At 40.7% G+C, this 72,089-nt stretch overlaps 2 pseudogenes; one reads left to right on the top strand and one right to left on the bottom strand.

Moving 5' to 3' along the window:
* Positions 1 to 20,856: 20,856 nt before the first annotated feature.
* LOC103243960 (leucine-rich repeat-containing protein 59 pseudogene) lies at positions 20,857 to 21,944 on the bottom strand (annotated as a pseudogene).
* LOC119620161 (DENN domain-containing protein 1C-like) lies at positions 21,838 to 69,852 on the top strand (annotated as a pseudogene).
* The last annotated feature ends 2,237 nt before the right edge of the window (positions 69,853 to 72,089 follow it).

Below are 72,089 nucleotides of genomic sequence, written 5' to 3'. Positions count from 1 at the left end.
CTTAGAACATGACTTGCACATTATTTGTTGAAGGAATGAATGAGTTTATTAATATTTTGTTCAAAATGGATATTAGCCTGTAATAGAAAAAGCAAACAACTGGGAATCAGAAAAATACTCCACGCAATTGCTGCATGCAACAGTTACATGCAATAGGTCGTCTAATTCACACAACTTTCCTGTGAGGGAGGGATTGTTATTACCATTTTATAGATGAGGAAACTGGGCACAGGCCTGCCCAATGACACATGATAAAGAACACAGCCAAGATTCATAGTCTCACATTTTTTCTTTAAACTTTTTTTTTTTTTTAAATTAGGGAAAGTTTCAACAATGGACTAAAGTAGACAGAATAGAAAAATGAAACACAAATATCCATCATCCAGCTTCAGTAATGATCAGTTCATTGTCAATTTGTTTTCATCTATGCTCCCTTCCCCAGCTAGATTATTTTGAAGGAAATTCAAATTACCATTTACCTGTAAAGGATAAGATAAGGGCACACTCTTATTGGAAATTTGGTGCTGCCCATTTTTGGTTTAGTGTTTGTTGGTCTTTTACTAATAGTTCTGAGACAAAATTTTTTCATCTGCAAAATTGATGTATCAGGTTTTTTCAAGTATTAAATTAGACGATATATTCAAAACGCTTTGTTATACTACAAAGCACTATTAAAGTTCAGGTTTTCAACACATACGTCATTACCCAAATTGTGCCATTGACACAATTAAAGACTCTACATCAAAGCCTAGTTTGGTTGAGTACCTACAAGCATGACCTGCTTTTTCCCAGCAACACGGTTTCCCAAATAGTATCATGCCTCATAAATATGCCAGAGTTCTCACAGAGAGTCAGCGGCCACACATAATGTACAAGGCCTTGCAAGACCATAAAGTATTAAAAGCAAACAAATAAAGTATTACTTTTATATTGTAGTAAAGAGGAACTTGAACATCATATGTATTTATAAGAATCTATAGGAATTTGCTTCTCAAATACAAATATTTTAGCATTCCTAGATATATGCAGCAATGAACAAGGGTGACAGATGAGACAAAATGAAGCGGCAAGGTTTCTGTGGCAAACCTTACTGGAGCCTCAGTTGTATTCTGCCATAAATATAAAACATTCTTTTAAATAATAATAATAAATTAAGATAATAATATCAGCATATACTTACATAGCTCTTTATACGTGTCAGGTACTATCCTAGATGCTTCACATGTATTCACTCATTTAATCCTCACAACAACTCCATGAGGTAGGCACAATTATTATATCCCTCTGAAAGATGGGAAAACAGATACAGAGAGGTTAAGATATTTGCCAGCGTCATAGAGGTAGGCCTTGGGACACTCTGGAAACACTCGTTGGTTGTTAGAGACATGTGAGTGAAAAGTTTGAAATAAACTTCCTATGTAATAAGGCTTAGAGAACAAAAACCAAAATCTAGGAATATATTTGTTTTGTGCAGTGGTGCGATCTCAGCTCACTGCAACCTCCGTCTCCCAGTTTCAAGTGATTCTCCTGCCTCAGCCTCCTGTGTAGCTGGGACTATTGGCATCCATCACCATGCCCAACTTATTATTATTATTTTTTTTGTATTTTTAGTAGAGATGGGGTTTCACCATGTTGCCCAGACTGGTCTTGAACTCCTGACCTCAAGTGGTCCACCCTCCTCGGCCTCCCAAAGTGCTGAGATTACAGGTATGAGCCATCACACCCGGCCATATGTTTGTAAACAGTGAGTATTAGTCATGGATTTTCCTAGTAGTTCTTATTATTTCCTGACACTAGGTATATGCCCTGAATCAGATACAGTCCTTGTTCTCAAGTATTTCACAGCCCACTGGGCAGGACAGGCTTGTAATATGCTAAAGCAGTGTCATATATGGGTTGAAAGAAGTTTTTATACGGTGATAAGTTTATAGAGTAAGAGAGTTTAGGCTCTGCCTCGGAGAATCAGAGAAGGCTTATTTATGACTGTTGGAAAAGACCTGGAAGAGAAAGAACTCCGAAGCTTGCAGAAGAAAGGAAGGAAAAATTCTAGTAGTACCAGATTCTTTTCTACCCTAGAAAATAATTATTAGCTGATTGCATACAGGAGGAAAAAAATGAAGCTCAGGGGACTATACTAGTATGTGCATAATCTATGTTCATACTTAGATAATAAGAATTAGAGTTGGAGTCAGAACTGTGTTTATACTAGAATTCAAAAAGGTCTGGGCATGTCTTTTAGAGCAGTAGCATGGGGTCAGCAAACTTCTAGTTTCTTGACATTGATGCAGTATATGATGTTTAGGAAGCAACACATTTGGAATACAAATTAATAGAAAGTAGAGAAGTTATACTTCAGGGCTGTGGGGTCTGAAGATCAGATTGATTTGGGATCTGTCCTTTGCCAACTGTCCAATATAAAGTAGTTAATGTAGTTTCTTGATGCCTTTGTTTTTTCATCTGTAAAATTGCAGCATATCTCTTCTGGGGGTGGTCATCAGAATTAAATTAGATCATGTATATGTAGAACACATTCTGGAAACAAGAAACTTCACAGGAAATAAGTTGTCATGTGGGAAGGAAAAGTTCACAATATTCATGTGCAAGGGCTTGGTTTGAGATCAGGAGTTCGAGACCAGCAGGGCCAATATAAACCCCCATCTCTACTAATAATACAAAAATTAGCCCTGTATGGTGGTGCATGCTTGTAATCCCAGTTACTCGGGAGGCTTGAACCCGGGAAGCGGAAGTTGCAGTGAAATGAGATTGCGCCACTCTACTCCAGTCCGGGCGACAGAGTGAGACTCCATCTTGGGGAAACAAACAAACAAACAAAACAAACAACAACAACAAAACAGCAGCAGAGACATTTGCGATACAAGATGGCATGGCAGTGGCCCCAGTAGCTACAGAAGATAGAAGCCCTCCTGAGGGACGCTTGGTCCCCTCATGCCAGACATTCAGTGTGGACTTTGACGCCATGGTTCTGTACACAGTTTGATCTGTGGGAGACTTCCTCAGTAGATGTTGTTTGTTGGCTGCTGCTTTGGGCATCAAGGGCAACAGGAGTCATGACCTTAGTGAACGAGAACAGAAGAGAACAGCCAAAAGAATATTCAGAAGAACACACTCCTAATTTTTGGGAGGTTCAGTTTTCCACTGGGCATGCTGGGACAGAACAGGAAAAATCTGCAAGCCTGATTGTCATTCTGATTATTATTTTTTTCCCCCTTGGGCTGGTTTGTTCTGGGAAACACAGTTTTCACTTAAGTAATAGTAGGAGGAAAGGAACTAAGAAAATTCCTCCTAATAATAGAAATGAACAAGGAAGTGGCAAATAATATTCAGCACGGGCAAATGCAGTGGTCAGCATCCAGTTATGAATGATAGAAAGTATGATTTCAAGGTAAAGGAGTAAAGGATATCAATTTAAATTCAAAGATAAAAATTTTATTTTCATTTTTCAATGTATTAATTTAGTACAAGACAAGTGAAATATTGGCTACTGTTAGGAAAGTTATTAGACTCATGAAAGAAGGCACAGTTTTCTTTCACTCAGAAAACTATGGTGTGTTTTTGGGCATTACACTCAAGGAAGACAATAAAGCTAAAAGTAAGTGAATGAAGGTCAGAAGTAGAAGGGTAATAAAAGTTAGGGAATGGGGCCGGGCATGGTGGCTCATGCCTGTAATCCCAGGACTTTGGGAGGCTGAGGCAGGTAAATCACGAGGTCAGGAGTTCGAGACCAGGTTGGCTAGCATGGTGAAACTCAGTCTCTACTAAAAATACAAAAAAAAAAAAAAAATAAATTAAAAAAAGAAAAAAAAAATTAGCCTGGCATGGTAGTGCTCACCTGTAATCCTAGCTACTTGGAAGGCTGAGGCAGGTGAAACACTTGAACCTGGGAGGCAGAGGTTGCCGTGAGTCGATATTGTGCCACTGCACTCCAGCATGGGCGGCAGAGCAAGACTCTGTCTCACAAAAAAAAAAAAAAAAAAAAAAGGAATGGAAATCTTCCATTTAAGGTAGATTTGAAAGACTAGGATTTTGATGTGGAAAAGGCCCAGAAGGAGATATGATCAAAGTTTGTTGCACAATGAAGGGCGTGGACATGGAACACGTGAAGTTGGTCATCAAATTCCTAAACGTTAGCATTATTAGGTGATCAGAAAAGCTTATTTTTTAAATTTATTTTTATTTTTTTGAGATGGAGTTTTGCTCCTGTCACCCAGACTGGAGTGTAATGGCACAATCTGCCTCCCAGGTTCAAGCAATTCTCCTTCCTCAGCCTCCTGAGTAGCTGGGATTACAGGAACCCACAACCACACCTGGCTAATTTTTGTATTTTTAGTAGAGACAGGGTTTCACCATGGTGGCCAGGCTGTTCTCGAACTCCTGACCTCCAGTGATCTGCCCGCTGAGGCCTCCAGTAAAGTCTCAAAAAGATTATTACTGAATGAGTGACAGGAAGGTCTACTTCAAAACATGGGCAATATACATACAGACTTCATCCTGAAAGAATGAAAAGATTTTGGGGGGGAGGGGGCGGTGTGGTGGCTCACACCTTTAATTCTAGCACTTTGGGAGGCTGAGGTGGGAGGATTGCTTGAGGGCAGGAGTCCAAGACCAACCTAGTCAACATAGTGAGATCCTATAATGAATAGATTGAAAATTTAAATAGAAAATTTAAAATTCAAAAAAGTACAATAATTAATTTATAATATACTTCAGTAAACATGTAAGCATGTGACGTATTTTCCAAAGCTTTTCCTGTTAATGCATGGAAAACAATTAATATGGTCTCTCCTAGTTCATAGACAGAATTAGGGTATTCAGTTAAATGGCATAAAAAAAATCTTTTGAGAGAACCAAAATGGTTTGACACTTTGCTGTCTTATAAGTTACTGTCTGAGTTGAGAATAAGCCCTGATTTCTGACTTCCATTTTAGGCCAGCTTCAAGGAACAATGCCTATAATTAATGGAAACATTGTTGATGTTTTGAATGATAATTGTTAATAATACAACAATAGACTTGGTCTTCCAGGTAAAATCTTATGTAAAGGAAAACACTCTAAAGCAAGTCATAAGCATCTTAGTCTGAGAGCAACTTGCTAAATAATTCTCACCGTGGTATTTTCATCTGTGAATAAACAGAGGGTTTCACATAGCATTATTACAAGCTTTACATAATGGTAACAAAAAACTGAGCCTAATTAGTCTCTTCCAGTAAAAGTATTTGAGAAATTTTCCATTGCCCAATACCTTCCCATGATGGAAAATACACTGCATGGAAGGTATGTGTAAATATTTGATTCGTGTTTTACTGATTTCAGTGTCACAACCTATCAATCATTAACACTTCAAAAAACATATACTTGGTTAGTTGTTTCCAAAGTACATTCTCTCTCTGAAGGCTTTTTAGACTCCTAGAATGAGAGGGTCCCTAGCGAGAACCCAGTCTAATCTTTTAATGTCATAGGCAATGAAACCAAGACCACGAATGTTTGCATAACTTTCACATAGTCCTCCAACCTTAGCTGGGTCCTAGGACTGAGATCTTAAGGCTTTCAGCTCAGTTCTTTTTTTAACATACAGTGGAGAATTACTGTTTACCCTTTGTTCTGAAGGAAGGTATATATAAACACACTAACAATGTCATAGTTTTAGAAACTGAAGTGAAAAAAATCTAGAAAATTATAGGCACAGTGTTTGTTTCCAATGCTAATATATATGGTCACTTTATAAAATGAAAGGATAGCTGGGTGTGGTGGCTTACACCTGCAATTCCAGTACTTTGGGAGGCCGAGGTGGGTAGATCACCTGAGGTCGGGAATTCGAGACCAGCCTGACCAACATGGAGAAACCCCGTCTCTACTAAAAATACAAAATTAACTGGGCGTGGGGGCACATGCCTGTAATCCCAGCTACTCGGGAGGCTGAGGCAGGAGAATCACTTGAACCCCAGAGGCGGAGGTTGCAGTGAGCTGAGATTGTGCTATTGCACTCTAGCGTGGGCGACAAGAGGGAAACTCTGTCTCAAAAAAATTAAATAAATAAAAATTAAAAAAAAGAAATGATAATCAATGGGGAAAGAATTGTGAAAATAATAGCTTGACCTTGTGCTACTATGACATTAAATAAAGGTTTCCAACCTAGTGCCTTGTAGATGGTAAATATGTGAAAGTATTAGTTAAATCTGATTTGAATTTATTTCAATTAATTAATTAATTAGTTTGAAATGGTGTCTCGCTTTGTCGCCCAGGCTGGAGTGCAGTGGTGCAATCTTGGCTCACTGCAACCTCTGCCTTCTGGCTTCAAGCGATTCTCCTGCCTCAGACTCCTGAGTAACTGGGATTACAGGCACCCACTACCATGCCTGGCTAATTATTTGTATTTTTAGGAGAGATGGAGTTTCACCACGTTGGCCAGGCTGATCTTGAACTCCTGACCTCAAGTCATCCGCCTGCCTCGGCCTCCCAAAGTTCTGGGATTATAGGCGTGAGGCACCATGCCTGGCCTGATTTGAATTTAAAAACCTAAATTCCAGATAGAAAAATACCCTGGATTATTGGATTGCCAAACTATATTTTAATTTAATTTATTATTTTTTGAGACAGGGTCTGGTTCTGTTGCCCAGGCTAGAGTGCAGTGGTGCAATCTCGGCTCACTGTAGCCTCCACCTCCTGGGTTCAAGTGATTCTTGTGCCTCAGCCTCCTGAGTAGCTGGGACTACAGGCATGTGCCACCACGACTGGCTACGTTTTGTATTTTTATTAGAAATGGGGTTTCACCATGTTGGCCAGGCTGGTCTCGAACTCCTGACCTCAAGTGATCCGCCCTCTTCGGACTCCCAAAGTGGTGGGATTACGAGTGTGAGCCACCACGCCCAGCCCAGACTGTATTTTTAGAAAGTAGAAATACATCTACAAGATGGCAAAATAGTATGAAAGAAAATCAGTCAAACCAATATTTGGATTAAGCAACCACTTGCTAGGCATTTAAAATATCAATGGTCTCTAACTGATGAGGGTGAGAATGAGGGGAATGCTCCAGGTAAGCAGCATTCCTTAATGAGGTCAGGCATTTTGACTTTAGAATAAGGTCGTTTTCTCCATGTTAAGGTGGAGAAGCAGTATGTTGAAATGGGTAGAGGTTCAGGAACTCTGAACTGTTTTGTTGGAAACTTTTGCTCAGGGTAAAGCCTACAGAATTCCCCAAAGCTTCTCATTCAGATCTTCTCATTCAGCAACAATGTGGTTGGAACCTGATCCAGGGGCCAAGAATTTCTTCCCTCTCTGCTTTGATGAAAGGATTCTATAAAATAGCTCCTAAACCCCTTGTTCTTTGGCCAGTGCCAGAATTTTCAGTCTGTTAGGAACAGAGGCAATGTCTGGTGACAGACCCATAGCCTAAGCTCTAAGGAGCTGCTGCAGAATGAGGAGGCTCTATTGAGTATGAGGGGCAGTGTGGTATATTCCAGGGAGCACAACTTACAGGTTTACTCTCTTCTGTGACATGAGCTAATAACCGTCAACCTGAAGAAAAAAACTGAGGCAAAATTAGTACAAGAAGGTCGTTTGTGTGGTGGCTCATGTCTGTAATCCCAGTACTTTGGGAGGCCGAGGGGTGCTTGAGCCTAGAAGTTTGAGACCAGTCTGGGCAACAGAGAGAGACAGTCATCTCTACCAAAAAAAAAAATATATATATATATATATATATATATATTTATTTCTGCCAAGTTTGAGGTCTGCAACCTGGGAGTACAGACTCAAGTTGTCCTGAAGATATGCTCCAATTAGCAGAAGTTACGAGTGAGTTTTAATTTTTTAACTTTTACTTTTTTTTTTTAGATAGAGTCTCACACTGTTGCCAGGGCTGGAGTACAGTGGTGTGATCTTGGCTCACTGAAACCTCTGCCTCCTGGGTTCAAGGGATTCTCCTGCCTCAGCCTCCCGAGTAGCTGGGATTATAGGCACCCACCACCACACCTGGCTAATTTTTTTTGTATTTTTAGTAGAGACGAGGTTTCACTATGTTGGACAGGTTGGTCCTAAACTCCTGATCTTGTGATCTGCCCGCCTTGGCCTCCCAAAGTGCTGGGATTACAGGCGTGAGCCACCGCACCTGGCCCTTGTTTTTAATAATCTAAAGATTTTTTTTTTTCTTGAGACAGGGTCTTGCTGTGTTGCCCAGTCTGGTCTTGAACTCCTGGGCTCAAGTGATCCTCCTGCCTCAGCCTCCCAAAGTGCTGGGATTATAATCCTGAGCCACTATGCCTCTGGGCCACAGTGAGTTTTTATTTATTTTTATTTTTATTTTGAGACAGAGTTTCACTCTTGTTGCCCAGGCTGGAGTGCAATGACGCCATCTCAGCTCACTGCATACTCTGCCTCCCAGGTTCAAGTGATTCTCCTCACTCAGCCTCCGAAGTAGCTGGGATTACAGGCACATGCCACTACACCCAACTAATTTTGTCTTTATGGTAGAGATGGGGTTTCTCCATGTTGGTCAGGCTGGTCTTGAACTCCCGACCCCAGGTGATCCCCCTGCCTTGGCCTCTCAGAGTGCTGGGTTTACAGGTGTGAGCCATGGAGCCCGACCCACAAATGAGTTTTTAAATGAAAAAAGAAGAGGTGATTTATAAATTGTTTTATAAGAATTTGCATTAAAATAGCTTAAGCTATTGATTGGCTATACATTGTTCTTTGTATGAGGCAGTTTGGTCAGAAACAAAATCCCTTTAAAAAATTGCCCTTGGGCATGGGTGCTGGTGTGGGAGGATAGGGAGGGTGAAGTCCCATATTCCTGTCTTTCTGAACCGGATAAATTTTGCATGTCTCACGTAGCTCAGAATGCTCTGAGCTATTTTTTTTTTTTTTTCCCTTGTAACTGAGATCCAGTCAGTGCTATTGGTGGAATGTTGTGGCTAACTTCCTTATAGAAAATGTAAAAACTTGGCCGGGCATGGTGGCTCACACCTGTAATCCCAGGACTTTGGGAGGCTGAGGCAGGCGGATCACTTGAGGTCAGGAGTTCCAGACCAGACTGGCCAATGTGGTGAAACCCTGTCTCTACCAAAAATAGAAAAATTATCCGGGCATGGTGCTGGTGGGTACTTGTAATCCCAGGTACTTGGGAGGCTGAGGCAGGAGAATGGCTTGAACACAGGACATGGAGTTTGCAGCAAGCAGAGATCGTGCCATTACACTCCAGCCTGGGTTACAGAGCAAGACTCCATCACCACCCCCCCAAAAAAAAGAAAAAGGAAAATGTAAGAATGGCCGCAGTGGCTCACGCCTGTAATCTCAGCACTTTGGGAGACTGAGGCAGGTGGATTATGAGGTCAGGAGTTCAAGACCAGCTTGGCCAAGATGGTGAAACCCCATCTCTACTGAAAATACAAAAATTAGCTGGGTGTGGTAGCACCTGTAATCCTAGCTACTCGGGAAGCTGAGGCAGAGAATTGCTTGAATCCAGGAGGCGGAGATTGCAGTGAGCTGAGATCATGCCACTGCACTCCAGCCTGGACTACCGAGTGAGACTGTTTCAAAAAAAAAAAAAAAGAAAGAAAGAAAAGAAAATGTAAAAACTTCTAGTATAGGGCTGGCCTCAAGCCTTTTACCTGTCAATAACTAAATTACTAGTTTACTTAAGCTACTGGGAAATTAGTCTACTGGGAATCACAAAAGAACTGGGGTTTAATATTGGTGTCCATAGAAATGTAGTAAGAGTTTATTTTTTTTCCAGTACCTATCCAAGGAAATCAAAAATGTTTCAATCTGTATTTAAACTTCCCTCATGCAAAATGCTAATAACCTTACTGTGGTCCCATAATGGTGATAGGAAAAAGCACACATTATTTTGAGTATTTAATTTACATTAGATGGTAAATGAAGAAAAAAGACACTAAAAATATTAAAATGTGAACATATTTGAGAAGTAGCATCAGGAGAACACTAAAAGCTTTGGAAACAAGCTGAGTGGAGAGGCAGCAAGGGGCAGTATTGAATGCTCTGTATCACTTTTCTTTCATGTAAATTGGGAATAATAACAGTACCTAGTTTATTGAGTTGTTTTGAGGATTAATTATAATGACATATGTTTGTTCAGAGTAAAAGAACAGAAAACAATATACCATGCAAACAAACAAAAAAAGCAGGGTGGTTCTATTAAAATCAGAGTTGACATTATGATAAAAGGTATTACCAGGGATAACGAAGAACATTACATTACAATAAAGGGGTCAATTGAAGAAGACCTAGCAATCCTAAATACATATCCACCTAAATACAGAGCTTCTAAATACCTGAAGCAAAACACTTATAGAACTGAAAGGAGAAATATATGAATCTACAAATGTAGTTATATATATCAACTCTGTTTGTGTTTTTTTTTTAGTAACGAATAGAAAACATAGAGGGAAAATTAGAAAGGATATAGAAGACAACCAACATGATCTATTTATTTATAGAAAACTCCATGTAACAGCAGCAGAATACATCTTCTTTTCAAGTGCAAATATAACATTCACCAAGATAGACCATATTCTAGGCCATACAAATCTCATCAAACTTAACTGAATTGAGATAAAATAATACAATGTATGTTCTCTGGCCAAAAGAAAATAGAAATAGAAATTAATTATAGAAAGATATTAAAAATCTCCAAATATTAAAAAACTAAACACTATGCTTTTAATAAAATATGAACCAAACAAGATACCATAGTTAAAATTATAAAATATTTTGAATGAAACCAAATGAAAACAAAACCTATTAGGATTTGTGAGTGTGGCCCAAACAGCACTTAGCTGGAAAATTATAACGTTAAATGCATATATTCGAAAAGAAGAAAGATCTCGCATTAATGATCCCAGCTTCAATCTTAACATACTAGAAAAAAAAAAGGGCAAATTAAGGCTAAAGTAGGCATAAAGAAGAAAGTAATAAAAATAAGAGATAAAATCAATAAGATAGAAAGCAGAAAAAAAAAATGGAATGCAGCCCTACTTCTTTGCAAAGATCAATACAACTGATAAACCTGTAGCCAGACTGATGGAAAAGAGAGAGACAGAGAGAGAGAGAGAGAAAGATAACATATCAATATTAGGAATAAAATTAGGGACATCATTACATTTCCTACAAATACTTTAAAAAAATATTATAAATTTTTTTTCAATACATCTGAAAACAGATGAGCTTTGCAAATTCCTTTGAAGTCACAAACTACCAGAGTTTACTCAAGAAGGGATAGAAAATCTGAATAGCCTAATAAAATCCATAAAAGTCACAATGAAAAATTTTTCTGCAAAGAAACCCCAGGTTGCTGGGTGTGGTGGCTCATGCCTGTAATCCCAGCAACTCCGGAGGCTGAGGCAGGAGTATTGCTTCAGCCCAGGAGCTTGAGGTTGCAGTGAGCTATGATTATGCCTCTGTACTCCCATCTAGGTGACAGAGGATGATCCTGTCTCTAAAATAAAGAATAATAAACAAACAAACAAAAAACCAACAAAGAAAACTCCAGGTCCAGACAGTTTGGTGACACCCACCAAACATTTGATTTAAAGAAAAAATACTAATTCTTTTTTATTTACTTATTTTTTTTTTTGAGACGGAGTCTTGCACTTTCACCCAGACTGGAGTGCAGTGGCGCGATCTCGGCTCACTGCAAGCTCCGCCTCCCGGGTTCACGCCATTCTCCTGCCTCAGCCTCCCGAGTAGCTGGGATTACAGGCGCCCGCCACCACGCCCAGCTAATTTTTTGTATTTTTAGTAGAGACGGACTTCACTGTGTTAGCCAGGATGGTCTCGATCTCCTGACCTCATAATCCATCCACCTCGGCCTCCCAAAGTGCTAGGATTACAGGCGTGAGCCACCGCGCCTGGCAAAAAAATACTAATTCTACACAAACTCCTCCAGAAAATAAAAAAGGAGAGATCATGCCCCAACTCACTTTATGGGACCAGCATTACTCCAATGAAGACCTTAAAAAAAGAAAAAGACAAGAAAATAAAATTCTAATCTCTCTCATAAACAAAGATGCAAAAATTCTTAACAGTAATTTTTCCTTCTAATCAATGGAATCCGAGGTATTACAGAATTAAATTCAGCAATATGTAAAAAGTAATAGATCATGTCCAAGTGAGTTTATTCTAGGAATTTAAATTTAGTTAAAAAATTTAAAATGCATCAAAATAATACACCACATTGACAGATGAAAAATCGTATGACCATCTCAATTGATGCATAAGATATATGTATGCATTTTTTTCATGTTACTTTTTTCTTTTTTTTTTTTAAATTAACTTTTATTTTACATTCAGGGGTATATGTGCAGGTTTGTTACATAGGTAAACTTGTGTCATGGGGGTTTGTTGTATAGATTATTTCATCACCCAGTTATTAAGCCTTGTACCCATTAGTTATTTTTTGTGATCCTCTCCCTCCTCCCACCCTCCACCGTCTAATAGGCCCCAATTTGTGTTGTTCCCCTCTATGTTTCCATGTGTTCTCATCATTTAGCTCCCACTTACAAGTGAGAACATGTGGTATTTGGTTTCCTGTTCCTGCATTAGTCTGCTTAGGATAATGACCTCTAGCTCCACCCATGTCCCTACAAGGTACATGATCTCATCCTTTTATATGGCTGCATAGTGTTCCACGGTGATATGTACTACATTTTCTTTTCTTTTTTTCTCCTTCAGGAGCATGTTTATTGTGTTTGAGATGATACATCAGGTGCTCTCTGAGCTACAAAGGGTAAAAGGAAATCCTCATTTTGTCATTACAAACTGACGAAGGTAAATGTACCACATTTTCTCTATTCAGTCTATCTTTGATGGGCGTTTAGGTTGATTTAATGTCTTCTTTGCTATTGTGAATAGTGCTGCAATGAATATACACATGTATGTGTCTTTATAGTAGAATGATTTATATTCCTTTGAGTGTATATCCTGTAATGGGATTGCTGAGTCCAATGGTATTTCTATTTTTAGGTCTTTGAGGAATCACCACACTGTCTTCCACAATGGTTGAACTAATTTACATTCTCACAAACAGTGTATCCTTTTTTTCATTTAGCTGTTTTTTTATCAATGAAAACATTTAAAATAGTATTACTAGACATAAAAAGGCAGTGCCCTGTCCCTTTTTATTTTTGCTTTCTTGAAAACCATTACAGCCGGGCGCGGTGGCTCACACCTGTAATCCTAGCACTTTGGGTGGCCGAGGCCAGGGGGATTGCCTGAGCTCAGGAGTTCGAGACAAGCCTGGCACATGGCAAAACCTTATCTCTACTAAAAATACAAAAAATTAGCCAGGTGTGGTGGCGTGCACCTGCAGTCACAGATACTCAGGAGGCTGAGGCATGAGAATCACTTGAACCCGGGAGGTGGAGGTTGGAGTGACCCAAGACTGCCCCACTGTCCTCCAGCCTGGACCACAGAGTGAGACTCAGTCTCAAAACAAAACAAAAAACCATTACAATTGTTTTCAATTTTTAGCTGTTTTGTTTTTGTTTTTAGTTTTTTTATTTACCTTTATGTTTGTAGATAACATGTTTACTAACGTTTTATTAAAAATTATTTTTCTTTTCTTTTTTTTTTTTGAGGTAGAATTTAGTTTTGCTCTTGTTGCTCAGGCTTAAGTGCAGTGGTGCAATCTTGGCTCACTGCAACCTCTGCCTCCGGATTCAAGGGATTCTCCTGACTCAGCTTCCTGAGTAGCTGGGATTAGAGGGCCTGCCACCACACCCAGCTTATTTTTTAATTTAATTAATTAATTTATTATTTATTTTTGAGATGGAGTCTCACTCTGTCACCCAGGCTGGAATGCAGTGGTGCGATCTCTGCTCACTGCAACCTTTGCCTCCCAGGTTCAAGCAATTTTCCTGCCTCAGCCTCCTGAGTAGCTGGGATTATAGGTGCTCACCACCATGCCTGGCTAATTGTTTTTTTTTTTTTGCATTCTTTTTTGTAGAGATGGGGTTTCACCATGTTGGCCAGGTTGGTCTAGAACTCCTGACCTCATGTGATCCGCCCTCCTCAGCCTGCCAAAGTGCTGGGGTTATAGGCGTGAGCCACCATGCCCGGCCATATTTCAACTTTAGACATTATTAATTGGTTTTCTACTAAGGAAGATGAGGACTTTGTTCTTTTTCTCAAACTCTCTCTCTCACACACACATTCAGATACACGCTTCTCTATGTCTCACACGTTCCCTAAAAAGAGTATGTTTTCGGCCGGGCGCGGTGGCTCACGCCTGTAATCCCAGCACTTTGGGAGGCAGAGGCGAGCGGATCACTTGATGTCAGGAGATCGAGACCAGCCTGGACAACATGGTGAAACCCCGTCTCTACTAAAAATACAAAAATTAGCTGGGCATAGTGGTGGGCACCTGTAGTCCCAGCTACTTAGGAGGCTGAGGCAGGAGAATTGCTTGAACCCAGGAAGCGGAGCTTGCAGTGAGCTGAGATTGAGCCACTGCACTCCAGCCTGGGTGACAGAGCAAGACTCCGTCTCAAAAAAAAAAAAAAAAAAAAAAAAGGGTATGTTTTCATTCGATAAATAATTGCGTTTATGTTATTATGTCACAGCTCATTATTTTCAGCTAAGTCACATAGTGACTTACATTACTTGTTCAACTAGTTGTATATTCTAGTTAGTATTGTTCAGTGTTAGTGTTTTGTTTCTGTTGTTTCTTAGGATCCAACCACGAATTTATCCTCAAACTGTACCTACTACTGAAAAGTCTTTTCTGAATAGCCTCGCACATCAGATACTCATTTTTATTTTCTTTGGGGGGATACCCTTTCTTTTATCTTCTTGATCCAGTTTGGACTGGTTGTTTTCTAGGAATTTTGAACAATTGTCATTTTGAATTTCTATGAACGATTATCCCAGATTATTTCTTTCTTTTCTCTCTCTCTCTCTCTTTTTTTTTTTTTTTTTTTTTTTTTTGAGATGGAGTCTCGCTGTGTTGCCAGGCTGGAGTGCAGTGGCGTGATCTCGGCTCACTGCAACCTCCGCCTCCCAGGTTCAAGAGATTCTCCTGCCTCAGCCTCCAGAGTAGCTGGGACTACAGGCACCTGCCACCACGTCTGGCTAATTTTTGTAGTTTTAGTAGAGACAGGGTTTCACCATGTTGGCTAGGATGGTCTTGATCTCTTGACCTTGTGATCCGCTTGCCTCGGCCTCCCCAAGTGTGGGATTACAGGTGTGAGCCATTACGCCCAGCCTCTCTTTTTCTTTTCTTTTATGCTTTTCCTCCTTTGCTTTTATGTTGGCTCTTTTTCTCTGCTGTCCTGGTGAGTTTATTTATTTAAAATTTCATAACTGTCATTTTATAGGTACAGTTGTCTCTCTGTGTCTGCAGGGCATTGGTTCCAGGACTTCCCCACAATCCTGCCTCTGGCAGATACCAAAATCCCCAGAACTCAAGTTCCTTATATAAAATGACATAGTATTTGCATATAACCCACTTACATCCTTCCAATATACTTTAACTCATCTCTAGATTACTTACAATATCAAATACAGTGTAAATTGCTATACAAATAGTTGTTATACTGTACTTAAAAATTTGTATTTTTTATTGTTATATTGTTATTTTTTCTTTTCTATTTTAGCTTGTTAAACACACTTTTAACCTCGAAGTTATTTATTTTTTTCTGAGTATTTTTGGTCCATGGTTGGTTGAATCTGCAAATGTGAAATCCATGGACACAGAAGGTGGACTGTATTTGGGGTAGAAGTCAAGATAAAAATGTGAATTTTAACAAAAATGAAAAAAAGAAGAAAAAAACAAAACAAAAGGAATAAGAAAAAAAAACAAAAACAACAAAAAAATAAAAAAATGTGGATTTAATATGTATGTAACTGGACCAAATTTGTTAACTTTTCTTTTTTTTTAATGATCGAGGGTATATAATACTTAGGCGTTGGGCCTGCCTGCCTTCTTTCCCTCCCTCCCTTTCCAGAGAGAGGGAGGGGCAGAGTAGGACCCCGAGACACCCTCCCTGATAGCTTATTAATTTTTCATAGATTTTGTTTGAAATACCCTAGACAGTTGTCCCTATGAGTCATGCTTAAAATACTTTATCTTTCATATGACATTCAGTAAATAAGGATGAACTCATGGGAGATTTAGGTATAAGCTAAATTTTAGCTTTTCAGACCAATCTGAATAGCTGATTCTCTGATATAAAAGTATGAGATGTCCAGTCATCCTCTCTGTACATGGTGAGCCTTTTTTGTTTTATATTTTCCTTGTATCACAAAAATTTATTTAGGACATTTTAAAATAACGTAGTGAGATAGTAATGTTCTATATTAGCATGGTGTCTTTTATCCAGAAGGTTTGCCAAGTACGTTGTAACTTGAAGGAGAGATTGTTTTGTTCTTAATTTAAAAGCACCTCATTCTGAGATGAAATATTATTATTTTATGAGGCACAGCTGTACAAAATAGTATTTTAATGAAAGAAGCAGTCTTTTATGGAACTCTGAGAATCAGATGAGTATGCCGACACATAATTCACTAGGCTCTTTGAGTTTCTTGTAGGATGGCATCTAAATTTTGTTGGACAACTGATTGGATTTCCTACTTTGAGTTATGGAGAAGTGCCATCATTTAATTATTAATAACATGTTTCATAGCATTCCATACCTGAAATTAGCATCTACAAACTAACCCAAATGGGGAGTCTCATGAAGACTGCCCAAAAGTTAGAGGCACAAATAAATGAAACATTTTGACATAAAAGTTATTGTAATATTTATTATATTTTTAGTTTCCAAAGTAATAGAAATGCCAAGATTGTGTCAAGAATATTCTGAAAAATGAATAGAATGCTAACAGTTATTTTGACTCCTTATGGTCATTAGTACAGATTAACAGGGAAATAGATTTAAGAACACTATAAAGATTGTGTTTACCTGGACAGTAAATCTTGTTAGACATAAATTTTCATCTTTAGTAAGAGATTGAAAATATTTATTTCATATACATATTACTAACTTTTAAAAATCCGAAGTTAATCCCAGTAACATAGAGCCAAGTAAGGTAGCAATACCCGATATTCTATTTTGTAGACTACTATTTCATTTCTAAATATAGCAACACTGCTTATTTGGCAGTAAGAGTTCTGGCAACCCAACCTAAACATGCAGCTGAGACTCTAAACATAAATTAAAAAGGGCCCTGAGTGGTCACAATAGATGTCAAAAAAGAACTTTATTGAGGTAGAGACATGCCAGCCCTCACATTTAGCAGATATTCCATTCCACAACTGTTTATAAAAACAGAAAGGCTGCTATCATGAAGCACATTGACAGCAGAGTCTGCATTAGTTTAGCAAGATTTCCAAACATGAACAAACAAACTTGTTTTGCTGTTAACTACTATCCAATGCAAAAGTCATTCTTGTTGAACTTAACTTTTTTTATTTTTTATATTTTTGAGATGGTGTTTCACTCTTGTTGCCCAGGCTGGAGTGCAATCGCACGGTCTCGGCTCACTGTAACCTCCGCCTCCTGGGTTCAAGTGATTCTCCTGCCTCAGCCTCCCGAGTAGCTGGGATTACAGACTCCCGCTACCACCCCTGGCTAATTGTGTATTTTTAGTAGAGATGGGATTTCTCCATGTTTGGCAGGCTGGTCTCGAACTCCCAACCTCAGGCGATCTGCCCGCCTCAGCCTCCCAAAGTGCTGGGATTACAGGCATGAGCCACTGCTCCCGGCCGTACTTAACTTTTTCAACCGTACTGAATTTTTCTTGGGTCAAATAAGACCGACAACTCACATCAACTTAACAGCCAGCATGAATTGAAAAGCTCAAGGTCATGTCAGAAATCTTTCAAAACTCATAGGTTAGGAAATAGAATGATAATGCCTTACATAAGTGATGGCAAATATATTCACTCAACAAACATTGTATTAGGTGCATACTACGTGCTCGGTGCTGTTCTACTGAAGAGGATACATTAGTAAAGAAAATCCTTGACCTCATGAAACTTATATTCTAGCAGAAGGAGGTGGAAAATAAGCATAATAAATTAATAAATGATATAGGGTGTGCAGTTCTTAAGTATTATGGCAGGGTAGAGGGAGATAGATTAAGCTGTGAGGGTAGGAATGTGCCTGGTATGTTTGAGAAACTGTGAGAAGGCCCATTTCCTGGGCAGTACAATGGGGAGGCAATCCAGTCAGTGAGGTGAGAGGGCATACCATCGTGTACACCTTTTTTCTTTTTTTTTTTTTTTGAGACAGAGTCTCACTTTGTCACCCAGGCTGGAGTGCAGTGGCCGATCTCTGCTCACAGCAACCTCCACCTTCCAGGTTCAAGCTATTCTTGTGCCTCAATGTGCTACCATGGTCCAGCTAATTTTTGTATTTTTAGTAGAGGTGAGGTTTCACTGTATTGGCTGGGCTGGTCTCGAACACCTGACCTTGAGTAATCTGCCTGCCTTGGCCTTCCAAAGTGCTGGAATTACAGGCGTGAGCCGTAATGTACCAGCCAATCATGTACACTTTGTAGGCCATTGTCAAGATGCTTTTACTTGGAGTGTGATGATGGAGAGGTCATGGGGTGGTGGGAGTGGGTATTGAGATGTCTGAGATACTTCTTCAGAAGGATCACTATGGCTGTGGTGTGAATGGAGAATAGATGATAAGGAATCTAGGATGAAAAGAAGAACACAGTTAGCAGGCAACTGTAGTAATTCAGATGAGAGTTTATAAAGCTTCCAAACATATTAAGTATTTTATTATAAACTTAAGAGTCTAAATCTATGCTGATATTGAAGGTAATGACCACACATTCTTAATTCTTATACAAGGCATGAGATTCTTTTTTTTTTTTTTTTTTTTTTTTTGAGATAGGGTCTTGTTCTGTCACCCAAGCTGGAGTGCAGTGGCAGCATCTCTGCTCACTGCAACCTCCGCCTTCCAGGTTCAAGCGATTCTTGTGCCTCAGCCTTCCAAATAGCTGGGACTACAAGCACCTGCCACAATGCTGGCTAGTTTTTGTATTTTTAGTAGATGGGTTTCGCCATGTTGGCCATGCTGGTTGCAAGCTCCTGACCTCAAGTGATGCACCTGCCTCAGCCTCCCAAAGTGCTGAGATTACAGGCGTGAGCCACCGTGCCTGACTGGCATGAGATTCTTTTTTTTTAATTTTTGAGACGGAGTTTCCATCTGTCACCCTGGCTGGAATGCAGTGATGCGATCTCTGCTCACTGCCACCTCTGCCTCCCAGGTTCAAGGGATTCTCTTGCCTCAGCCTCCTGAGTAGCTGGGATTACAGGCACCTGCTACCACACCCAGCTAATTTTTGTATTTTTAGTAGAGATGGGGTTTCACCACGTTGGTCAGGCTAGTCTCTAACTCCTGACCTCAGGTGATCCACCAACCTCGGCCTCCCAAAGTGCTGAGACTCAGGTAAGAGCCACCACGGCTGGCTATGAGATTCTTCTGCAAGAGTGTCTGCCCCGCACATGGCACTTTCCCATGGAAGCTACCCACGCCCAAACCTTGCATCAGCTCAACTGTTTTGGACAAAGTGACCTCGTCCTTTCCCTCCTTCCAGCCTTGCATTGATTGACTAGAGAGGGAATTGGACTCAAGCACAGTCAGCCATGGCATGCTAGTCCTTCAGGAGTAGGCCTGGGAAAAAAGGCTCCATCTAAATATTTTTGTGCTGATTCAACCAGATTCTTCTCAGGGATTTAACTGAGAAGAATGAAAAGAAAATTAATTGATAACAGTAAGAGAAGGGGTCAGACAGGAGCAGATATGTTAACAGTGGAATGTTAGAGTAAGAAAAATTCTTGAAGTCCTGCTTCTCAGGTCCCTAGGGAAGTTTAAAAATCTGAATGGCCTTCTAGTTTCTGGCTCTGTGAGGCAGATTCTAAGTGATTCCTGCTTTCCCTGAGTTCCATGTATGCGTTAACTTGTATTGCTATCCCTCCTCATGTTACACTACTTGGGGCAAACTGAATACATCTCTATTCCTTACATGTAAAGAGCCTAACAGAAATTATAACCACTTGTGTTAACAGTCTTTTTGCATTTGTAATCATCTATCAATGATTTTAGGCTATCACATATTGGGAAAGATTTTCACTGTCTACATCACTAATGTGTAGTGGAGAAGAACATGGAATTTGAAGCTAGCCTACCTGAGTTCAAATACTAGTTGTGTGATCTTGGGCAAGGAATTTAACTTGTCTTTCTGTTTCCATATCTGTTTTTCTTTTCTTTTCTTTTTTTTTTTTTTTAAAAAAAGAGATAACATACTACTTAGAGTTGTTGAGAAGATTAAATGAGTGAATACTAAAATCTCTCAGACAGTGCCTGGTGCATAATAAAGACTCGGGAGGCATCATCATCCAATGATGAAACAAGCCATTATTTCTAGATGATAAAAAATTCTCTGGGTAACTACTATCATGAGTTGGTTAACTGCTATTGGTTAGGGCAGTGGTATTTTTTTTTTTTTAATTACTTAGATTCCTTCAAAATAGTTAGGTAATTCCCATACTCTATTGGCATATTTCATAAAGGTCTCATTACACTTGGTGTTTTTTTTTGGTGACAGCTGACCATTTAGTAGAAACGAGTGTTTACACAGTTGTGTAACAACTAGAAATGGCTATGTTTTCTTTCTCCCGACCCCCAAGCCTATTCTTTTAGGCATGCAGGCAACTGTCCCCCACCACCTCCCATTTCTCCTCATTCCACCCGGAAACCGGAAACCCTGACTAAGGAAGGAAGAAGTCCTACAAAGAGGAGGTCTCAAGTACCGATCTGCAGCCATTTGATTATGGCAGATAGGTCTGATGCTAAAAACAGTGTATGTCTAGCAGAGCCCAATTCCACAGGAATCCAAGCTCCAAGGCTGGGAGGCAGCAGGTGCTGGGGACAAGCTCACTGCTGAGAGTTGGTCTGGAGGACCCACTGGAGGATCTCATGGCGGTGCAGACCCTGGACCGCATTGTCGTAGATGGTGTTCACGCTGGTGCAGAGGGGCTGCTGCTGCGGCTATGTCACCGGACAAGCAACCAGCCCTCCCGCCGCACAAAGCAGCAGCAGCAGCCTCAGCACAGCCCAGGAATGAGTGTGCTTCCCGGGGAGTGGCTTGCGGAGGCAAGAGTCGGACTTAGATTTCGGTGCCTGATTTGTTTCCCTCTTAGGTTTCATCTCCTGTTCCCGCTTGGCTGCTTTGAGGGCATCATACTCGTTTCTCCCGCGTTCCTTCTCTTCCGCCTTCTCCCGCTTCCGCGTTTCCCTCTCATGAGCTTCCTTAGCTGCCTGCTTGGCCTCAGCTTCTCCTCTGCCTCTCCTTCTACTTCCGGCCCCGCTGCCTCTCCTACTCCTGGTCTGCCTGCACGGCCTTCCTGTGCTGTGTGTGACGCCTTGTTTGCACATTGCTTCCACGGCTTCTCCCACCGAAGCAGTCGCCTGCCATCTTGGCCAGGCCGGGATCCAGAGGTTATCCTTCAGGTCCAGCCACTTCAGGTTCTGGAGCTGAGCAACGCTGACAGGCAAGGTAAGCAGCCTGTTGTTGAGGAGAGCCAGGTCCTGGAGGTTGACCAAATGACCAGAGTCCACCGGCAGCTGCTGTGGGTTGTTCTTTCTAAGGTCTAGCTTCGCCAGGTGTGTGAGGCCACAGAAATCCGACGGTAGAATAGTCAGTTTATTACAAGACAGATCCAGCGTGGTGGTCTTTGGAAGGGCAGCCAGTTCCTTGACCGGGGCTTCATTCAGGTCGCTGAGGCTCAGGTCCAGTTGGTTGCAGTCCAGCTGGTGGCGGAGGTTCCCGCCTTCGCTACCTGCCTTGGTCATGGTGAAGCTGGCTGAGCTGACCTGGCTCCGGGGTTCCGACCGGCAAGGGAAAGGAGCTGAAATGCTGCTGGTCAGTTCAGCGGGGCCCCCACGCAACCCACCACGCCTGAGCTCTCCGTGCCTACACCTTGTTAATGTAGAGAAACAGGTATCTAGGGAAAGGAGAAACAGGCAGGCATAGCTGTAGAGTGCCTGCTCTATACAGGAAGGAAATTGTGTTTGGTACTGGGGAAGGTGATAACTATTGCAGAAAAACTGAGTTCTCGACACACGACCGGGAAAATTTAGGCACACAGACACATTGTAGGGTTTATTGGGTGAAAAGAAAAAAAGGAAAGAGGAATTCTCCGCAAAATGAGAAAGAGTCTTGATAGCAGGTTTCCCGCCTCACAGACTGAATCCCAAGGCACCCACACAGGAACTGAGGAGGCCGGGCTCCTTCACCTGCAAACGGCCTGAACTTCGCGAGGCTCCACCCCGTCCTCCCAGGGCGTAGGTGGACATTATGCAGAGAGAATCAGTCGAGAAAGGACGGGTTTCATCTAGAACCAGCAGTCTGGTTTTAGGCTTGAAGGCAGGCAGGGTTTCCCCAGGGACCCTTGGCTATCTGCTGTCTCTATCAATACCGACATCCGAAAAACTCAGAACTTACTCACAAATAGAATCTGAACTCCATGAGGACTTAGAAGACTGTTTTAGTGGTGGAGGAACCTATGTTTGTCTTTTTAAAACATATACCAGCACCTGGAATATAGTAGACACTCAATAAATATTTTTTGAATTAATGAATGTTGAATAAATGAAAAATAAGCACAATGAACAAAAAGGCAGAGATTTCAAAGCTAGAAGAGAAGCATAAGTAAATGGCTACGGAAACATAAAAGAATGGATGAGAAATTCTGACCACATTGGAATATGTGTATATAGAGAGAAGATTAAATATTTGAATTGGATCTTAAAGAAGAGTAGAGCTTTGACAAATGGTGCAGTGGGGTGGGACTTAAAGGGAGAGCTTTTCTACCAGAGGGAATTCCAAAGAATTAGAGATGTGAACATGCATATTTAGTCTGCGAAACAAAATAGATTGGGGGAATTGGAATTCAGAAGAGGTGGAGGACAAGAGTGGTTGGAAGACCGTGGCAGGAGATGTGCCTGGAAAGACTGTTTGGAACAAGAATGTAAAATGACCTCCTGTCCCATACTTCAGACTTTATTCTACAGGCATGAAATTAAAAAATAAAAAAAATTTATTTTCTTTCCTTTTTTTCTTTCTCACTGCACCCTCCCCCTCTCAGTGGCTGGGATTATGGGCTCGCACCACCACTCCCAACTAATTTTTGTATTTTTCGTAGAGACAGGGTTTCACCACATAGGCCAGGCTGGTCTCAAACTCTTGACCTCAAGTGATCCACCCACCTCAGCCTCCCAAAGTGCTGGGATTACAGGCGTGAGCCACCGTGCCCAGCCCTAAAGTAGTTTCTTTTGAATTATATACATATATACTCATACTATGTAAGCAATGCCAAATAGTCTTTAGTACAATGTAGACCTAATGAACTGTGAGATTTTAAAAAGTAATTTTCATGACAGTGTGGACAGAGATTACAGTAGGGAGAGAGACTAGATTTTGCGGGGGATGAGTGGGTTATTGTACTAATTCTTTTTTTTGTTTTTTTTGAGATGGAGTCTCACTCTGTCACCCAGGCTGGAGTGCAGTGGCGTGATCTCGGCTCACTGCAACCTCCGCCTCCGGAGTTCAAGGATTCTCCTGCCTCAGCCTCCCGAGTAGCTGGGATTACAGGTGCCTGCCACCACACCTGGCTCATTTTTGTATTTTTAGTAGAAATGGTGTTTCACTATGTTGGCTAGGCTGGTCTGGAACTCCCGACCTCAAATCCGCCCGCCTCAGCCTCCCAAAGTGCTGGGATTACAGGCTTGAGCCACTTCGTCCAGCCTGTACTAATTATTATGAGAGGAAAAATGTTTTTAGGATTTCTGGAATTTGAACAAATGCGTTTTGACTCCAGCAATTATTATAGAATCCTGCTATGGCTTCTACAATTAACAGGGGTTTGAGTTCCTTTTCTTCACTAAAGTCAACTCAAGAAATATTTATTAAGGCTGGGCACGGTGGCCCATCCTGGGCGAGAGAGTGAGACTCTGTTTCAAAAAAACAAAAACAAAACAAAACAAAATTTAACTAGAAAGAAATATTTATTAGGATCCTATTATGCATTGTATACCATGGGGAATGCAAAGCAATAGAGAGCAAGAAGCTCCAGTCTGCCAGGCGACATGTATCAGGCTCAGTCATTAAGAATGAGATAGCAAATGTTTAGATCTCTGACGATTTGATTGGAGAAAAAAAAAATGGTATTTTGGTGCAGTTTCTTTGTTGTTTCTTTTCTTCCTTTCCTTTCTTCCCTCCCTCCCTCCCTCCCTCCCTTCCTTCCTTCTTTCTTTTTCCTTCCTTTTTCTTTTCCTTCCTTTTTGCCTTCCCTTCCCCTCCCCTCCCCTTCCTTTCCCTTCATTTTCTTTCTTTCTTCTTTCTTGATGGAGCCTTGCTCTGTTGCCTAGGCTGGAGTGCAGTGGTGCGATGTTGGCTCACTGCAACCTCCACTTCCTGGGTTCAAGTGATTCTCCTGCCTCAGCCTCCCAAGTAGCTGGGATTACAGGCACATACCACCATGCCCAGCTATTTTTCTGTACTTTTGGTAGAGATGGGGTTTCACCGTTTAGCCCAGTCTGGTCTCAAACTCCTGAGCTAAAGCAATCCACCTGCCTCGGCCTCCCAAAGTGTTGGAATTATAGGCGTGAGCCACTCTGCCCAGCCTCTAAGAATATCTTTTTATTCTTCAGAACTCTGTGGAGCTCTTGGGTGTCCAAACTCAATGAGTGTGCTCTGAATCTGGGACAATTCACTCTCTGCCTTTGTGTTAATTCTGAGCCTTGCTGTCTGGGGAATGGTGGCAATTGCCTTCTCGCTCTCAAGGACAGGCAGGGTTCTATGAAGGCAATATAGGAGGGTAAACATGTAGCAAAGCTGGGGGTGTAGGGTTCCTGGTCACCACAGCCACTATGCTTGCAAATGAAGTGAACCCATTCATTTATTTTGAAAACAGTTGGTTTTGAGGTAATGTGTTGTTAATAACCAATGCTATATAATTGTTTTAGAAAAGAAACATTTTGGCCAGGTGCGGTGGCTCATGCCTATAATCCCGGCACTTTAAGAGGTGAGGCAGGTGGATCACCTGAGGTCAGGAGATTGAGACCAGGCTGGCCAACATGGTGAAAACCCATCTCTATAAAAATACAAAAAGTAGCTGGGCTTGGTGGCGGTGCCTGTAATCCCAGCTACTCAGGAGGCTGAGGCACGAGAATTACTTGAACCCAGGAGGTAGAAGTTGCAGTGAGCTGAGATCATGCTGCTGCACTCCAGCCTGGGCAACAGAGGAAGACTCCATCTCAAAAAACAAAAACAAAAAAGAATTATTTAAAAATTGCCACAGGTGTAATCAATATACTTAACTAAAAATTATCCATTTAGTCAATGTACTTAATGGGACTACTGTGGTAAAAAACAAAGTTTGGGGCTGGGCGCGGTGGCTCATGCCTGTAATCCCAGCACTTTGGGAGGCCAAGGCGGGCAGATCACCTGAGGTCAGGAGTTTGAGACCAGCCTGACCAACATGGAGAAACCTCATCTCTACTAAAAATACAAAGTTAGTTGGGCGTGGTAGCACATGCCTGTAATCCCAGCTACTCAGGAGGCTGAGGCGGGAGAATTGCTTGAACCCAGGAGGTGGAGGTTGCAGTAAACCGAGATTGCACCACTGCACTCCAGCCTGGGCAGCAAGAGCAAAACTCTGTCTCAAAAAAAAAGAAAAAAAAAAAAGTTTGGAATAAGATTGGATTTGTTGGATAAGGCAGGCTGAAATGAGTCTGAGAACTGTGAAGAGGTGAAGGTTAGAGCCAAGGATCTGAAATAGTTGGGGGTTCTTGCTGATCACAGTGAAGGCTTTTGCTGGCTACAGCTTTTAAAGTGAGTTGCCCAAATCTGTAGACGATCCTTCTACAGAGAGTAAGGGGTGAGTATCTACATATCTGTTTTGGCCTGCCTAGACTGAAGGCCTATAGGAACACTCTGCGTGTGTTCAATCTAGGCAGGCCAAAGCAGATATAGAGATACTCATTCCATACTCATTTCCCCACCACCACTGGCTGGAGCTTCACCTGGCCAAAAACCTTTCTTGATTTTAGCAGTAGGCAGAGCCATGAGGGAGATACGCAGGTATATATGTGTGTGTATGGGGTTGAGTAGGAAGCTGTAGAACAGGTGGAGGGGAGGGGCAAGCAGAAAACTGGTTCCTTTGTTAGCTTCAGGATCCTCTAAGCATATTATTTCCTAGGGATCATCCTATTCCTTTATCTATCCATCCGTCCATTATTCTCCATCATCCACTCACCAATCCATCCAATGGATATACCAGCAATTTTTTTGAGTCCCTACTGTGTGCTAAGCATTGTCCTAGGCTTGGAGCTACAGTAGTGAATACAATAAAGTCCCTGCTTTCATAAAGTTTACACTTTAGTAGAGAGACAGAAGTACATAGTATTTCATCTGCTAATAAAAGCTTTGAAGAAAAAGCGATATAAGGAAAAAGAGACTGAAGATAGTGGTAGGGCTACTTTACATGAGGTGGTCAGCAACGTTCTTCCAGGGAATGTGACATTTGAACTTGAAGAAAGTAAGGTGTGAACTTTGTGGGTTTTGGAGGAAAGTGCTCCAGTCAAGGATTTTAAAAAACACAAAAAAGAGGAGTATGACTGGAGCAGAGTGAGCCAGAGGACAGAGAATAGTGATGAAGTCGGGAAGTGGGAATAGTTGTTTTTCTTTACTTTTTTAAAATTTGGATGATGACTCAAAGAAATACTTTTTTATACTATAACCACATACATATTCTTAAAACTGAAAGAAAACTTTTGTGAAACATTTACTATTTTTATTTGCTATGCATTCTAATGTTTTTATTTTATTCAATTCAATATTAAATATTCAATTCAATTTGATTTTATTTTTAAGAAGATACTGAATGAGACACACTAAATTAATTTCATGACCCGTGAATGAGCCATGATTCACAATTTGGAAAATTCTGATGAGGCTTTGTTGATTGGTAAGGTTTGGATTTTATTGAAAATATAAAAGGAATTATTAGAGCTTTTTAAGCATATGATTTTAAAAGAATTATTTCAGCAGTTGTATGGATAACAGACCTTGGGTGGGTGGGTGAGGGGCAAAGGTGGAAGCTGGGAGATGCGTCCGTTCAGTTCTTTCTGTAACTTTACTTATCACAGTTAGTATTCATCAAACATCTTTTATCACATGTGTTAAGGATAGGAAAATAACAACTAGCTTTTATATAGAAGTTTTATAGTTTTCTTAAAGTGGATTAACACATGCAAAACTTGACAGAATTGGTGCTCAGTAAACTTGAATTTTCTCTATCCTCAAGCCTTAATGGAATCTTCTCTTTGGCTGAACAAGGTTGATTGAACAGAGTTCAGTTTCTCTGCAAATCTTATTTTGTTGTCCAATCTTGGTTGGCCTCAGGCTGTGTTCCTTTGATGCCACACTTATCTTCTTGTATCTGCACCTGCACAGCCAATGTCCTCTGACTCAGATGGCATCTCCGTGGTGGGTCAGGGCTTTCTGTCCTTGATAAAATGGCTCGAGGCACATGATAATTTTGTTATTGCTGTTGATAGCAGAGAAACCCTTAATTGTGTACATCTTGCTCCTGAATACATGTAGTTAATGAATGTGAAAACTGCTTTTTTTAAGGAGAGAAGTTTCTTTGGCAAAGAAGAGATAACAGGGAAAAGCTCCTATGGACTCTTTTAACCCAGAGGGTGCTTGATATTTTCTCTTTCTTTCTCATGATGTACCTTTTCCTCTTTCTTCACTCTGCTTTGTTTTCCTGAGAGGCTGACTTTTATGAACTTTCCCAAAGGCTCCCTTCCCCTCTGGTTTCAAGTTGGGTTTGGCCAGTGGAAGGCACATGTGGAGATCTGATAATGAGAGGGGAATGGGTTTTGGGTATTTACTGCTCCAGCTTCCTTTTTTTTGGGTTGCCACTCATTAATTTTGTCTCTCTGATAAAGGTCACAACTTCTTTCTTTCTTTCTTTTTGAATTTTTAGTAGAGACATGGTTTCATCATGTTGGCCAGGCTGGTCTCGAACTCCTGACCTCAGGTGGTCTGATGGCTTTGGCCTCACAAAGTGCTGGGATTACAGACGTGAGCTACCGCGCCTGGCCCAAAGTTCACAACTTCTTTTTTTCTGACAAGGAGTCTTGCTCTGTTGCTTAGGCTAGAGTGCAGTGGCGCGATCTCAGCTCACTGCAACCTCCACCTCCCAGGTTCAAGCAATTCTCCTGCCTCAGCCTCCAGAGTAGCTGGGATCACAGGTGCCCACCACCATGCCCAGCTAATTTTTTGTATTTTTAGTAGAGATGGGGTTTCACCATGTTGGCCAGGCTGGGCTCGGACTCCTGACCTCAGGTGATCTGCCCTCCTCGGCCTCCCAGAGTGCTGGGAATACAGATGTGAGCCACTGTGCTGGGCCAGATGACAACTTCTGAGGGGGCAGCCCTCTGTGACAACTACAGTTTTCTCAGTGGATTCTAGTAACTCTCTCTGACCTTTCAGACCAAGGCATGGTAATGACTCCTAGTTGTTCTTGGTTCCAGGGAGCTGCACCAGCCTTTGTTTCTCTTAACACTGCCTACTCCTTTGTAAAAAAATGTTTTATTAAACTCTCCTCAGTTGTTCCATTTGGTACCTGCTAGTCCCATGACTGGATACACAGAGGTTCCTCCACAGGGAGAGCTGAATGGGAAAGTATACAACTTTTTTACTGAAAATACTTAAAGCTGTTTAAATATCAGAAACAAGTTTGTCTTAAAGTAGCGGAAAAGAGGATTCTCAAATTAGTCTATCCGTTTGTCTATGGCCATCAACACATGAATACTCATGGTCTATATGCACCTCTTCTAAGCAGAACTGGTAGAATTATTTTGAAGAGACAGCGTTTATAGTAAGCCTTAAATGTCTGTGTGTATATCCACAACTAGGAAGAAGTTCCTTATACAATTATTTCAATTGGCAAAAGTAGTAGTGGGATGTGATTGAATAAGAGACTTCTAGTTATGAGACACATTGAATACTAATTCACTGTGAATCACAGATATTCAGTGAGAAAGATTACTGGTTACAGGCAGCATGCAATCATATTTAGAGCATAGATTTTGGAGTTCCTGGGTTCAAATCCTGCCTCTGGTATTTATTCGTTGGGAGACATTAGGCAACTTGGTATCTCTGTGCTTCAGTGTCCCTGTGATTTTTTTTTTTTTTTTTGAGACGGAGTCTCATTGTGTGGCCCAGGCTGGAGTGCAGTGGCGCGATCTCGGCTCACTGCAAGCTCCACCTCCGGGTTCACGCCATTCTCTCGCCTCAGCCTCCGCGTAGCTGGGACTACAGGCGCCCGCCACCACGCCTGGCTAGTTTTTTGTATTTTTTAGTAGACACGGGGTTTCACCATGTTAGCCACGATGGTCTCGATTTCCTGATCTCGTGATCCACCCGCCTCGGCCTCCCAAAGTGCTGGGATTACAGGCTTGAGCCACTGCGCCCGGCCAAGTGTCCCTGTCTTAAAAGAAGAAAAATAGAAGTGTCTAACATAGTATAGTTATAAGAAATAAATGAGTTAATTCATCTAAGGCCCTTAAGATATTGTCTGTTGCTAAGTATTTAATTACTCTATTTGTATTATCCTGAAAGTAGACAGGAAGTTTCTGGGACAGAGACTGATTATTATTATTTAGAGCAATAATTGTATTTGTTATTTACCACCCCCCCAACTTTCCCCCTACTGTGATGATAAAAGAGCCAGATGGACAGGCTTACACATGGGCGTGTTTGGGGTTTACCGTAGGAGAGAAGCCCTAGAAATATGAATCTTGGAGCTTGTAAAGGAAAGAGATGTCCCTTCATTATTTGAGAAAGGGAGAGATACTTTTGCTCCTTACAATAAAGAAGTTCTCTTTGGGAATAGAAGGGTAAAGAGCATAGATTTTTATCTTTTAAAATGTAAGTACCCGTCTCCAAGGGAAGATAAGACAAACGTCTTTAGGTTTACAACTCCTGGAATGTCATTATGTCTTTGGGTCTCATCTTTTCCTAGAAGTGTAAACACGTACCTCTGGGGAGGTAAATCTTTTATTATCTATTCAGTAATCTTTTGGGTTTAAGGCTGTTCTTTAACCTAAGTCCCAGTAAATTTTTCTAGAAAACTCTGTGGAGAAAAATTTATTTCTGACACCTGACACATAGCAGCCCTATATAAATGTTAGTTATCAGGATCTTGTGAATGAACAGAAGGCATGAAAACTGGAAATTGCAGGTAACTTTTGAGGTTTATTTCTATCTGGAAGTTGTTTGATAAACTTGCTAGCTTTCTCTGTACTACATTAGTGCTGTCTCTTTTCTTTTCTTTTTTATTTTGAGATGGAGTCTTGCTGTGTCACCCAGGCTGGAGTGCAGTGGCATGATCTTGGCTCACTGCAGCCTCCGCCTCCTGGGTTCAAACGATTCTTCTGCCTCAGCCTCCTGAGTAGCTGGGACTGCAGGTGCCCACCACCATGCCCAGCTAATTTTTTTTTTTTTTCCAGCAGAGTTGGGTTTATACCATATTGGGCAGGCTGGTCTTGGAATCCTGATCTCAAGTGATTCACCTGCCTCGGTTCCCCAAAGTGTTGGGATTATAGGCGTGAGCCACTGTGCCCAGTCAATGCTGTTTCTCAATGAAATTCAAAACTTCTGAAAGCTTGTTGCAGAATCCAAGATAATTTATAGTCGAAATAATCATGAATGTAAGATATTACATTTAGTTAGTTAAAACCAATCACTTAACATAAATTATCTAATTTAAAACTTTTGGCAATTTCATAAGAAAGATATTTAATATCTATATTTTACAGAATGGAAAAATAAAAGCTCATGGGGGTTAAGTAATTTGCCAAGGTCATACAACTAGTAAGTGGTAAAGCTAGAATTCCACTTCATGTTTATATGACTTCAAAACTCATGCTCTTAACTGATGCAGTTGGAAGCAGAATTTGTTTCTTCAATGGGAAACTCGTAGAAGTCCTCCGTTCTCTCTGCTGATAGATGTCAACATCTGGGGATCAGAGATACTGTGAAATACAATGCTCTTGCTCTTCTGCCTGGCCCCAACCAACACTCAAGTTTTGGCTTTGTGTACTGAACCCAGGCAGGTACATTGGCCAAGGCTTGGCTCTGAAAGGCCTGAATTTGGAGTCAGAAAACCTGGCTTTACTTTCTAGTTCTAGTACTTAATCATTTGGTGACTCAAGGCAAGGTGGTTATTGTCTCTCAACTTCTGATTATGAATCTGTAAAATGGGAATGGAAATGCTGGGGTTGCCTTACTCACTGGGCTCACAGGGTTATCTGTGAAGATCAAATGGGATAATGTATATCAAAGCACTTAGTAGACTACAAAGTTTTTAGAAGAGTAAGGTATTATTTACTCACTAGTAGACATATTTTTCCAGGCACTGAGTTAGTTGAAGGCAATAACAAAATGAATAATACATGACCATTCAGTTTGCTTTTTAAACGGCTCTTAATTATAAATCATATGTGGTAGACAGTGTTAAGGCACCCACCAAATATCCATCTCTTTAACCTAATCATACATTTGTTTAGGATGGCAATGTGCCTGACCTCAGGCAGTGGATCATAATTTGTTTGTTGACATGGCTCGCCTGTTGTCTGATGTTCTGCCTCCTTTGCAGTTAAACTTCTATATGTATTGGTTGGACTCTTGGCAGGGAACACAATTTCACTCCAATGATAAATTTAAAAGATTTTAGGCTGGATGAGGTGGTTCATGCCTGTAATACTAACACTTTCGGAGGCCGTGGCAAGCAAATCACTTGAGGTCAGGAGTTTGAGACCAGCCTAGCCACATGGTGAAATCCCATCTCTACTAAAAATACAACAAGTGATCAGGCATGGTGGTGCGTGCCTGTAATCCCAGACACTCGGGAATCTGAGGCAGGAGAATCACTTGAACCTAGGAGACAGAGGTTGCAGTGAGCCAAGATTGTACCACTTCACTCCAGCTTGAGAGACAGAGCAAGACTCCATCTAAAATAAATAAAATAAAATAAAATAAAATAAAATATTTTAATGATGAATCCACTTATGGAGATGTGGCAGGGTTAAAGATATCAGTGAAGCACCCAGAGACCAGCTGTTTCCACCCCAAGGCCTGACAAAGCAAGAGATGGAAAGTTACGAGAGTCCAGAGAGGCTGGAGCCTTGGAGAAGGGTGTCTAGAAGAAGCTGTAGTGATGGGGGACATGACCAGTCCCAGAATTCTGCTGAAATGGGACAGTGGGAAGGAACAAGGAAGAAATTCCCTGATTTCACTCAACACACACCCTCCAATCTTTGTTCACGTCTCTTATTTTACCTGACCAGAAGCCATAAGGCGAAGAAGCTCACCATCTGACATCATTCTGATCAATAAGATGTAGGGAGAAGTCTGTTGTAGGCATTTCTGGGAAATTTTGGCTTTCCTGTTGAAAGCTCTCAGGTATGGATGAACAGTTACCTTTATTCCTCCTTACCTTCCATCTATGAATGAGGATGTGATGACAAGAACAGCAACTATATTGCAGTCATGAGGCAATAGGCATGGAGGCAAAGGACAACATGTCAAGTGTGTTGGAGCAGAATGATATTAGGAGCCTGGGTCTCTAGTGGCCTTCTTAAGCAGCTGAGTCAGTGCCTGTAATCCCTGTTTTCAGAGTTTTTTTTTTTTTTTTTTTTTTTTTTTTTGAGATAGAGTCTTGCTCTGTTGATGGAATGCAGTGGCGCAATCTCAGCTCACTGCAACCACTACCTCTACCTACTGGGTTCAAGTGATCCTCCTGCCTCAGCTGCCTGAGTAGCTGGGATTACAGGTGCCCACCACCACACTCAGCTAGTTTTTGTGTTTTTAGTAGAGATGGGGTTTCACTGTGTTGGCCAGGCTCATCTTGAACTCCCGACCTTAAGTGATTTGCCTGCCTCAGCCTCCCACAGTTCTGGGATTACAGGTGTGAACCACCACACCTGGCCCACATTTCTTGATTTTTAAGAAATTTTTGAGTCTATATACTTTCGGCTGGTCCAATTCATATATAATATAGCATAGTTCTTTCATAGATGTTGTTTATATTTGGTCTGAGGAGATACAATAAAATCTCTTATTAAAAAATAGCCCAAATAGTGAGAGTAAAGGATTCTCTCAATGAAGGAAGTAAAAATATGGCATCTGGTTTCATACAGTCCCAATATTTTAAACAGTGAGATTTACATCCAAGTACCTTATTGTTACTAATTTTGTCACACTTTTTTCACTTGACATACCTGCTTGTTGTCTTCAGTTAGATTGAAGACTTTGTGCTAATGGGACCATGCTTTTCTCTGACTGCTTAACTGCTGAAGCCTCATGTAATGTCTAGCAAAGAGTTGGTGTTAAGGTCACGAATTTGCTATAATTTTTTCTTTTTGGGATCTTGCTATGCTGCCCAGGCTGGCCTCAAACTCCTGGGTAGCTCAGGAATACCTCAGCCTCCTGAGGAGCTGGGACTATAGGTGTATACCACCGTGCCCAGCTGCTATAATTTTCTTAATGAACAATTTTCTCCATCATAGTTTCTTAGAGAAAATTTCATCTTATGAGAGCCGAAACATCAGGGATCCTGATTTGCCTATAAGCCATGAATGTTTAAGGACATTTCTTTGAATGTGAATGAAGAAATGGGAGCAGCTAATTGGCAAGCTAGTTCTGGGTCACAAGATTGTCTATCTAGAAGTTGTTGTGAAGGCTGTGCTGGAATGTCCTGCTCATTTAAAATAATTATACCTGGTCGGGTGTGGTGGCTCATGCCTATAATCCCAATATGTTGGGAGGCCAGGGTGTGTGGATCACTTGAGGTCAGGAGTTTGAGACCAGCCTGGCCAACATGGTGAAACCCTGTCTCTACTAAAAATACAAAATTAGCTGGGCATGGTGGTGCATGCCTGTAGTCCCAGCTACTCAGGAGGCTGACACAGGAGAATCACTGGAACCCAGGAGGCAGAGGTTGCAGTGAGCTGAGATTGTGCCATTGTACTCCAGTCTGGGTGACAGAGTGAGACCCCATCTCAAAAATAAATAAATAAATAATAAATAATTATGCCTGTATTCATTCGTCTAGTTCTGAAAATAAATACCTTATATTCCAGTCACAAAACTAAAAGTGGCTTTACTTAAATAAGGAGGAGGATGCAAACTGGAACACAAGCAGCATTTTATTAGGGAAGAAGGTAGGTTGGGGAACCTGCTTTATTGTGCAAACGTTTTATTTTTATGAGGTGTTATTAATAGTAGTGTATGGTTAGAAGAAAATAAACACCTACAGCAACTGGAATGTTGCTCTCGGCATGAGAAAAATCACAAATATAGCTGTTTTATTTTTAACGACAATTTACTTTTGTGATAAAAACAGCATAATTTAAATGCTGTGATTTATGTTTTGTCCCGTGGCTTCCTTCAATTATATATTGAATTAAAATAGTTACGCTAGTATTTATTGTGTTATTTTTTGAATACTGGGATATATAATTAGGTGCCTGTTAATAGATTTTTTTTTTTAAATCAATAACTTGAAGAAAATGGGTTTCTAGTGTTGGCTACCATTTTATTTAAACTGATTATCTTAGATTGATTCTTAGATGTGAGCAGAATTTTGAAGGAGCCAGAGTATATTTAACATTTTGATAATTCGATTATGATAATAGTTCTCTGGTCACTAGAAGAGTATCCCTGTTCATAATCTTATTTTAACTAAGCTACCCACAAGGAGAAAACAGATTTATAATAATTCAGTCACCAAAAAACCTCTGAATTGCTGGGAAAAGGCTTAGAGTATAAACTGAAGAGAACTGATTTGACTGGCAAACTACTGTGAACTATTTTTATGCTGTGTATTTGTTTTCCAAACATTTCAAATTAGCACATTAAAAAATTGAGAATCTGTACTGAGACACTTTATATTGTGAGGGCAGATCAGGAATAGCCTATTTTTCCCCCTATAATCTGCCTCTGCTTATATTTTTAGTTTTCCAGCACCCGAGTAAGGAAAAATACAAGTTTGCAGTCTAACAATGACCATGACATTTATTACGTCGGGGGGAAGAAGTAACTATGATAAAAAGGGAGGCCAGGCATGGTGGCTTATGCCTGTGATCCCAGCACTTTGGGAGGCTGAGGTGGGTGGATCAAATGGGGTCAAGAGTTCGAGACCAGCCTGGCCAACATGGTGTCACCACATCTCTACTAAAAGTACAAAATTAGCCAGGTGTGGTGGCACATGGCTATAATCCCAGCTTGGGAGGCTGAGGCAGGAGAATCTCGCTGAACCTGGGAGGTGGTGGTTGCAGTGAGCCGAGATTGTGCCATTGCACTCCTGGGCGACAAGAGTGGAAACTCCGTCTAAAAAAAAATGAAAAAAGGGAAAGGTCTGTAAATTTTTGGGTGTCAGTCATTAGTTAGTTATTTCTTTTATTGTCTTGAATCCCCATATGAATATAAAAGGACCTTTGTTGTGTCCAAGATACGAAGGATGAAAAGACAGGACACATTGATTTTATGAGCTGTTTTATGCCATAGTCATTCAGAATATCAAGATAATAGTTTGTTCCTGACATACACCTAATAAAGGAAAATTTAAAATCAATACCTGGGCCATGTGTGGTGGCTCACACCTGTAATCTCAGTGCTTTGGGAGGCCAAGGCAGGAGGATAACTTGAGGCTAAGAGTTCAAGACCATCCTGGCCAACATGGCAAAATCCTTTCTCTACTGAAATACAAAAATTAGCCAGGCATATTGGAACCATGCCTGTAGTCCCAGTTACTTAGGAGGCTGAGACATGAGAATTGGTTGAACCTGGGAGGTGGAGGATGCAGTGAGCTGGGATTGTGCCATTGCACTCTAGCCTGGGCAACAGAGCAAGACTCTCTCAAAAATAAATAAGTAAATAAATAAATAAACAAAACAAATAACTTTTTGCAGCCTACAGTTACCTGGGTTGTACTCAGGCACAAGGAAAAATGGCAAGCACTTCGTTTGTGTGTGTATGTGAAGTAGGTAGAGGGTGGGAAGCAGTTGAGGGTTGCATAGTTCTAATATCAATTTTTATAGTATCTCTTTAGACTATAATTGCGTTTATGGAGTTTGCAACTCCCAGTTGGATCAGCTTAAATTTAATTTATATTAGAATTGCAGAATTCCAAAGGGAGAAGCAAATCTCTAAGGATCATAAAACTTGGATGCTAGGAAGTTAATATCTTTTATGAAATACAATGTAAAACAACCACTCTTCATAATTTGGAAAAATGTGTGCCACCTTTTCAAGTATTTCCTTATCATGTCAAGTTACTGAGTTTGTGGTCCTTTTCCTTGCATTAAAAAAAAAAAAAGTTTTTGAGGGGGCCATTCCAAGATGGCTAAATAGGAACAGCTCCAGTCTCCAGCTCCCAGCATGAGCAACACAGAAGATGGGTGATTTCTGCATGTCTGACTGAGGTACCGGGTTCATCTCACTGGGGCGTGTCGGACACTGGATGCAGGACAGTGGAGTGAGAGCCAAAACGGGGTGAGGCATTGCCTCAGCTGGGTAGCGCAAGGGGGAAGGGAATTCCCTTTCCTAGCCAAGGGAAACAGTGACACACAACACCTGGAAAATTGGGTCACTCCCACCCTAATACTGCACTTTACCAAGGGTCTTAGCAAACGGCACACCAGGAGATTATATCCCGCACCTGGCTCGGAGGGTCCCATGCCCATAGAGACTCCCTCACTGCTAGCACAGCAGTCTGAGATCTAACTGCAAGGCAGCAGCAAGGCTGGGGGAGGGGCACCTGCCATTGCTGAGGCTTGAGTAGGTAAAGCAGCTGGGAAGCTCAAACTGGGTGGAGCCCACCGCAGCTCAAGGAGGTCTGCCTGCCTCTGTAGACTGCACCTCTGGGGACAGGGCATAGCCAAACAAAAGGCAACAGAAACCTCTGCAGATTTAAATGTCCTTGTCTGACAGCATTGAAGAGAGTAGTGGTTCTCCCAGCATGGAGTCTGAGATCTGAGAATGGACAGACTGCCTGCTCAAGTGGGTCACTGACCCCTGAGTAGCCTAACTAGGAGACACCCCCAACTAGGGGCAGACTGACACCTCACACTTCACATGGCCGGGTACCCCTCTGAGATAAAGTTTCCAGAGGAACGATCAGGTAGCAACAATTGCTGCTCAGCAATATTCACTCTTCTGCAGCCTCCACTGCTGATACCCAGGCAAACAGCATCTGGAGGGAACCTCGAGCAAACTCCAACAGACCTGCAGCTGAGGGTCCTGACTGTTAGAAGGAAAACTAACAAACAGAAAGGACATCTACACCAAAACCCCATCTGTATATCACTATCATCAAAGACCAAAGGTAGATAAACTGACTAAGATGGGGAAAAAGCAGTGCAGAAAAGCTGAAAATTCTAAAAATCAGAGTGCCTCTCCCCCTCCAAAGGAATGCAGCTCCTTGCCAGCAATGGAACAAAGCTGGACAGAGAATGAATTTGAGTTGAGACAAGTTGAGACAAGAAAGCTTCAGACAACCAAACTTCTCTGAGCTAAAGGAGAAAGTTTGAACCCATTGCAAAGAAGCTAAAAACCTTGAAAAAAGATTTAACGAATGGATAACTAGAATAACCAATGTAGAGAAGTTCTTAAAGGACCTGATAGAGCTGAAAACCATGACACGAGAACCGAGAACTACATGACAAATGCACAAGCTTCAGTAACTGACTCGATCAACTGGAAGAAAGGGTATCAGTGATTGAAGATCAAATGAATGAAATGAAGCAAGAAGAGAAGTTTAGAGAAAAAAGAATAAAAATAAATGAACAAAGCCTCCAAGAAATATGGGTCTATGTGAAAAGACCAAATCTACATCTGATTGGTGTACCTGAAAGTGATGGGGAGAATGGAACCAAGTTGGAAAACACTGCAGGATATTATCCAGGAGAACTTCCCCAACCTAGAAAGGCAGGCCAACAGAGAATGCCACAAAGATAATCCTTGAGAAGAGCAACTCCAATATACATAACTATCAGATTCACCACTGTTGAAATGAAGGAAAAAATGTTAAGGGCAGCCAGAGAGCAAGGTCAGGTTACCCACAAAGGGAAATCCATCAGACTAACAGCAGATCTCTCAGCAGCAACTCTACAAGCCAGAAGAGAGTAGGGGCCAATATTCAACATTCTTAAAATAATTTTTAACCCAGAATTTCATATCCAGCCAAACTAAGTTTCATAAGTGGAGAAATAAAATCCTTTACAGACAAGCAAATGCTGAGAGATTTTGTCACCACCAGTCCTGCCCTACAAGAGCTCCTGAAGGAAGCACTAAACATGGAAAGGAAAAACTGGTACCAGCCATTGCAAAAACATGCCAAAATGTAAAGACCATCAATGCTAGGAAGAAACTGCATCAACTAACGAGCAAAATAACCAGCTAACATAATGACAGGATCAAGTTCACACATAACAATATTAACCTTAAATATGAGTGAACTAAATGCTCCAATTAAAAGACACAGACTGGCAAATTGGATAAAGAGTCAAGACCCATCAGTTTGCTGTATTCAGGAGACCCATCTCACGTACAGGGACACACATAGGCTCAAAATAAAGGGATGGAGGAAGATCTACCAAGAAAATGGAAAACAAAAAAAAGGCAGGGGTTGCAATCCTAGTCTGTGATAAAACAGACTTTAAACCAACAAAGATCAAGAGAGACAAAGAAGGCCATTACATAATGGTAAAGGGATCAATTCAAAAAGAAGAGCTAACCTAAATATATATGCACCCAATACAGGAGCACCCAGATTCATAAAGCAAGTACTTAGAGACTTACAAAGAGATTTAGACTCCCACACAATCATAATGGGAGACTTTAACACCCGACTGTCAACATTAGACAGATCAACAAGACAGAAAGTTAACAAGGATATCCAGGAATTGAAATCAACTCTGCACCAAGCAGACCTCATACACATCTACAGAACTCTCCACCCCAAATCAACAGAATATACATTCTTCTCAGCACCACACTCACTTATTCCAAAATTGACCACATAGTTGGAAGTAAAGCACTCCTCAGCAAATGTAAAAGAATAGAAATTATAACAAACTGTCTGTCAGACCACAGTACAATCAAACTAGAACTCAGGATTAAGAAACTCAATCAAAACCACTCAACTACATGGAAACTGAACAACCTGCTACTGAATGACTACTAGGTACATAATGAAATGAAGGCAGAAATAAAGATGTTCTTTGAAACCAATGAGAACAAAGATACAACATACCAGAATCTCTGGGTCACATTTAAAGTGGTGTGTAGAGGGAAATTTATAGCACTAAATGCCCACAAGAGAAAGCAGGAAAGATCTAAAATTGACACCCTTACATCACAATTACAAGAACTAGAGAAGCAAGAGCAAACACATTCAAAAACTAGCAGAAGGCAAGAAATAACTAAGATCAGAGCAGAACTGAAGGAGACAGAGACACAAAAAACCCTTCAAAAAATCAATGAATCCAGGAGCTGGTTTTTCGAAAACATCAACAAAATTGATAGACTGCTAGCAAGACTAATAAGAAAAGAGAGAAGAATCAACTAGATACAATAAAAAATGATAAAGGGGGCGTTACCACAGACCCCACAGAAATACAAACTACTATCAGAGAATACTATAGACACCTCTATGCAAATAAACTAGAAAACCTAGAAGAAATGGATAAATTCCTGGACACATACACTCTTCCAAGACTAAACCAGGAAGAAGTTGAATCCCTGAATAGACCAATAACAGGTTCTGAAATTGAGGCAATAATTAATAGCCTACCAACCAAAAAAAGTCCAGACCAGATGGACTCACAGCCGAATTCTACCAGAGGTACAAAGAGGAGCTGGTACCATTCCTTCTGAAACTATTCCAATCAATAGAAAAAGAGGGAATCCTCCCTAACTCATTTTATGAGGCCAACATCATCCTGATACCAAAGCCTGGCAGAGACACAACAAAAAAAGAGAATTTTAGACCAATATCCCTGATGAACATCGATGCAAAAATCCTCAATAAAATACTGGCAAACCAAATCCAGCAGCACATCAAAAAGCTTATCCACCATGATCAAGTGGGCTTCATCCCTGGGATGCAAGGCTGGTTCAACATACGCAAATCAATAAACGTAATCCAGCATATAAACAGAACCAAAGGCAAAAAACACATGATTATCTCAGTAGATGCAGAAAAGACCTTTGACGAAATTCAACAGCCCTTCATGTTAAAAACTCCCAATAAATCTGGTATTGATGCAACATATCTCAAAATAATAAGAGCTGTTTATGACAAACCCACAACCAATATCATACTGAATGGGCAAAAAGTGAAAGCATTCCCCTTAAAAACTGGCACAAGACAGGAATGCCCTCTCTCACCACTCCTATTCAACATAGTGTTGGAAGTTCTGGCCAGGGCAATCAGGCAAGAGAAAGAAATAAAGGGTATTCAATTAGGAAAAGAAGAAGTCAAATTGTCCCTGTTTGCAGATGACATGATTGTCTATTTAGAAAAAGCCATCGTCTCAGCCCAAAATCTCCTCAAGCTAATAAGCAACTTCAGCAAAATCTCAGGATACAAAATCAATGTGCAAAAATCACAGTCATTCTTATACACCAATTAACAGACAAACAGAGAGACAAATCAGGAATGAACTTCCATTCACAATTGCTTCAAAGAGAATAAGTTACCTTGGAATCCAACTTACAAGGGATGTGAAGGACCTCTGCAAGGAGAACTACAAACCACTGCTAAATGAAATAAAAGAGGACAGAAACAAATGGAAGAACATTCCATGCTCATGGATAGGAAGAATCAATATTGTGAAAATAGCCATACTGCCTAAGGTAATTTATAGAGTGCCATCCCCATTAAGCTACCAGTGACTTTCTTCACAGAATTGGAGAAGACTACTTTAAAGTTCATATGGAACCAAAAAAAGACCCCACATTGCCAAGACAATCCTAAGCCAAAAGAACAAAGCTGGAGGCATCATGCTACCTGACTTCAAACTGAACTATAAGGCTACAGTAACCAAAACAGCATGGTACTGGTACCAAAACAGAGATAGAGACCAATGGAACAGAACAGAGCCCTCGGAAATAATACCATATATCTACAACCATCTGATCTTTGACAAACCTGACAAAAACAAGAAATGGGGAAAGGATTCCCTATTTAATAAATGGCGCTGGGAAAACTGGCTAGCCATATGTAGAAAGCTGAAACTGGATCCCTTCCTTACTCCTTATACAAAAATGAATTCAAGATGGATTAGAGACTTAAATGTTAGACCTAAAACCATAAAAACCCTAGAAGAAAACCTAGGCAATACCATTCAGGACATAGGCATGGGCAAGGACTTCATGTCTAAAACACCAAAAGCAATGGCAAGAAAAGCCAAAATTGACAAATGGGATCCAATTAAACGAAACAGCTTCTGCACAGCAAAAGAAACTACCATCAGAATGAACAGGCAACCTACAGAATGGGAGAAAATTTTTGCAATCTACTCATCTGACAAAGGGTTAATATCTAGAACCTACAAAGAACTCAAACAAGTTTACAAGAAAAAAACAACCCCATCAAAAAGTGGGCAGAGGCGATGAACAGACACTTCTTAAAAGAAGACATTTATGCAACCAATAGACACATGAAAAAATGCTCATCATCACTGGCCATCAGAGAAATGCAAATCAAAACCACAATGAGATACCATCTCACACCAGTTAGAGTGGCAATCATTAAAAAGTCAGGAAACAACAGGTGCTGGAGAGGATGTGGAGAAATAGAAACACGTTTACACTGTTGGTGGGACTGTAAACTTGTTCAACCATTGTGGAAGACAGTGTGGTGATTCCTCAAGGATCTAGAACTAGAAATACCATTTGATCCAACCATCCCGTTACTAGGTATATACCCAAAGGATTATAAATCACGCTGCTATAAAGACACATGCACACATATGTTTATTGCGGCAGTATTCACAATAGTAAAGACTTGGAAGCAACCCAAGTGCCCATCAGTGACAGACTGGATTAAGAAAATGTGGCACATATACACCATGGAATACTATGCAGCCACAAAAAGGATGAGTTCATGTCCTTTGTAGGGACATGGATGCAGCTGGAAACCATCATTCTCAGCAAACTATCGCAAGAACAGAAAACCAAACACCGCATGTTCTCACTCATAGGTGGGAGTTGAATAATGAGATCACTTGGACACACGAAGGGGAACATCACACACCGGGGCCTGTTGTGGGGTGGTGGGAAGGGGAAGGGATAGCATTAGGAGATATACCTAATGTAAATGACAATTTACATTACATGCAGCACACCAACATGGCACATGTATACATATGTAACAAACCTGCATGTTGTGCACATGTACCCTAGAACATAAAGTATAATAAAAAAGTTTTAAAATTCCATTTTTAATTTTGAATAATTTTAGATTCACATGCAGTTGTAAGGAATAATACAGAGACAGATCTTGTGTACCCTTTACCCAGTTCCCTCCAATGGTAATGCCTTGCAAAACTATAATTGAGTATATATATAATATAACTATATCATACAACTGAGTTATTGGCTTTAATATAGTCAAGATACAGTATATTTCCTTTTATTGTTTTTATTATTTTTTATGCAGGTGAGGTCTCACTATGCTGCACAAGCTAGTTTGAATTCTTGGACTGAAGGAATCCTCCCACCCCAGCCTCACAAAGTGCTGGGTTTACAGGCATCAGCCAAGATCCAGTATATTTCTGACACCACCAGGATCTCTTATGTTGCCTTTTATGTTGATACCTACTTCCCTTCTCCCTTCCCCCATTCCCTAACTTCGACAACTGATTTATTGTCCATTTCTACAGTTTTATCATTTCAAGAATGTTATATGAATGAAATCAGTATGTAAACTTTTGGGATTAGCTTTTTTCTCCACTAAGTAGTGTCATCTGGAGATTCATTTAAGTTGTGGCATGTATAAATGTCCATTCTTTTTTTTATTTTAGAGTAGTATTCCATGGCATGTACGTACCAAAATTTATTTAATCCATTCACCCAGTGAAAGGTAGCTGAATTGTTTCCAGATTTTAGCTATAATGAATTAAAGCTGCTATAAACATTCACGTACAAGTTTTTCCATGAACATTGGTCTTTATGTCTTTGGGATAAGTGCCTAGGGATACAGTTGCTGGGTTGTATCGTAGTTGTATGTTTAGCTTTTTAAGAAACTGTCAAACTGCTTCTGCAGAGACTGTACCATTTAACATTCTCAATAGCCATCTGTGAGTGATACAGTTTCTCCACATTCTTGCTAGCATTTAGTGTCACTATTTTTCATTGTAGCCATTCTGATAGTTATGTAGTGATATCTCTTGTGCTTTAATTCGTAATTCCCTGATTGCTAATCATGTTGAACATCTTTTCATGTGCTTATAGCCATCAATAGAATGTCTTATGTCTTTTGTCCATTCTGGAATTGGGTTATTTTTCTATGGTGAATTTTTTTTTTCTTTTTCTTTTTTTTTATGGAGATAGGGTCTAACTCTTTTGCCCAGGCTGGAGTGCAGTAGTGCATCATAGCTCACTGCAGCCTTGAACTCCTACACTCAAGAGATCCTCCTACCTCAACCTCCTAAATAACCAGGACTACAGGCAAGCACCACCATGTCTGCCTAATTTTTAAACTTTTTTGTAGAGATGGGGTTTCACTATGTTGCCTAGGGTGGTCTTCAACTCATGGCCTCAAGAAATCCTCATCCCAAAGTTCTGGAATTACAAGTGTTAGCCACGGTGCCTGGTCTTTACTGGTTAATGTTGAGAGCTCTTTTTATATTCTATATATTAGTCCTTTCTTGGATATGTATTCTGCAAATACTGGTTTATAGATTTCATTGTTTTGTATGTGTATGTAGGTCTGGATTTGGTTTCAGGACAATACTAGCATTATAAAATAAACTGGGAAGGGTTCCTTCCCCTTCTGTTTTCTGGAAGATATTGTGCAGAATCAGTGTAAATTCTTCTTGAAATATTTGGTAGAATTCTCTAGTGAAAATATCTAGGCCTGGAGATTTCTTTTTATGAGAGTTTTAAAATTATGAATTCAATTTCCTTAATAGTTATAGGGAGACTCAAATGATCCTTTTCATATTGGATGAGTTTTGGTAGTTTATTTTATTTTTGAGAAATTGATTCATTTTATCTAGATTTCAAATTTATATGTATACAGTTGTTTGTAGTGCTCCCTATTATAGTTTTGATGTCTATAGTGAATCCCCTATTTCTGATATTGGTAATATATGTCTTTTTCTTATTTTCTTTGTCAGTATTGCTGGAATTTTACTCAGCCTGCCTGCCTGCCTGCCTGCCTGCCTGCCTTCCTTCCTTCCTTCCTTCCTTCCTTCCTTCCTTCTTTCCTTCCTTCCTTCCTTCCTTCCTTCCTCTTTCCTTTCCCCTCCCTCCCTCCCTCCCTCCCTTCCTCCCTCCCTCCCTTCACAGAGTCTTGCTCTGTTGCCCAGGCTACAGTGTAAGTGGCATGATCTTGGCTCACTGCAACCTCCGCCTCCCAGGTTCAAATGATTCTCCTGCCCCAGCTTCCTGAGTAGTTGAGATTACAGGCATGTGCCACTATGCCCGGCTAATTTTTTTTTTTTTTTTTTTGTATTTTTAGTAGAGATGGGTTTCACCATGTTGGCCAGGATGGTCTCGAACTCTTGACATCAAATGATCTGCCTGACTCAGCCTCCCAAAGTGCTGGGATTACAGGTGTGAGCTATCATGTCTGGTCAGTTCTATCATTTTTTTCTTCAAGTATTTTGCACTTTGTTGTTTGATATATGCACATTTGGGATTGTTTCTTCTTGGTGGATTACTTTTTTATTATGACATAATTTTTTTGGTTTTTTTTGATACAGGGTCTCGCTTTGTCACCCAGAATGGAGTACAGCGGTGCGATCTTGGTTGACTGAAACCACTGCTTCTGGGGCTTAGGTGATTCTCCCACCTCAGCCTCCTGTGTAGCTAGGAATTCATGCTCAGCAATTTTTTTTTTTTTTTTTTTTGGTAGAGACAGAGTTTTGTCATGTTGCATAGGCACGTCTCAAATTCCTGGACTCATGAAATCTGCCTGCCTCTTACAGTGCTTGGATTTTACAGGCGTGAGCCACTTCGCCCAGATTATTATTATTTTTTTGAGACAGGGTCTCACTCTGTCACCCAGGCTGGAATGCAGTGACACAATCACAGGTCACTGCTGTTCGACCTTCTGGCTGGAGCAATCCCTTCACCTCAGCCTACTGAGTAGCTGGGACTACAGATGGGCACCTCTGCTCCTGGCTCATTTTTTATTTTTTGTAGAGACATGATCTCATTGTGTTGCTCAAGCTGGTCTTCAAATCCTAAATTCAAACAATTCTCCCACCTTGACCTCCCAAAGTGTTGGGATTACAGGTGTGAGCCACTGTACCTGATTGAAGCCTACTTTAAATGATATTAGTTTAGCACTCTTCTTTTGATTAATGCTAGCATGCTATTTTTTCTACCATTTTACTTTCAAACTGTTATACATAGGATATAGTTGGTTTATGTTTTCTTAATCCACTATGCCAATCTCTGTCTTTTAATTGGGGTATTTAAACCAATTACTTTTAATATAACTATTGATACATTAGGAGCGAAGTCTGCCATTTTGTTTTTTGATTTTTTATTTGTACTTTCTGGTTTTTGTTTCTCTATTTTTCTTTTCCCTGTCTTCCTGGGGGTTACTTGAACCATTTTTAGAATTTATTTTGATTATCTATAGTATTTATTTCTTATTTTTATTTCTAAGTTTTAGTTTTCTTTATATATAGTATTTTCATGTGTATCTCTTTGTATAGACCTTTGAGTGAAAGGTAATATGTTACATATACATAACTTACCTCAGTCTACTAATGTCATCATTCAAATTGTTTACTCCTATAGCTAAATGGGTATCTTTTTTTTTTTTAACAGAATTTATCTTTTAGATAATTTATAGGTTCATAGCAAAATTGAGCAGAAAGCACAGAGTTTTCATATAATGCATTCTCATATATACTGCATATATACACCCACTATCAACATTGAACATTAGAATGGTATGTTTTGTTACATCTCTTACTGTTTTAAGATTTTTTGGGGGGCCGGGCACAGTGGCTTACACTTGTAATCCCAGCACTTTGGGAGGTTGAGGTGGGCAGATAACTTGAGGTCAGGAGTTTGAGACAAGCCCGGCTAACATGGTGAAACCCTGTCTCTACTAAAAATACAAAAACTAGCCGGGTGTGGTGGCACATGCCTATAGTCCCAACTACTAGAGAGGTTGAGGTGGGAGGATCACTTGAACCTGGGAGGTAGACGTTGCAGTGAGCTGAGATCGCACCACTGCACTCCAGTCTGGGCGACATAGAGGCAAGACCCTGTATCAAAAAGAAGAAAACAAAAAAAATTTTTTTGATCTTTAATTTGCAGAAGTTTGACTATTATATGTATATTCCTGTAGGTTTCTTTGGGTTTGTGCCATTTGGGGTTCACTCAGCTTCTTGAATTTGTATGTTTATATCTTTTTTGTCAAAGTTGGTAAGTTTTCAGCTATTATTTATTTATTCAACTACTTTTTCATTCATGCCTTCTTTTTTCTTTCCCTCCAGAACTGTGATGACAAGAATGTTAGAACTTTTGTTATAGTCTCAGAGGTCCCTAAGGACTTGTTCATTTTCTTCCCTATTTTCTCTCTATTGTTCATATTGAATAATTACTTTTTCTTTTTTTTTCTTTTTTTTGAGATGGAGTCTCACTTTGTCGCCAGGCTGGGGTGCAGTGGCACGATCTTGATTCATTGCGACCTCCACCTCCCAGGTACAAGCGATTCTCTTGTCTCAGTCTCCTGAATAGCAGGGACTACGGGCACGTGCCCTACACCCAGCTGATTTTTGTATTTTTAGTAGAGATGGGGTTTCACCATGTTGGCCAGGATGACCTCAATTTCTTGACATGGTGATCCACCTGCCTCGGTCTCCCAAAGTGCTGGGATTACAGGCATGAGCCACTGTGCCTGACCCCAACTGAATTTTTTTTTTTTTTTTTTTTTTTTTCCCCAGACAGAATCTTGCTGTCACCTAGGCTGGAGTGCAGTAGCACGATGATCTTGGCTCACTGAAACCTCTACCTTTTAGGTTCAAGGAATTCTTGTGCCTCAGACTCCATAAGCTGGTATTACAGGTGTGTGCCATCATGCCTGGCTAATTTTTGTATTCTTAGTAGAGGTGGGTTTTTGCCATGTTGGCCAGGCTGGTCTCGAACTCCTGACTTGAAGTGATCCACCCGCTTCAGCCTCCCAAAATGCTGGGATTACAGGCATAAGCCACTGTGCCTGGCCAGATTGAATAATTTCTATTGTTTTATCTTCTAGTTTACTTATTCTTTCCTTTGTTCCCTTTATTCTGTTGTTTTCTTTTGAATCATTTTTTTTTACCTGACTCACCAAACCAAATTCTGCTATTGAGTTCATCCGAGTTTTGTTTCATATATTGTATTTTTTAATTCTAAAATTTTAATTTGATTTTTCTTTTTTTTCTTTATTTTCCATTTCTTTACCTAGACTTGATTTCTTTGCTGAGATTTAAAAAAAAAATTGTTCAAGCATGTTCACAATTGCTCATTGAAACATTTTTATGACAACTGCTTTACAATCTGTGTTAGGTAGTTCCATTATCTATGATATCTTTTTTTTTACATTCCTTTTTAGATCTCCCTGGTTCTTGGTATGATGAGTGATTTTCAGTGGAAACCTGGATATTTTGAATATTGTGTTTTGAGACTCTGGATTTATTTAAACCTATGTTTCAATTGGCTTTTGCTGATAACACTGCAGCAAAGGAAGGGAATACCACCTTGTTACTGCCAGGTAGTCTGTGAATTGTGGCTCCTAACTAGGCCTCTAATGATACGTCTCACACTGGAAGGAGTATTAGTACCTATCAGAGGCCCAGCTGAGCTGGAGAGTACTGAACTTACAGATGTTAGAGTAGTCAATTAAAGCAACAAGCCAAAATGAAAGTAACAGTCAAGTCTTTAATCACTTCCTGTGTTATCATAGACAAGACATTAAAAAGAAAGTGCTGCCTCCTCTGGCTGTTTTGCTCCATGGAATTGTGGCCGGAATTGGTGGGTTCTTGGTCTCCTGACTTCAATAATGAAGCCGTGGACCCTTGCGGTGAGTGTTACAGTTCTTAAAGATGGTGCATCTGGAGTTTCTTCCTTCTGGTGGGTTCATGGTCTCGCTGACTTCAGGAATGAAGCTGCAGACCTTCTCCGTGAGTCTTACATCTCTAAAAGGTGGCACGTCTGGAGTTGTTCATTCCTTCCAGTGGGTTCGTGGTCTCGCTGGCCTCAGGAATGAAGCTGCAGACCTTCGCGGTGAGTGTTACAACTCACAAAGGCGGCGAGGACCCAGAGTACACAGGAGCAAGTTTTATCCTGAGAGTGAAAAACACCAACCTTCCACAGAGTGGAAGAGAACCCTAGCGCCTTACCGTGGCTTCCACGGGGGTCTCCTTTTATTGCCTTATCTGGCCTCACCCACATCCTGCTGATTGGTCCATTTTACAGAGAGCTGATTGGTCCATTTTACAGAGTGCTGATTGGTCCGTTTTGACAGAGTCTTGATTGGTGCGTTTACAAACCTTTAGGTAGACACAGAAGTTCTCCAAGTCTCCACCCGTCCCAGAAGCACAGCAGGCTTCACCTCTCACTGGCACTGGCCGTGGGACTTTGCAGTACCTAGCCTGGGCACTGGGCAGCCCAGAGGGAGCTGGTGCCAGACAACCAAGAGGCAAGGAGGGGAAATAAGAAAGAGACTGAGACCCGCCATCGTGGCGAACGACCCCGCCAAGAGGGAACAGTCCACGGACAGGACCTAGCCTCCGATCAAGCTCAGCAGGCGCGGGCGCCGGCCGCCCCTCTCACCTGGAACCCGCGCCGGTATGCTCAGCCCCGGCTCCCGCTCGCGCCTCTCTCTTCACACTCCCCCCACCCCGACCAGGGGGAGCCTCGGCCAGCCCCAGAGAGGGGCCCTCATAGCGGGAGTGGCAGGCTGAAGGGCTCCTCAAGCGCCAGCGCGGCCAGAGGAGACACGGAGGCCGAGGAGGCACCGAGAGCGAGCGAGGGCTGCTAGCACGTTGTCACCTCTCAGAATGGCACATGAGTTGAGGGCCGGGTGGATCAGCACAGAAGTGGTGTTGTCTCACTGCGGAACAAAAGGCTGCTGTAGTTTTAGGGGGCCGGGGGGATGTAGAAGGGAAAGGACTAGGAGTGAAAAAGTACCAAGTACCTTTTTTGAGAGGGAATTTTGCTGTTTCACCCAGACTGGAGTGAAGTGGCACGATCTCTGCTCACTGCAACCTCTGCCCCGCCGGGTTCAAGCAATTCCCCTGCCTCAGCCTCCCGAGTAGCTGAGATTATAGGCACCCACCAACAGAGCCGGCCAATTTTTGTATTTTTTGTAGAGACAGGTTTCACCATGTTGACCAGACTGCTGTTGAACTTCTGAGCTCAGGCATCCGCCTACTTCGGCCTCGCTAAGTGCTGGGATTATAGGCATGAGCCACCGTGCCCGGCCGAATCAAGCAATTAAGGCAGAGTGCAGGAAAATGTCTTCAAGCTTCTTCGGTAAGGATACCTCAAAATGAAGGAGCCTGGGCTTGGAATGCAGAGATACATAAAAGCATGGCTGGTCAGGGAGGATTGAATCCTTGGCTCTAATTCCCTTCACAGTTTGCAGTGTATTGGTTGTGCATCAAATCTGGTGTGGGGAGAGCATCTTTCCTCCTTGAGGCCTGCTAGGTAAAGCCTTCGTAATTATCTATGGTTGTGCCTAAAAAAAAAAAAAAAAAAAAATCACACATAGGATTTTGACTGCAACCAGGCGCCTTAGTGGTTTATTATAGTAGAGGCTTTTTCATATTCCTCACACTAATGATGACTAAAAACCCTGAACATTATATGTAAAGCAAACATAAAACTCTGGAAGGTAGAAATAAGAAGGCTGACTGGCTAGGAACCCCAGGACTCAAGGAAAATACGGTGATAAGATCCCTGGATTTTCTTTTTGTCTCATGTATCCTAGATTTAGAGCTGAAGAAGTCAGCGCTCCTCACTTGGCTTCTACTGACACCATGGCAGGGGTGGCCTCATTGCCTGTGGGTGATAGTGAAAGCCCTGACACTCTGCTGGGCATCCTTTGGCACCACCGCAGTGGGGAAAGGGAAGGTTGCTTCATTACTGCTAGGCTGGGAGTCAAAGTTCCCCTCACGCTGTGAAGAGGAAAGTCTAGCTTTCTTTGCTGGCACAGTAGGGGTGGGGCACAACTTTTTCTGTGGATTTGTTTAGAATAGCTATTTTCTATAAGTTTTCTACCCTGCTAGACTGCACCTTTCCCGGTTTTTTGGCTAGAAGTAGCTGACTTTTGTGGGGCTTTTTAGTCTATACACATTGGTGTTTCCCAGTTACTGACTTCTTCAGCTCTAAATCTATAATACATGAGACAAAAAGAAAATCCAGGGATGTCATCACTATATTTTCCCTTGAGTCCTGAGGTTCCTAGCCTGTCCACCTTCTTTCTACCTCCCAGAGTTTTATGTGTGTTTCATTATTTTTTATTTTTATTTTTTATTTGAGATGGAGTCTCACTCTGTCGCCAGGCTGGAGTGCAGTGGTGCAATCTCGGCTCACTGCAACCTCCGCCTCCCGGCTTCAGGAGATTCTCCTGCCTCAGCCTCCCAAGTAGCTGGGACTACAGACGTGCACCACCATGTCCAGCTAATTTTTGTATTTTTAGTAGAGACGGGGTTTCCCTATGTTGGCCAGGATGGTCTCGATCTCTTGACCTCGTGATCCACCCGCCTCGGCCTCCCAAAGTGCTGGGTTTACAGGCATGAGCCACCGTGCCTCTCCTGTTTGTTTTATATATAATGTTTAGGGTTTTTTGTTGACATTAGTGTGAGGAATATGAAAAAGTGTCTACTACATAATTCCAGAAGTCAACGTCTTTTTCTTTGCATTTTTAAAATTTAAACAATCAAATTAATAAAATACTAAAAATTAAATGGAAACATTTATGGGAAAGGCAATTACCCTTATCTCACTTCTGCACACTTCTAGTATTGTTTCTTAGACAAGAACACTGTAATCATGTGTTTCCAGGTATTTGGGGGTTTATCTCCATATAGTTAAATATGGTAATGCACTTGTTCATTATTTTGAAATGTATAACCTCTAAACGTTATTCTGCTGTTTTACAAAATAATTCAATTTGGTTGCATTGCCCTTGTCTTTATTCTTCTCTCAGTCTTATTGGCATATATCATTAATCTTCAGTTCTATGGTTTACCTGTGTAACATCAAGTTACAGTCACACAGTCACTGTATCGATTCATGGGCAGGTCTTCACACTCAGTACTATGAGTCCTGCTTTCCTTTCTTCCACCCTTTTCCTTCTCCCTCCGTCTGACAACCTCTAACAGCTACACATTTACTTTACTCTTTTCCCTGCCACACTTTTACGTAGTTTTATTTTAAAGCAGTCTTGGTGTACTCGGTTTATGTGATGCCAGTTTATATGTGTTAAGCCATATAATAGTTAGGGTCCAGATGGGAGACAGAAATCACGCCTGCTATTTAAACAGACAGAATCAGAAGAATTAGTAACAAAATATAAAGTCGTTAACCAGGTAATTGAAAGAGGAAAAAGTGAATTCTAATCATCAAGGAGGTAGCAACTATAGGAAGCAGCTATCACCCATAAGACTGAGAGAATAAAGAGAAGATAGGAGACTTAGTAAAACTTAGAAGCTTAGAGGAAGGGCCCTGAAAAGCTGAAACTCAAACTACAGAGTTGAGGGCACTGCTTGACTGGTGCTGGTGTGTTGTGGGGCAGGGGCGTGAGTGTGATAAGCCTGGTTTTGCAAATGTTAAAAAACCTGCACACAAGATTCAGCTGCAGCCCTGGAAAGGAATTGCTGCAGCTGGGGGAAAGAAGTATTAATGGAATGATTCTCATAGGAATGGGAAGCAGACAAGAAGAAGTACGTCTCTTCTTCCTCTAGCCTGTAGTCTCCCTTCAGCGCCTTCAAGGGTCAGCTGGCAAAGCAGAACTGTTGTTTTCAGGGTGCCAGGTGCAGCATCACAAAACAGGTTAAAGAAGAGGGTATTTTCATGTTGATTCACATCTGTTTTTGATAAGGACTGTGTATTTTATTTCTTTTCCGTAAATTCAACTTTCATTAAAGTGTGTGTGTATACATATGTATGTATATACACTTTTAAAGTGTGTGTGTATGTGTGTGTGTATGTATGTGTGTGTGTGTGTATATATATATATTTCCTTTAAATATCTACTTAGGCCAGGTGCAGTGGCTGATGCCTGCAATCCCAGCACTTTGGGAAGCCGAGGCGGGCAGATCACTTGAGGTCAGGAATTCAAGACCAGCCTGGCCAACATGGTGAAACCCTGTCACTACTAAAAATACAAAAATTAGCTGGGCGTGGTAGTGGGTGCCTGTAATCCCATCTATTTTGGAGGCTGAGGCAGGAGAATTGCTGAGGTGGAGGTTGCAGTGAGCCGAGACTGTGCCATTGCACTCCAGCCCCGGCAACAAGAACGAAACTCCGTCTCAAAAAATAAAAAAAAATAAAAAACTAAAAAACTACGTATTTTATAAATTGTGTGTACAAAATACATAAACCACTCTATTTATGAACAGATTCAGTTTATTTTAACCCATATTCAGCTACTCTAAGAATTTTAAATTTCATTTATTAGTGGCAGCCTGAAGGGAGTAAGGAGTGCAAAGAAAGACTGAGTTCCTTGAGGGAGGATGTGATACAGGATATCAAAAATATATCTATATATTCATTATTTCTCAGTTTGGCCCTCAATGCCATCTGATGTTTCCTTGGACCATTAACTGCTCACTTCTATAGGGAATGCTTAGTTCAAACTTGTATGCCTGTGTTGGCAGAAGATTCTTTGTCTTAGGAGCATTTGAGACAGTAGCAATGAATCATGCTGCCTCTAAGTAATTTTTTTTTTTTCAGAGATGAGCCATGGAGTCAACCCTTAGCTAAATATTCTGAAAAAACAAAAAAAAGGAGAAAAGCATCTCCCTTGGAAATGGAAGGGAAAGATGAAATCTGACATAAAGATGAAATAATCTAGGTCTATGAGCTTATGAGCTTTCTTCTCAATGGTCAGGAAAATAGGGAATGAGGACATTTTGCTTCATTTTGGATGTTTTATTTTATTTAATCTATTAGATCAAACGAATGGCCTCCTCCCAATGCATGCATTCTCCATGTATTTGATGGTATTAGATGAAAGAATAATAAATGCCCAGGTGAATCTAAAGAAAGAGAGTTCACATAACACTACTTACTCAACCTCCATAGGAGTGTGGAAGGAAAATGTGCAAAGTAAAATGCATCAACAATTTAGAACTTCATGAAGTGTAATTGATTGAGGAAGCTCTTTGACTTTTAGGCCGTGGAAGTCACTCTAGGTATCTCGAGAAATGGGGATTGATATGGTTAGGCTTTCTGTCCCTACCCAAACCTCACCTTGAATTACAGTCCTCATAATCCCAATAATTCCCATGAGTCAAGGGAGAGGCCAGGTAGAAATAATTGGATCATGAGGGCGCTTTCGCCCATGCCATTCTCATGATAGTGAGTTCTTATACGATTTGATGGTTTTATCAGGGGCTCTTTCCCCTTCCCGTGGCACTTCTCCTTCCTGCTGCCTCGTGAAGAAGGTGCCTTGCTTCTCCTTTGCCTTCCACTGTAATTGTAAGTTTCCTGAGGCCTCTCCAGCCATGCTGAACTGTGAGTCAATTAAACTTTTTTCGTTTATAAATTACCCAGTCTTGGGCAGTTATTTTTATTTTTTATTTTTTGAGATGGAGTCTCCCTCTGTTTCCCAGGCTGGAGTTCAGTGTCACAATCTCAGCTCACTGCAGCTTCTGCCTCTAGGGTTCAAGAGATTCTTCTACCTCAGCTCCTGAGTAGCTGGGATTACAGGTGCATACCAGCATGCCTGGCTAATTTTTTTATTTTTATTAGAGACGGGGTTTCTCCATGTTGCTCAGGCTGGTCTCGAACTCCTGACCTCAGATGATCCACCTTCCTCAGCCTCCCAAAGTGTTGGAATTACAGGTGTGACCCACTGTGCCCCGTGGGCAGTTCTTTATAGCAGTATGAAAACGAACTAATAGGAATATTTTATTTTATTCTTTATTTTAAAAAGTGTCCATTTTTAAATTTTTAAAGTTTTCATTTTTAATTTAATTTAATTTTTTTTTAAAGGGGGTCTGGCTCTGTAGCCCAAACTGGAGTGTAGTGGCATGACCTTGGCTCACTGCAACCTCTGCCTCCTGGTCTCAAACAATCCTTCCATATCAGCCTCCTGAGTAGCTGGGGACTACAGGCCCACACCACCACACAAGGCTAATTTTTGTGTATTTTGTAGAAATGGGATTTGGCCCTGTTGCCCAGGCTGGTCTAGAATTCCTGAGCTCAAGGGAACTATCTCTGAAAGTGTTGGAATTACAGGCATGCGCCATTGCACCCAGCACATTTTCTATTTTTTTAAACAAGCTTTATTAAGGGATAATTGATATACAAAAAGCTGCACATATTTAATGTGTACAATTTTATTAGTTTTTGCATATGCAAACACTGGCAATAGCATTACCATAACCCAGGTGATAGACATATTTAACACCTTCCAAAGTTTCATTGTGTCCCTTTGGGTTTTTTTTCTAAAGAATACATATCTACTCTCTTAAGAATTTTGAAGACTACAACATGATATACATTATGATGTATAGCAGGCTCCTAGAACTTTTTCATCTGACATAACTGAAACTTTATACCTATTTAACGACAGGTTCTCAAGGAAATGGGATATTTGACAGATATATGTGACAACAAAAAGATCAAGGATCTCACAGGATTTCTTGAATGAATAAAGACTTTTTTTTTATTAGCACCTCAGGTACATCAGGCCCTGTGCCAGATAGTTTATACCCAGAAGCTCATTTAACTCTCCTGAAACAAAACAAAACAAAACAAAACAAAATTAAGACAGCATTATTATCCTCATGTCTTGAGGCTGAGATATTGTGACTTGATCATAGTAACGAAGCAGGACATGGGAGAGGAAGTGCAGTGTTTGTGATTCCAGTGGCCAGTCTTCTCGACTGGCCGCCTTGTATTAATTCCAAGCCTTTAATACCAGCCACCGATACTGAATATATTGGCGAATATAATAGTGAATTCTCTTGCCTCTAGTATTCAAGATAGCCATGGTGATTTAGTTGAACATAAATGAATTATATATATACACGAAAGCTAGTATATATTCTAACAATAATTACTAACTTGAAAGGATAATCAGAACTCTATTCTGTTTGCACTTACTCTCTTATCCTATTAAGGTGAAATCATTTCAGATTATTAAATATGACATTAATGTAGAAATAACTTTATGGCATTTTGCCTTTATACGAAGTAAAAATTATTTGTAAAAAGAGGGATAATCATGTCACAACCTTTATGCAATACATATAGTGGGTGGAAAATGACATTTTAGTTTTAATTAGAATAATTTGAGATTCCTCCTGAGAAGTTTGCCTAAGGTCACAGAACTACGCAGAGATAGAAATACAGCATAGGAATCTCTATTTCTAGCCCAATGATCCACTTAGTTAAAACAGGGCTTATGCTATTCATAAAGCAATGTCATCAGTCACAAATCTAGTTAAGTAAGAGAGGAGTAAAAATTAGATATTAGGAGAAACAACCATTTATGTAATAAATGTCAACCAATCTTTCTTTTTAAACTAATTTCGTAATATTATGTATCCATTTCTTAGAAGAAAAGTTTTATAAATTTAGGAAAATAATATAACTATTCTTGATTATCAGTTTCCTTGGTTGGAATGAAATTGCATTTAGAGTTAATTTTGTAAAGCTTCAATGGTGTCTCTAAAATTAGATGTCAAATAATAATAGATTATTTTTAATTACACAGATCTCCATGATAATGCATAACCTCTGTAATGTATGGTGTTGCTTTATATTTTATTAATATGAGTGTTCAACACTGGTACTTTAATTCAGAAACTGTTTTTACTTTTTCAGGATTTGTATAATGGTTTATAGGGATTATGATACCCCCTATATTGTTCTCATTTTATTGACTTATTTTAGCAAATGATTTTATGATTAATTTCTCCTTTCTAACTTGCCCTCATTCTTTTTCTTTTCTTTTTTCCTTTTTTCATTCTTTCTTTTTTTTTTTTTTTTTTTTTTTGAGACGGAGTCTTGCTCTGTTGCCCAGGCTGGAGTGCAGTGGCACGATCTCGGTTTGCATAGGGTTCAAGTGATCCTCCTGCCTCAACCTCCTGAGTAGCTGGGATTACAGGCTTGTGCCACCATGTCCCAGCTTATTTTTGTATTTTTAGTAGAGGCAGGGTTTCACCATGTTGACCAGGCTGGTCTTGAACTCCTGAGCTCAAGTGATCTGCCCACCTTGGCCTCCCAAAGTGCTGGGATTACAGGTGTAAGCCACTTCGCCCGACCTGCCATCATTTCAAGTCTCTAAAAACAATCCTGAAAATTCATTATTTTAAGTTTTTCTCTTTACCTTTAGTATAAGAAGAAATAAAAACTCATTTTATTTCTACTTGTTTTGTTTGCTTACCCAGAAATATTTCTACGTAAGATGTTTTATTTTAGAGTTTTTAATTGCCAGATGTTCATTGAACACTTGCACATTTGATGGCGCTTAAGTATTTTGACACAGTTTTTTTTTCTTTTTTGAGACCGTCTCACTCTGTCACCCAGGCTGGAGTGCAGGGGGACCATTTTTGTAGACCCAGAGTCTGACCATGTTGCCTTGGTTAGCTCAAACTCCTGGGCTCAAAGGATCCTCCCTCCTCGGCCTTCCAAAGTACTGGGATTACAGGTGTGAGTCACTATGCCTGGCCTTAGCACAATATTAAGCACTTCATAAGGCCTCAATAAAAATTCATTTTATTTTTATTACCATTACTAGTGTGAACAGTGCAATATAACTATAGATCAAAGTCTCTGTCTTCAAGGACAGATCTTAAAATTCAGTAATGGAGGAGAAATGGCATTTAGAAAGAAGAGGACACACAAGCCAAGGCTGCGTCCTAGTGTAACTTATGTCTGATGCCTTCGCCTACTTTCTCCTTATCTGCTATCCCCTTTACTTGATAACTAACAGAACCGAAAACTGAAAGTAACTGGGAGAATGTCTGCATAAATGTTAGCTCACAGTGTAATTCCTGGTGCTTGGGAAAATTCCAAATCATGAATATAGACTTTGACCAAGAGATCTTTGGGACAGTCAATATTATTCTTTAGAGAGCTGGCAAAATTTCTAGTCAATTTTAAGAAGAGGCCCTTGGAGTAATTCTGGAGTCCTGAGGCTACTTCAGAGATGAGATGAACTGTAGTTGTGTGTCTGAAAAATAATCCAGATAACTTTAGGCACAATTTACATTTCCTACTAACTCAATAGGCGTCTCTAAAAATCCCCAGGAAATAGTCTGGACTGACATTTCTGGCCTAGCTTTATGCCAAACCTCATTGCTTAGGAATTGGAGAAAAACTGGTTTTACTCTGAGGAAGTGGTATGTTTGGAGCATGAGGCAGTAACCATTTAACAGCATGTGGGGTCATTAAGATTTCATTAGTTTTTTCTGTGCTACCCAAGTCCACCAATTTTTTTTCAACACCTATTAAGTGCCCAATACCATACTAAATACTTGGTTAAAACACATGTCATAGGTTCTTGTCCTTGACTAGCTTAACAATTTCAAAGGAGCAGGTTTTAAACTGTGTTCATTGCACTTTATGGTTCCAAGAAAGAAGCCCCAGAGCCAATGCTGGGGTTGGTATAATTTTAGAATTGCACTTAGCACATAATAAATGCCCAAATTGTATTAGCCTTGTGGGTTTACGGTTCAACTGAAAAACTTTTATTGGCTTTATACAGTTGATTTATATTTATATATTGATCTTCTGAATAAGATTTTAGTTGAAAAAAGGTTCTGCTGCTAAACAAAGTTTGAAAAACTAATGATCTCAGGTATCTCATTTCAGAGTCTTTTTAAAAGTTAATATAAACATTCCATAAAGACTTTACTCAATTTTATAATATTATAGAGTCCCACTTTTGATTAAATGAATGTCTACAAAAAGTCAAAACATTTTGACAAATATGTATACTTTACTGAGTTTAGAATGGCCCAATTATAGATAATAGGAAAAAAGACTTAGCCATCAACATTATGATACTTTATATGTGTCAAACCTGTACCCGTTTTTGTGAACATTATAAAAGTTAACATGTATTGAGTGCCAGGTACTATTCCAAATCATTTTAAAATATTTTATGTCATTGTATCTTCATAGCCATATTAAGAGACAGGTACTATTTTATAGATGAGGTAATACCTTATTATTTTATTTTACTTTTTTTTTTTTTTTTGAGATGGAGTCTTGTTCTGTTGCCCAGGCTGGAGTGCATAGTGCTATCTTGGCTCACTGCAACCTCCGCTTCCTGGGTTCAAGCAGTTCTCCCTGCCTCAGCCTCCTGAATAGCTGGGATTACAGGCACTCACCACCACGCCCGGCTAATTTTTGTATTTTTAGTAGAGGTGGGGTTTCGCCATGTTGGCCAGGCTGGTCTTGAACTCCTGACCTCAAGTGATCTGGCCACCTCAACCTCCCAAAGTGCTGGGTTTACAGGTGTGAGCCACCACACCTGGCTGAGGTAATACCTAAAGACCATAAATATTTAACATGACCCAAATCATGTAGCAAGAAAGTCTCAGAGTTTGTATAAAAACACAAGGCCATCTGAGCTATTAAGTATTATTATCCCAATTTTATAAATGTAGGAACTGAGATCCAGAATTTTTGTCTTAGATTATACAGCTATTAACGGTCAGAGCTGGAATTTAAAATAAGATCATCTGACCCCAAATCTGGTATTTAAGAACTGCCATAATAGTTAGAAATCATTAAAACTTAGCAAAATATAAATTGGTTGTTTCTGACAATTGTGTAAAGTGAATACTTGATCAAGAAGTTTAGATACATGTAAAACTATCTTAAAAAGCCTGAATAGACTGAATAGATTACATTTGTTGGTTATTAATGTATCTAAAGAAAGATTACATTAAAGAAATATTTAACATCTTTGGTGAGATATATCCCTAAATATTTCATATATTTATGATATTATGAAAAATATTTTCGGTTGGGCACAGTGGCTCACACCTATAATCTCAGTGCTTTGGGAGACTGAGGCAGGAATACCACTTGAGGGCAGAAATTTGAGATTAGCCTGGGTAACATAGCATGACCCTGTCTCTACAAAATATTTTAAAAATTAGCTGGGCATGGTGATGTGCACCTATAGTCCTAATTACTTGGGAGGCTGAGGCGGGAGGATCACTTGAGCCCGGGAGTTCGAGACTGCAATGAGCCATGATTGCACTATTGCACTCCAGCCTGGGAAATAGAGTGAGACTCCATCTCAAAGAAAAACAAATATGTTTAAAAATACTTAACCCTGATTATTTGCTGCTAGTATATAGAAATACTTTTTTTTTTATATTGATCATTGCAATGGACTGGATGTTTATGTCTCCCCCAAAAAAGTTAGTTGAAATTCTAACTCCTAAGGTTATGACATTAGGAGATGGGGCCTTTGGTGATCCCCTCATGAATGGTATTAGTGTACTTATAAAAGGGACCCCAGAGAGCTTGTTTGACCCTTTTGTTATATGAAATTCCAGGGAGAAGATGTCCATCTATAAGGAAGTGGTCCGTCACCAGACACTGAATCTGCTGGTATCCTGATCTTGAATTTATCAACCTCCAGAACTGTGAGTAATAAACTGTTGTGTATAACCTACTTGATAGTATTTTATTATGGAAACCTGAACAGACTAAGATTTCTATCATAAATAGAAATCTTACTAAGCTTACATATTAGTTCTAGATTTTTTTTTGGTAGATTCCATATATTAATATTATCTATTTCTTTTTGAGTAAACTTTGGTAATTCGTATTTTTTGAGGAAATTTAAGTTAACACATTTGTATCAAAGTGTCCGTGATTGCATTTTAAGTTGTACATAATTTATTGCTATGTAATAAATTACCACAAACTTAGTGGCTTAAAGCACACATTTATTATCTCTGTTTCTGAGCATCTCCTAGGAGTCTGGGCATGGCTTAGCTAGGTCCTTCGCTTAGGGTCTCACAGGCTGCAATTAAAGTGTCATCTAGGACTGGATTCTTATTAGGGAAATATATTCCTCCAAGCTCTAATGGGTTGTTGGCAAAATTCATTTCCTTGTGGTTGTAGGACTCATGGCAGCTTGCTTCTTAAAAGCCAGCAATGGAGAGAGAGAGAGAGAGAGAGAGAGAGAGAGAGAGAGAGACTAGCAAGTCTCTCATGTAACCTGATACATGTAAACACGTGTATCTCATTGCCTTCACCATTGTGGGGCCTGGCAAGCATAAAATCTACAGGATAGGTTGACAGGCTGGGGAGCCAGGAAATAGTTGATGTTGCAGCCTGAATCTGAAGGCAGTTTGGAAATAAAATTTCTTATTTTTGGGGTACCTCAGTTTTTTCCTAAGACCTTCAGTTGACTGGATGAGCCCCACCCACATTATGGAGGGTAATCTGCTTTATCAAAAGTCTACTTACTTAAATGTTAATCTCATCTTTAAAAAAACCCCAAAAATCCTTCATAGCTACATTTAGGTTGGCGTTTGCCCAAATATCTGGGTACTATGGCCTAGTCAAGTTGACATATGAGATTTATCGTCACATCACTCAGCTAATTTCCAGATTGCTCAATTATTAATTTCTCATTTCTAGTGACCTGCCTGCTCCAATTATATATCTATTCCAAAATTACATTCAGAGCCTGAAAATCACCAGGCAGGATCTACTCCAAAGTCACTAATTCAAATAGTCCACTTCCTGACCAAAGTCCCCTTATTATTTCAGCTTATGTGTTCAAGTACTTTTATGGTAAAAGTTTTTAGAAGAGATAAGAATCTTCAGGCCCTTGATTCTTACTCTTTCCTCTATCAGTCAGGGCTCTTCCTTATCTATCTTGGATGTCATGGTCAAGTTCTTAAATTACTCTCTTGTAAAAATATTAAACATTATTTTTCTATCTTTCCATCATATCTTCTTGGTGAAAGCAACATGGGGTGAATCCACATATTTTCTCCAAGCTTGCTTCTGGCTATCTGAACACTACTGGAGAAAAGACACAAGAGTGCAGAATTCACTAAGAATTTATGTTCACCAGGCTCAATGGTTTTCAGTTGCCTGACAGCTATGTATTTCGTTCATGAGCTAAATTTCTCACTTTAAATTGACTAAAAAAAATACACTCTCATCAAACTTCCACATCCACCTTCACCTTGTCACTCTCATAGTATTTTTTTACCTCCTACGTCTTCAAGAAAACAAGAGCTCCTCTACAGCTAGCAGCAAGAGTTCTAGTTGCTGCTCACGCCTTCATGCTTAGCAGTAGTAATGGCTGCTTACAGTTGCTCGTCACTGGGAGTTTTACTCCTCCTTGTCAGTTGCCTTAATCCCTTTTCACATGTTGGTAAGTACTACCTTCATTAAGCTTTCTTTGATTAAACCTTTGGGTGTGCCATCTGTTTACTTATGTAACCCTGACCAATAGAAAATCTTAAATCAGCCTTTTGCCCTGTCATCATCACTGCATGCTCCAGTTGCATACATTTTAACACAGACTTCTCTAGAGCTAAACCAGATATTAGGCCAAAGGTGAAAGACGTGGCACAATTTTCACCTACATGCCCATGGCTGATATTATAGATCATGGCATGTATTCCTACTGATCCTTCCCACTTACAGCTAGGCAATTCATGAATAGATTGGTTTAAATTTTGCCTTTTGCAAGTTGCATTCTTCCAAAGTAGTTTGCTTTTTACATAACCTCAAAATTTTCTGCCCTTGTCATTCTTAGTTTGATTAATGGACATGTTGTGATAGTTATAAACTTGTTATTTTTGTATTTATTAATTATTCACTTTTTGAATTAACCTGTACCTTAGTTTTGTAACTAATTGCTTTTTTTTTTTTTTTTTTTTTTTTGAGACACATTTTTGTTCTGTTGCCCGGGCTGGAGTGCAGTGGCATGATCATGGCTCATTGCAGCCTTGACTTCCTGGATTCAAGTAATCCTCCTACCTTAACTTCCCAAGTAGCTGGAACCACAGGCGTGTGCCACCATGCCCAGCAAATTTTTTTTTTTTTAATTTTTGGCAAAGATGAGGTCTCTCTATGTTACCTGGGCTGGTTTGAAATCCTGTGCCCACTAAATGCCCACAAGAGAAAGCAGGAAAGATCTAAAATTGACACTCTAACATCGCAATTAAAAGAACTAGAGAAGCAAGAGCAAACACATTCAAAAGCTAGCAGAAGGCAAGAAATAACTAAGATCAGAGCAGAACTGAAGGAGATAGAGACACAAAAAACCCTCCAAAAAATCAATGAATCCAGGAGTTGGTTTTTTGAAAAGATCAACAAAATTGACAGACCACTAGCAAGACTAATAAAGAAGAAAAGAGAGAAGAATCAAATCGACGCAATTAAAAATGATAAAGGGGATATCACCACCGACCCCACAGAAATACAAACTACCATCAGAGAATACTATAAACACCTCTACGCAAATAAACTGGAAAATCTAGAAGAAATGGATAATTTCCTGGACACTTACACTCTTCCAAGACTAAACCAGGAAGAAGTTGAATCCCTGAATAGACCAATAGTAGGCTCTGAAATTGAGGCAATAATTAATAGCCTACCAACCAAAAAAAGTCCAGGACCAGATGGATTCACAGCTGAATTCTACCAGAGGTACAAGGAGGAGCTGGTACCATTCCTTCTGAAACTATTCCAATCAATAGAAAAAGAGGGAATCCTCCCTAACTCATTTTATGAGGCCAACATCATCCTGATACCAAAGCCTGGCAGAGACACAACAAAAAAAGAGAATTTTAGACCAATATCCCTGATGAACATTGATGCAAAAATCCTCAATAAAATACTGGCAAACCGGATTCAGCAGCACATCAAAAAGCTTATCCACCATGATCAAGTGGGCTTCATCCCTGGGATGCAAGGCTGGTTCAACATTCGCAAATCAATAAACATAATCCAGCATATAAACAGAACCAAAGACAAGAACCACATCATTATCTCAATAGATGCAGAAAAGGCTTTTGACAAAATTCAACAGCCCTTCATGCTAAAAACGCTCAATAAATTCGGTATTGATGGAACGTACCTCAAAATCATAAGAGCTATTTATGACAAACCCACAGCCAATATCATACTGAATGGGCAAAAACTGGAAAAATTCCCTTTGAAAACTGGCACAAGACAGGGATGCCCTCTCTCACCACTCCTATTCAACATAGTGTTGGAAGTTCTGGCTAGGGCAATCAGGCAAGAGAAAGAAATCAAGGGGATTCAGTTAGGAAAAGAAGAAGTCAAATTGTCCCTGTTTGCAGACGACATGATTGTATATTTAGAAAACCCCATTGTCTCAGCCCAAAATCTCCTTAAGCTGATCAGCAACTTCAGCAAAGTCTCAGGATACAAAATTAATGTGCAAAAATCACAAGCATTCTTATACACCAGTGACAGTCAAACAGAGAGCCAAATCAGGAATGAACTTCCATTCACAATTGCTTCAAAGAGAATAAAATACCTAGGAATCCAACTTCCAAGGGATGTAAAGGACCTCTTCAAGGAGAACTACAAACCACTGCTCAGTGAAATAAAAGAGGACACAAACAAATGGAAGAACATACCATGCTCATGGATAGGAAGAATCAATATCATGAAAATGGCCATACTGCCCAAGGTAATTTATAGATTCAATGTCATCCCCATCAAGCTACCAATGAGCTTCTTCACAGAATTGGAAAAAACTGCTTTAAAGTTCATATGGAACCAAAAAAGAGCCCGCATCTCCAAGACAATCCTAAGTCAAAAGAACAAAGCTGGAGGCATCACGCTACCTGACTTCAAACTATACTACAAGGCTACAGTAACCAAAAGAGCATGGTACTGGTACCAAAACAGAGATATAGACCAATGGAACAGAACAGAGTCCTCAGAAATAATACCACACATCTACAGCCATCTGATCTTTGACAAACCTGAGAGAAACAAGAAATGGGGAAAGGATTCCCTATTTAATAAATGGTGCTGGGAAAATTGGCTAGCCATAAGTAGAAAGCTGAAACTGGATCCTTTCCTTACTCCTTATACGAAAATTAATTCAAGATGGATTAGAGACTTAAATGTTAGACCTAATACCATAAAAATCCTAGAGGAAAACCTAGGTAGTACCATTCAGGACATAGGCATGGGCAAAGACTTCATGTCTAAAACACCAAAAGCAACGGCAGCAAAAGCCAAAATTGACAAATGGGATCTCATTAAACTAAAGAGCTTCTGCACAGTAAAAGAAACTACCATCAGAGTGAACAGGCAACCTACAGAATGGGAGAAAATTTTTGCAATCTACTCATCTGACAAAGGGCTAATATCCAGAACCTACAAAGAACTCAAACAGATTTACAAGAAAAAAACAAACAACCCCATCAAAAAGTGGGCAAAGGATATGAACAGACATTTCTCAAAAGAAGACATTCATACAGCCAACAGACACATGAAAAAATGCTCATCATCACTGGCCATCAGAGAAATGCAAATCAAAACCACAATGAGATACCATCTCACACCAGTTAGAATGGCGATCATTCAAAAGTCAGGAAACAACAGGTGCTGGAGAGGATGTGGAGAAATAGGAACACTTTTACACTGTTGGTGGGATTGTAAACTAGTTCAACCATTATGGAAAACAGTATGGCGATTCCTCAAGGATCTAGAACTAGATGTACCATATGACCCAGCCATCCCATTACTAGGTATATACCCAAAGGATTATAAATTATGCTGCTATAAAGACACATGCACACGTATGTTTATTGCAGCACTATTCACAATAGCAAAGACTTGGAATCAACCCAAATGTCCATCAGTGACAGATTGGATTAAGAAAATGTGGCACATATACACCATGGAATACTATGCAGCCATAAAAAAGGATGAGTTTGTGTCCTTTGTAGGGACATGGATGCAGCTGGAAACCATCATTCTCAGCAAACTATCACAAGAACAGAAAACCAAACACCGCATGTTCTCACTCATAGGCGGGAACTGAACAATGAGATCACTTGGACTCAGGAAGGGGAACATCACACACCGGGGCCTATCATGGGGAGGGGGGGAGGGGGGAGGGATTGCATTGGGAGTTATACCTGATGTAAATGACGAGTTGATGGGTGCAGCACACCAACATGGCACAAGTATACATATGTAGCAAACCTGCACGTTGTGCACATGTACCCTACAACTTGAAGTTTAATAATAATAAATAAATTAAAAAAAAAAAAAAAAAAGAAAATCATAGAGTGTATTTACACAAACCTAGATGCTATAGCTTACTACACACCTAGGCTATAAGGTATAACATATTGCTCCGAGGTTACAAACCTGTATAGCACATTACTGTACTGAATACTGTAGGCAGTGGTAACACAATGATAAGTATCTGTGTATCCAAGCATAGAAGAGGTACAGTAAAAATATGGTGTAAAATATTTTTTAAAAATGAGGCCATGTGCGATGACTCATGGTTGTAATCCCATCACTTTGGGAGTCTGAGGCAGAAGGACCGCTGGAGCCAAGAGCTTGAGACCAGCCTTGACAAGATAGGGAGACCCTGTCTCTACAAAAGTTTTTAAAAACTAGCCATGTGTCATGGCATGTACTTGTGATGTCATCTACTTGGGAGGCTGAAGTCTGAGGATTGCTTGAGCCCAGGAGGTTCAGGCTGCAATGAGTAGTGATCTTGCCACTGCACTTTAGCTTGGGTAACAGGAGCAAAACCCTATCTCAAAAGAAAAAAATATATATTTAAAAAAATGGTACCATGAATGGAGCTTGCAAAACGGCAAGTTTTTCTGGGTAAGTCAGTGAGTGAGTGGTGAGTGAATGTGAAAGTCTAAGATATTACTGTACACTACTGTAGATTTTATACACATTGCACATTTAGGCTATACTAAATTTATTTTTCAAAATTATTCTTCCTTCAATAATAAATTAACCTGAGCTTACTATAACTTTTTAACTTTATCAACTTTATAATTTTTTCAAATTTTTTACTCTTTTGTAATAACACTTAGCTTACAACACATTGTACAGTCAAACAAAAATATTTTCTTTCTTTATATCCTTATTCTAAAAGCTTTTTTTCTATTTTTACATGTATAAAATGCTTTAAAATACTTTTAAAGCATTTTGTTAAAGCTTTGTTTTAAAGCATTTAAATACTTTTGTTAAAAGTATTTAAAATACTTTTAAAGCATTTTGTTAAAACTAAGGCATAAGTACACACATTACCCTAAACCTACACAGGGTCAGGGTCATTGATATCATTGGCTTCCTCCTCCACATTTTTTCCCATTTCAAGATTTTCAAGGGCAATAACACACATAGAGCTGTCTGTCATCTCCTGTGATGACAATGCCTTATACATCCTGAAGGACCTGCCTGAATCGGTTTTACAGTTAACTTTTTTCTTTAATATACTCTAAAATAACAATTAAAAATATAGTATAGTAAATATATAAATAAGTAACATTTATTATCACCAAGTTTTATGTACTGTGCATAATTGTACATACTATACTTTTAGATGACTGGCAATGCAGTAGGTTTGTTCACACCAGTATCCCTACAAACATGCGAGTAATGTGTTGCCTTGCAACATTATGACAGCTATGATATCACTAGGCAATAAATTGTTTTCAGCTTCATTATAATCTTTTCTTTCTTGCTTTCTTTTCGTCGTCTTTTTTTTTTTTTTTTTTTTTTTTGGTGAGACACAGTTTTACTCTGTTGCCCAGGCTGGAGTGCAGTGGCACGATCTTGGCTCATTGCAACCTCTACCTCCCAGGTTAAAGTGATTCTCATGCCTCAGCCTTCCGAGTAGCTGGGATTACAGGTGTAATTACAGGCATAATTACAGGTGTGCCACCATGTCCAGCTAATTTTTGTATTTTTAGTAGAGATGGGGTTTCACCATGTTGGCCAGGTTGGTCTCAAAAACTTCTGACTTCAAGTGATCCAGCCTCCTCGGCCTCCCAAAGTGCTGGGATTACAGGTGTGAGCCACCACACCCAGCCCATAATCTTTTTTTTTTTTATATTAACAAGTCTTCCCACTTTTATTTTCCATTTATCATGCTCATTTTTGTCAGAATCGTAGCCTGCTTCTTTAAAATTGACAACCAAGATTCACTGGCAAACATCCTTTGTCCTTGGACCATATAATCTCAGCTTTTGTCCTTATGTGGGTTTTTTTTTTCCTCCCAAGCCCACAAGTTTCCTGGAGCCAACTTTTGCAGCTTAAAATTGTTCACGTGATTTTATACTTTATGGCTTTGAGCCATGAACACTTGTACAATGTTGTTTTGCCACTTTCCATTTTATGTGGGGATTATTTCCTCCTGGAATACTCCTTTTGTATTAGCCAAAGGAGTGAAAGTTTGTGTTGATTTCTTAGATGGTGCATGGGGGGTTGTGGACATATTTGAGACACAGAGATGGACAGATGGCAAGATGAAGTTGTCTTTTGAGATAAGAGGATTGAGCTCTGAAATGCTCAGGGTCAAATCAGCCTCAGGTATAATTCTCCCTTCGTGCTTCCATAGGCCAAGAGTAGCTTGAGGGGGATGCAGAGCCTGCTAATGTATAAGGTAAGACCAGCCAAAGGCTAATGTCTGGGGGGTGTGGGAGGGGCTCCAGCTCAGGCATTCTCTTCCTCAGATGGGGATTCTGGCCTCCAGAGGAGGTGCTTGGTGAGGGCCCAGCCCTCACCAGCCACTCAGATCACCTGCAGCAGCACTTGCCTGTCACTCAGCACTTTTAACAGGTGAGAACACCCCTTCCGCCACAGACACACTTGGTATTATCACTGATTCCTCCACCCACCACAGTCCCCATCCAGACATCTTGCCTCCCTCATCACTTACCCTAATATTTGGCACCCACTTCACACTCACCCTATTTCAACAAGCCTCAGCCCCCTGATTCTGCAGCTCCTGAGGTCCTGTCATTCCCCCCGCTTTGCAAAACCAGCCCCTCCACCCCAGCAGGAGACTCCAGCTGGAAGAGGAACCTTCTGAGCCACCAAGGGAGGGGCAAATCTAAAGGGGAGCACCAATATTGAAAGCAGGAGCCACAACCGATAGGGATAAGGGTCCCCAAACTCCAGAGCAGCCTGGCCAGGGCTGGGGCTCTCAGGCAAGTACCTAAGACTGCCTATCATCACCCAGAACACCTCCTCTGAGTCCTGAGGATGAGGGGGATCTATGGGCAAAAGAAGCTATAGGCAGCAGCATCTTGAGGTCTAGAGAAAAACTGGATTTGTTGAGTGAGATTCTGGACAGTTGGAGTGTTGGAGCCAAGAGTGCAGGCAGCCTGAGACCAGGCCAGAGTTTAAACTGCTGTCACAGAGGGGACCTGGACAGTTGATTCATCCTGGTGGATGCCCTGCCTCCTCCCCAAGGTTCACCCTAATGGTCTATCCAACTTGCCAACCCCTCTGCCATTTAAAGGTCAACAACTTGCCTATCTCTCCACCCTGCCCAGCCCAACATACCAGGAAGAGCAAGATAGCAACTAGACAATGAGAAACTGCCAGAGGAGCTTCAGCCCCTGTCCCTGCCTGCAGACCTGCCGTCTCTGCAAAATACCTCATCTGTGGATGCTACAAGCTCCTCCTCAAGGAATCTCACGTCCTAGCTGTCCTAGAGGCTGACCAAGAAGTCATTTCTCCATCTCAGTCCTCAATAGCTCCTGCAGACCCAAGTAGTGGAGGGGACCCCGAACACTCTCCTCTCAGAGAGTCTTTAATCCTTTATCCCTCCCCTCCCTACAAGGCAGCCAAAGATTCTAGAGCCCAGGTGAGCCCCAGTTCCAGGCTCTCCACTGTGCCCACCCAGCCCAGCCCTCCAGAAAGCCCCCAAATTCCAGCCCCCACAAAATCCAACTTCGATATTGCCCAGACAGCCCAGCCTCTTGATCCTTCCCCAGATTCTAGTTCTCCAGAGAATCCCAGAGCCCAGCCTCCCAAGGTCCTGCTAGTAGAGCACACTCACCTCCAGTCACTGGAAGAACTGGGAGGCCTGAATTCTGTCACCCACAAGCAACCAGCAAGAGCCCCAGGCCAGGAGCCAGCCCCCAGAGTGGCTGATCTGAAGTGCTTTGACAGTTAAGGATCAAGGGTCGGGAGGAGACTCCTGTCCTTTAATAAAGCCACAAGAGTCAGAAACTGGTTTTTCCTGGTGAATTTCTCTAAGGCCCTTTCTCTGGAGGGGAACACAACCTACCCACCTCTCACCCTCCAAGGGCAGCCTCTTTAACTGGCTCCTAGAAGGGAGTTCCAGGAAGCCCCCCAATACCCTAGGATCCTTACAGCCTTACAATTCCTCTGCATTTGTGTCTTCCATCTTGGCTAATGCCTCCACCAGCTCAAAAACAAACAAACTTTATTATACTTCACTACTAATTTTATATAAGTATGTAAAAAGTTAGCAGCCCTACCCTCCCTTGCCCTCAGGAGCAGTCTTTGAAACACCTTCTTTCCTGCTGTTCTTAAGAACTGGGTGGATCTGATTGCCCAGAGAGGGCTCTACCTTTCCCCAAGGTCACACAGCCATGAAGTGGGACAAATGGAGGAGAGGGGAACTAGATGGGCAGGCAGCCCCACACTTTTCTTCTCGGAGTCCTGAGGGACCTAGGCCTCAACTGCATGGGAGAACTGAAAGAAAGGAGAGGGAGTTGTCAGGCCTGCAGTGCACACAGAGGGAAGATGGTTCTACAAGCGAGGAGGTGGATCCCTAGCCCTGACACCCTCAGCTGCAGGCACAGCCGAGTACCTGCCAGGCAGGTGCCCCCAGCCCCTCCTGCAAGTCCTTCTGAGCTGTCAGAGGTGGTGGCAGCTGCTGTATACAGGAAGCCAGCACCCGGCAGTCCTGGGCAGTGGCAGTGGCTGCAGTGGGCCCTAGTGTTACCAGAAAGGAGTCCTGATCCGGACCCCAAGAGAGAGTTCTTGGATCTCATGCAAAAAAGAATTCAAGGCGAATCCATTGAGTAAAGTGAAAGCAAGTTCATTAAGAAAGTAAAGGAATAAAGAATGGCTATGCCATAGGCAGGGCAGTCCCTAGGGCTGGTGGTTATCTTTATGGTTATTTCTTGATTATATGCTAAATGAGGGGTGGATTATTCATGAGTTTTCCAGGAAAGGGGTGGGCAATTCCCCTGGAACTGAGGGTTTCTCTCCCTTTTAAACCATACAGAGTAATTTCCTGACATTACCATGGCATTTGTAAGCCATAGTGATGCTAGTGGGAGTGTCTTTTAGCATGCCAATGCATTATAAATGCATTATAACTAGCATATCATGAGCAGTGAGGACCACCAGAGGTCACTTTCATCTCCATCTTGGTTTGGTGGGTTTTGGCCAGCTTCTTTACTGCAACCTGTTTTATTATTAATTATTATTATTATTATTGTTGAGACAGAGTCTCGCTCCATTGCCCAGGTTGGAGTGCAGTGGTGTGATCTCGCTTCACTGCAACCTCCGCCTCCTGGTTTCAAGTGATTCTTTTGCCTCAGCCTCCCGAGTAGCTGGGATTACAGGCACCCACCATGCTCAGCTAATGATTATATTTTCACTAGAGACGGGTTTCACCATATTGGCCAGGCTGTTCTCAAACTCCTGACCTCAGGTGATCTGCCCACCTCAGCCTCCCAAAGTGCTGGGATTACAGGTGTGAGCCGCTGCGCCCAGTTGCAACCTGTTTTATTTTGCAAGGTCTTTGTGACCTGCATCTTTTGCGGACCTCCTATCTTATCCTGTGACTTAGAATACCTAACCTCATGGGAATGCAGCCCAGTAGATCTGAGCTTCATTTTGAAGCGGCTACATTGTCTGCAGTATATACCCGGGGTTTGTTATCTGGTGCCAGGAAAATTTAGGACACAGATACACATGAGGAGTTTAGGAGCAAAGGTTTAATAGGCAGAAGAAAAGAAAATAAAACAGCTCTGTCTGTTGAGAGAGAGGGGACTTCTGAGAAGAAAGACCTGCCAGCAGTGGATGGGCCAGACTTTATAGTCAGGTTTGAGGAGGCAGTGTTTGATTTACATAAGGCTCATAGATTGGTTCGATCGGGTATGATGTTTTCATAGTGCTTGTGGTAAGGCTGGTTGCCCCCATCCTAATCTTATTGTGCAAATGGGCTTTCCAGTTAACCAGTGCCATCTTGTCTGCTCCTTACTGTACAGAAGAAGGGAAGATGGGCCAGGTGCAGTGGCTCAAGCCTGTAATCTCAGCACTTTGGGAGGCTGAGGCAGGTAGATCACTTGAGGCCAAGAGTTCGAGACCAGCCTGACCAACATAGTGAAACCCCATCTCTACTAAAAATACAAAAAAAAATCAGCCGGACTTTGTGGCGCACACCTGTAATCTCAGCTACAGGTGGGGGAGGAGAGGCTGAGACAGAATAGCTTGAACTCAGGAGGTAGAGGTTGTGGTGTGCCAAGATGGCACCACTGCACTCCAGCCTGGACGACAGAGTGAGACTCCATCTCAAAAAAAAAAAAAAAAGAAGGGAAGAT

The sequence above is a fragment of the Chlorocebus sabaeus genome, chromosome 17 (genome assembly GCF_047675955.1).
Source record: "Chlorocebus sabaeus isolate Y175 chromosome 17, mChlSab1.0.hap1, whole genome shotgun sequence".
In the NCBI taxonomy this organism is placed as follows: domain Eukaryota; kingdom Metazoa; phylum Chordata; class Mammalia; order Primates; family Cercopithecidae; genus Chlorocebus; species Chlorocebus sabaeus.
This window is presented reverse-complemented; position numbering and strand designations above follow the sequence as displayed.